Here is a 72,089-nt window from a genome sequence, read left to right as displayed (position 1 = left end):
TGGCATACTATTCTTCCATCACATTAATGTTTTTTTTTGCATATCCATAATACATGTAACACATTAAATTCTAAAGTACAATGTCTCGTGGTCCGAGAGGGCAAGAGTATACTTAAAATATATATTTTTTTAAATTCACTGGTGAAAAAAAATGTGCACACCAGTGCATATATAATTATAGTAGTACATATATTACATATGGAATATAGGCAAGATTAAGAGGGACTCCAGCATCACTAGTGAGCAAACATGTGAGCACCACCATTAAATAATACCTTACATTTGACCATTGACTAATTTTGTAAAATCATCACAATTCATAAACATGTAACCACCACCACTTTATATCAAATTGTAAAATGTAGATAAATAGATTATATAGATAATATAGATAATTATAGATAATTATTTAATAAACATCAGGATAATGTTTTTCTTTGCAGGATCAGCCATCTGTCCTCCATAGTCTGAGATTAAACAAAAATACTCAGTGAGAGGTATTGTTTGTGTTAGAGTATGACATAACACAGTCCATAAACCATACCTGGAGGTAGTTTTTTGAGCAATAAGTATCACTATCCCTGATTGAGTCACACATAGCATAACACAGTCCATAATCCATATCTGATTGTAGATGTTTGAGCAATAAGTTTCACAGTCCATGATTGAATCCCAAATATGGAATAACACAGTTCATAAGCCATACCTGAAGGTAGTTATTTGAGCCCATTAAAGACACAGTCCATGACTGAATCCGAAATATGCCATACCACATTCTATAAGCCATAACTGGAGGTAGGTTTTTGAACTCATTAAAGACACAATCCATTATTGAATCCCAAATGTGGCATAAAACTTTCCATAAACCATAACTGGAGGTAGTTATTTTAGCAATAAATATCACAATCCATGGCTGAATCTCATGCATGGCATAACACAGTCCCTAGGCCATACAAAGATTTTGATTTTTAAACTATTAAAGAGTCCATGATGGTTATTTGAATGGATTTTACAGTGTTACACATCAATAAAAACTATTTAAGAGTACAACAACACTACAAACCACTAAATATAAAAACTTAAACATATATGTTGTTGTAAATAATTGCTATGATGGAAAAGCTATGCAATATTTAAGACTTTCATAGATGTTATGACTAATAAATGTCTGCAACACAAGGGGAAGGAGCAGATGGAGAAGGGATGAGGACCTTTAAGTATGCTTTAACATTGTACACCCAAGAAAGTCTCTAGGTGCAGAGGCAGATGGTAAGAGAGATGCATGTGTATTGCCCATATCTGTTATACATTGGATTAAGCTACCGTAATAGCATATATCAAATACAATACCAGCACAATACCAGAACAACATTTAGTTTCAAATTAATTTTTCGTTCTGAATATTAGAGGAAATTTGTTTCCCTGAATATTCGTTGCCTGGGCTATTTAGTTTTCCGTCAGTTTAAAACTAAACGAGAATCAAATTTTTGTTAAACATTTACATCCGTTTTCGTTAAATGAATGTAAATGTTTTAAAGTTTCAGGTGGAAATTTACCTGTAGCTATATTCTTACCCTAACGCGCTCTGGAGAGCATGCTCACCCAATCCTCTTCTTGCCAGAGCTCTGGCCGTGCTAACAGGAAGCTTAGCCATTCAACACCCAGGACCAGCACTAACTAAAGTTAGTGCAGGCCCTGGTTGTTGAGCGTTAAGCCTCCTGTTAGCACGGCCAGGGACCTGGCAAGAAGAGGATTGGGTTAGCGAGTTATGTTAAGTATTAAGCCTTTCAACGTAATTTAAAGGAATCAAATAAATGCATTCATTCGGATATTCATTTTCAAAAAAAAAATCTGATTTTCGGTACGAATGTGCATTTGTCCGAAAATGATTGCACATGTCTAAACAATACCTTATTAAAATACATGATTGTTCTCTATATAAGTTATGAATCTCAAATATAGCATAGATTTAGATGCTTTATCCAGATATATAATTTGTGCATGAGTATAGGGGAAAGAAACGCAAAAAACAAAACAAAAATAGTTACCTCATACTTTAGGAGGAGGAGCATGTCATTGAAAAATGTGCTTTCCTTTGAATCTCTATTTAATAAAGCAACAGGTTTAAGCCCATAGTAGAAGCACCCCTTGGTACTCTCATTAAAATGCTAGTCCTAAGTGGAATCTGCCACAGATTCAATCAGCAGCACTAGTTACACAGTTGAATTGTGTGACTAGTACTTCTAATTTGACCATCAGCACTTTCAGCAAGGAACATGTAGTCATATAGATGATGTATTGGCAGATATATATCAAACATGTTACTTTTTTTTAATTAGCTAGTAGACGTGTCCATCTATGACAAAAGACCAGAAGGGCTGTCCTTTTTGCTTGACCATTGGTACCCTTTGATTAAACATAAATTCCCTATGTGACACCATTGTTTGGTATGAACTTTAAAAGAACATAACATTATTACTAGCAAAATATGATTTAACATAATTTGTAAACTTTTATAAGTTATATTCTATATAAACATCATGAAAAATCAATTTATAAACTTTAAATTTCCATGACATGCCTTTTTAAAGAATATCTATATATGTAATTACATTTATTTTGTTTCTCTGATATAACGTATTTTAATACAAAAACCCTTTAATGCAAGTTATTTTATTTTATGTTTTGTAAAAAAATATGATAATAAATTACAAATACTAAAGACACTTTATACTTACACAACTGTTTTCAAAATATGCATCAGTCATCTCTTCTCCTCCTGGGATCTCTGACTCTTCAGCTGCCGTCATATGGCCCCCAGCAGCTCCTCCCAACCACTACAGACAAGGCTTGACTTGTCCATTCTTCTTCCATTCTCAGCTTTTCAGTCACCACCCACCAGCAGTCTTTGCTTAATATTGGACATGGTGCATTGGCAATTTGCTACTCTTATGCATGTCTCCCTGATTTCCTCCCATAGCCTACTTCTAATGTTGCTGATGCCTCTCCAATTGCGGGGCTTTTTGCACATATTTCTCTATCAGAGCCACTTTCTCAGCCTCTCTATACGGCTCCTTCCTCTCCCTGGACTTTTAGACTGCCCAGCAAACTCATGCCCTCCCGTCTGGGATGAGGGACCAGACACCTCTCCCTGATCTGTCCCTAAGACATGAGTCCTCCTATCCCCTCCCCCACCCTCTACAGGCCCAGACCCAGGCCTCCCTCCCTCTGTCCCTACACTAGATTTGACTGTCCTAGGGTGGGACAATTTAACTCTATTCTCCCTCCCCTCTGGTCCTATCCTACTAGTAGCACAAAGCCACCACATTCCTTAAAGGGACAGTCAACACCAGAATTTTTGTTGTTTAAAAAGAGTGATAATCCCTTTATTACCCATTCCCCTGTTTTGCAAAACCAACACTGTTATATTAATACACTTTTTATTTCTGTGACTAACTTGTATCTAAGCATCTTCTGACCGCCCCCAATCACATGACTTTAAGTTATTATCTATTGACTTGCATTTTAGCCAATTAGTGCAGTGTCTGCCACTAGCCACGGACGTGATCACAATGCTATCTATATGGCCTACATGAGGTTTCTCTCCCCTGCTGTGAAAAGTAAATAAAATAGAGGCAGTCTTTAAGGGCTTAGAAATTATCATATGAGCCTTCCTAGGTTTGCTTTCAACTAAAATATAAATAGAACAAAGCAAAATTGTTGATAAAAGTATATTGGAAAGTTGTTTAAAATTACATGCCCTATTTGAAAAATGAAAGGTTTTTTTTGGACTTGACTGTCCCTTTAAACTATCCCTCCCTCTTCCTATTCCTCTAGCTACCTCACCATTATCCCTAACTGACCACCTCTAATATCCACATTAGCAACTACATCTGCACTAATGTTCCCTCACCCCCCTCTACCCCTCTGCCCCTCTCCCCTTAATGCAACTTAATATAACTTCAGTTAGGTATAGTGCACATGAAGAACATAGGAATTTGCATGTGCTCTGTACCTGACAGGAGTTGTATTAGGGTGTGTTTGTATTTATTTTATATGAAATATTATTAAATATTATTAATAATTAAAAATAATTATTAAAACTTACAAAACGTCAATATTGATTTTAATGATTTATTGTAAATGTTAAGAACCTAAAAAATAATGATTTCTAGTTATTAATATTATTAATTAATATTTTATATTAAATAAATACAGAACACACCATAATATAACTCCTGTTGGGTACAGCACACATGCAAATTCCAATTTTCTTCATGTGCACTATAACCAAATGAAGTTATATTATGGTGAGTTATTTGTTTTAATAAGATTTTAATGTTTGAAAATATGTAAAAAATTATTAATAGAGGATTATAATATATTTAAATATACAGATAAGTTTGTGAGTTTATATATTTATACATATATATACATGTGTATGTGTGTGTATATATATATATATATATATATATATATATATAATATATAATATACGCAGTTTTGAGACCTTCCCAGTCCATCACCTTGTCATATACCATATATATTTGTACCGTTATATCTTTTTAATTTTTAATATTTCTTTGAATAGTTTTTATTAGATAGTGTATATAGGAGGGTAATACTTTATTTAAATGTTTATGTTGTGTTTAGTGCCACTTTTAATTTTAGCCTTACAGTTTAATTTAGGTCTCAGGCGCGCATATTTTGGTTTTTGCTCGCACGCAATCTATAACTTTCAACTTGTAATATGAGCACTATTTATAGCACATGCGGTATCCATTAAAAATATAGGTTGCATGCGAGCGAAGTCGAGCTCGCTAATCCATCTTGCGTAAAGGGCATTTAACCATGGACTTGTAATATCAAGTTGTGCACTAATAATAGTGCGGTTAAGAGATACTGCTTATTGCACCTGCGCTATCATTAGTGCTCCACTTGTAATCTAGCCCTAATGTGAAGTAGAAGCAATCTTCTTCATTAACATGTGGTACATTTTTAGTCTTATTCACCTAGATTACAAGTTTTTGCGTTATGGTGCGGTATGGCTATACCGCTGAAAAATTGTCCATTGCGCGTGGAATGACAGGTAACTCATATTACAAGCATTTTAGCCTATACGCAATGATTCATTCCGCACTATAAAATGTATGTTTTAGTGCGTGATTTTCCATAGCGCCGTATTACAGGTTGTGTGGTCTGGCTAAAATGCTTGCTTTACAGTCTATACCACCGTGAGCCATTCCGTGATCTGAGACCAGTAGTTAGGGATTTTGCTAAAACAAAAATCTCCTAACTAAAATGTTATAAAGTACACTAACACCCATAAACTACTTATTAACTCCTAAACCGCCACTCTCCCGCATCACAAATACTATATTACACCTATTAACCCCTAATCTGCTGCCCACCCATATTGCAACACTAAAATAAACCTATTAAACCCTAAACCGCTGGCTCCCCAGATCGCCAACACTATAATAAAGCATTAACCCCTAAACATCCAGCCGCCCACATCCCAACTAATAAACTAAACCTATTAACCCCTAAACCGCCAGCCCCCACATTATAACTAATAAATTAAACCTATTAACTCCTAAAACGTTGGCCCCCCACATTGCAAAACACTAAATTAAACTATTGACCCTTAAACCTAACACCCCCTAACTTTAAATTAAAAGTTACAATATAACTAACTTAAAATAAATAAAAACTTTACCTGTGAAATAAAAAAAAAACTAAGATTAAACTAACATAACTATTCTAATAAAATAAAATAAACTACCAATTAAAAAGCCTAATACTACGAAAAAAATAAAAAACCTAAATAACAAATTTAAATAAACCAAGTAATATGAAAAAATTTAAAAAATCTAACATTACAAAAAAAGCTAAAATTACGAAAAATAAAAAAACACTAAGATTACAAAAATAAAGAAACAAAATTATCCAAAATAATAAAAATTACACCTAATCGAATAGAGCTATAAAACAAACCCCCCCCCCAAATAAAAATACCCTTTAACCTAACAATAAACTAACAATAGCCCTTAAAAGGGATTTCAGTAGCTTTTATCCTATTGACTGATTTGAAAATCTCAGCCAATAGGAATGCAAGGTACCCCATTTTTAAACGGGTACCTTGCATTCAAGCTTCAGTATACAGCGGTGATCGTATGAAAAGGTTCCTACATGCTGGATGACGACGCCGGCGGCGACGATGCTCTGCGCCTCCGTAGCTCCGTGCCTCTACAGCTTCCCACCACCAGGATAAAAATAGAAGATGCCCCAGCGATGGATGAAGACTTCTCGCCGCCTGGATGAAGATGGATGTCAGGAACTGTGAATAGTTTTCCTGGGGTTAGTGTTAGGTTATTTTGAATTTTTTTGGATGGGTTTTTGTTTTAGATTAGGGTTTTGATGGGCAGTAAAAAAGCTGAATGCTTTATAAATGCCCCTTTAGGGGCAATGGGTAGTTTAGGACATTTTTAGACTTAGTTTTTTTATTTTGGGGGGTTAGTTGGGTGGGGGTTTTTACTTTTAGGTGGAACTTTGTAATTTTGTAAGGTAAAAGAGCTGTTTAACTTAGAACAATGCCCTACAATAGGCCGTTTTAAGGGCTATTGGTAGTTTATTGTTAGATTAGGGGGTGTTTTTATTTTGGGGGGGCTTTTTTATTTTTATAAGACTATTAGATTTCATTTTGATTTTTCATAATTTTAGCATTTTTTTATATTAGATTTTTTTTAACTTTTTCGTAGTATTAGGTTTGTTTAAATTTGTAATTTAGGTTTTTTATTTTTTCGTAGTGGATTTTCAATTGGTCGTTTATTTTATTTTATTAGAATAGTTATTTTAGGTTAATTTATAGTTTAAGCTTAGGTTTTTTTTTATTTCACAGGTAAGTTTTTATTTATTTTAAGATAGTTATATTGTAACTTTTAATTTAAAGTTAGGGGTTCTTAGGTTTATGGGTTAATAGTTTAATGTAGTGATTTGTGATGTGGGGGGCTGGAGGTTTATTGGTTAATAGGTTTAGTTTATTAGTTACAATATGGGGGCTGGCGGTTTAGGGGTTAAAAGGTTTAGTTTGTTAGTTGTGATGTGGGGACTGGTGGTTATTATTATTATTATCGGTTATTTGTAGAGCGCCAACAGATTCCGCAGCGCTGATTTAGGAGTTAATACTTTATTATAGTGTTGGCAATGTGGGGACCTGCTGTTTAGGATTTAATAGGTTTATTATAGTTGTAGCGAAGTGGGTGGGCGGCGGATTAGGGGTTAAAAGGTTTATTTATTAGTTGCAATGTGGGGGGCAGCGGTTTAGGGGTTAATAGGTTTATTTAGTGTCAGCGATGTTGAGGAGCGCCGGATTAGGGGTTAATAACTTTATTTAGTGTCGGCAATGTCGAGGACCGGCGGATTAGGGGTATTTAGACAAAGGGTTTATGCTAGGGAGTGGTTTTAACATAATTTTCTTTTCATAGACATCAATGGGGTTGCGTTACTGCGATTTGCCATTCCATGATCGCCGGAGTTAGTTTTTTTCTAACACTCTCTCTCCATTGATGTCTATTGGGGAAAGTGTGCATGATCACGTCAAGTCAGTCATTGGCTTTTGTGCGCTATGGAGCTTATGGCAGCATAACACACAACAAAAGAAGGTTTTTCAGTAACTTTTAATTGCAGCGCTATGGAAAGTGCGATACCGCTCATTTTTTTGCATTATTTATGCACCTGGTATAGCGCAAAACTTGTAATATTGGTGATTGTGAGGGGACACATAGGGGTAAAGTTACCATCCCTTCAGGCAGACTGGTTCGCAAGTAATGAACCTGTCTGACTGCAATTGCCACTTTTGATGTTTCATTGCAGGGAGAAATTTATCATCGCACAAGAGGATTCTTGTTCAATCCCACCCATTGCTCTGGCGCAATCAAATGTAGTAGACCAGGAAATGTCAATCACCCCAAACAAACGAGTGCCATGGGGATTGATCTCACTACTTCAGAGGTGGTGGAGAGGAAAAAAAGAAACAGTTTTTGCTTCTTAAACCAGTGGCAGCAGTCTATGCAAACCTGCTCCACATAGCCGGGAAAGCTGCAAACACAGCTTAATAAATTTACCTCATAATAGGCAAATATCAAAAATAAACATAGTAGCAAGCTGTCACGAGATATCAAAAACAGCAAGTAGCGCTTACTTACTACAAAATTAAAGTTATGTTTATTTTTATAATTTCACAACCATTTTATACCATAACATTTTATCTTCTTCCACTTTCCCATCAAATGTTATCTCGTCCTAAACACATACACACACACACTACAAATACATACATAAATACACATATGCTCACACAAATTTTCACATATTATAGTTGCAAACACACACTAACACTCACACACAAGCACACACACATACTGTGCATACACACGTGTGCAAGCTCAAAATACACACACACACTATCCTAGTCATTCCCATGGACACAAATACACACACTCTCTTTCCCATACACAGTCTTACACACACACACACATGCATACAAACATGCACACAGCACACACACACCATCCCAGTCATTTCCATGCACACAAAGACACACACATATGCATGTATGTGTGCATGTACACACTCTCTTTCCCATACACCGTCTTACACATACACACACATGCATACAAACATGCACACAGCACACACACACCATCGCAGTCATTCCCATGCACACAGAGACACACACATATGCATGTATGTGTGTATGCACACACTCTCTTTCCCATACACCGTCTTACACATACACACACATGCATACAAACATGCACACAGCACACACACACCATCCCAGTCATTCCCATGCACACAAAGACACACACATATGCATGTATGTGTGCATGTAAACACTCTCTTTCCCATACACCGTCTTACACATACACACACATGCATACAAACATGCACACAGCACACACACACCATCCCAGTCATTCCCATGTACACAAAGACGCACACATATGCATGTATGTGTGCATGTACACACTCTCTTTCCCATAAACCATCTTATACATACACACACATGCATACAAACATGCACACAGCACACACACACCATCCCAGTCATTCCCATGCACACAAAGACACACACATATGTATGTGTGCATGTACACACTCTCTTTCCCATACATACACACACACACACACACGAAAACACATACACACCAGCTGGTAAAAAATACATGCAAACACAATTACCCATTGTCACACAGGATGGTAAATACAAGCACAGTCACATACAGCAACTCATTGTTATGGCTCATCACTTATAATAAATATGGACATAATTTATTTCCACTTTCAAGCTTTGTACCATTTCACCTCTTATTTTTTAATATCATGCAGGAAAAAAAATATTAATGCACTTATTAATTATATGACAAAAAAAAATCTTTATCACCACATTGACCTTTTATATTGTTCCCTCTGTATAGGAATCAGACTTGCAGGTCTGGTGAAAGTTCACTGACCTGTGGCTTGGGATATAGGTCCTAAGGCAGAAAGCATACATTGCATAGATGTAAAGACGCTATAGGCTGAAAGGGTCAGGTCACATCATTGTGCTCAAGGCAAACCCATGAGCGTCATCAATATTACTGAGTTTAAGGGCCTTAGGTGTAACAAACAGGGCAGAGATCACAATGTATACTCACGAATAAAGAATCTCAAATGGCATCGCAAAATAAAGATTTTTCATAGACAGTTCGTTTATGTAAAATAAAGGACATATAGTTCTGAGGAGGAATCAGGAACACAACAGTTTTTGACTAAAGCATCATACAAGATCAATAATAAAATGCTGTAATATGTTATAATATTTTATTATAGCACAACTGTTTGCACAGAATAATGGATTTAATACTGCAAAAACATAGATAAAGTCATTTTCAGAGCAACAGTGCAGTGATAATTCTGAGCACGGTCAGTGATTGATGACTATGAAAATATGTTAATACAATGAAAAGTGAAATACAATAAAGGTGTATAGTTTTAACAAATTTGGTGATTCAAGTGGTTTCTTGCCTCAAAATAAAAACAAAAAATATATAGTGAAGTATAGTTTGAATACTGATAATTCACATGGTGATCCCGCCAAGGGGTTACTCACACTTTTTAGAGCCAACCAGGCTCTGGAATAGACACACACCTGGTTTTATACTGCCAGGTACCCAGTATAACTCCAATCGCAGAGCACTCATTAGAACATTAACATTTATTTTAAAACATTAACAAGCACAAAAAGCCACAAATTTACCACTATACAACCTATTTGTTGTTCAAATAGGCTGATTTGAATTAGAAGAATCAAATCAGCCAATAGGAATGCAAGGACTGCCATTTTGAAATGGCTACCTTGCATTAAACTTCAGTGTACGGCGGTGACCGTATGAAGAGGACATTCAACACAGGATGGCATCGGCTTCCAGGATGGCTCCGCTCCATGCCTCTGGGATGAAGATAGAAGACGCCCCCGGATGGATGAAGACCTCGCCGCCTGGATGAAAACCTTGCTGCCTGGATGGAGATGGATGTCCGGACTTCAGAAACCATGAGTAGATCTTCTGGGGTTAGTGTTAGTTTTTGTTTTTTTTGGGGTGTTTTTTTTTTGTTAAGTTTAGGGGTTGGGCTTTGAAAAACAGCTAAATGCCCTTTTAAGGGCAATGCCCATACAAATGCACCTTTAGGGGCAATGGGTAGCTTAGTTTTTTTTTAGAGTTTGTTTTTTATTTTGGGGGGTTGGTTGGGTGGTCGGTTTTACTGTTGGGGGGCTTTGTATTTTTTTTACAGGTAAAAGAGCTTATTTCTTTAGGGCAATGCCCTACAAACGGTCCTTTTAAGAGCTATTGGAAGTTTATTGTAGGCTAGGGGGTGTTTTTTTATTTGGCGATTTAGGGGTTAATAGGTTTATTTAGTGGCAGAGATGTGGGAAGCTGGAGGTTTAGGGGTTAATAACTGTATTTAGTGGCAACGATTTTGGGGAGTGGGTGCGGGGGAATAGGGGTTAATATATTTAAATAGAATTGGCGATGTGGGTGGGCAGCAGATTAGGGGTTAATAACTTTATTAAATAGTCACAATGTGGGTGGGCGGCAGATTAGGGGCTAATAGGTTTAATTTAGTGTGTGCGATGCGGGAGAGTGGTGGTTTAGGGGTTAATAGGTAGTTTACGGATGTTAGTGTACTTTGTAATACTTTAGTTATGAGTTTTGTGAAACATTTTTGATACGCAAAATCCATAACTACTGCTCTCAGATGCTAAATTCTATCAGCCAATCGGAATTAAGATTGAAAAAATCAGCCAATAGTATTGAGCTCACATTCTATTGGCTGATTGGAACAGCATCAGCCAATAGGATTTTTTCAACCTTAATTCTATCAGCCAATTGGAATCTAAGTGACGCCATCTTGGATGACACCATTTGAAGGAACCTTCATTGTTGAAGAAGCCATCAATTGAAGAGGATGCTCCGTGCCGGATGTCTTGAAGATGGAGCCGCTCCGCGTCGGAAGGATGAAGATAGAAGATGCCGTCTGGGTGAAGACTTCTGCCCGTCTGGAGGACAAATTCGGCCGGCTTCGTTGAAGACATCTTGCTGCTTGGATGAAGTCTTCTCCCGGGTTCGTTGAGGATGGATGTCGGCTCTTCAAAACTGTAAGTGGATCTTTGGGGGTTAGTGTTAGGATTTTTTAAGGGTGTATTGGGTGGGTTTTATTTTTAGATTAGGGGTTTGGGCTGCAATAGAACTAAATGCCCTTTTAAGGGCAATGCCCATCCAAATGCCTTTTTCAGGGCAATGGGGAGCTTAGGTTTTTTAAGTTAGGGTTTTATTTGGGGGGTTGGTTGTGTGGGGTGGGTTTTACTGTTGTAGTGGTTGTTTGTATTTTTTTTGACAGGTAAAAGAGCTGATTTCTTTGGGGCAATGCCCTGCAAAAGGCCCTTTTAAGGGCTATTGGTAGTTTAGTTTAGGCTAGGGTTTTTTTTTTTATTTTGGGTGGGCTTTTTTTATTTTGATAGGGCTATTAGATTAGGTGTAATTAGTTTAAAGATCTTGTAATTTGTTTTTTATTTTCTGTAATTTAGTGTTTTTTTTGTAATTTAGCTAATCGTATTGAATTTAGTTAATTGTATTTAATTTAGGGAATTTATTTAATTGTAGGGTTAGGTTAGGTGTTAGTGTAAGACAGGTTAGGTTTTATTTTACAGGTCAATTTGTATTTATTTTAGCTAGGTAGTTATTAAATAGTTAAAATATATACAAACTTGCCTGTAAAATAAAAATAAAACCTAAGCTAGCTACAATGTAACTATTAGTTATATTGTAGCTAGCTTAGGGTTTATTTTACAGGTAAGTATTTAGTTTTAAATAGGAATTATTTAGGTAATGATAGTAATTTTTATTTAGATTTATTTTAATTATATTTAAGTTAGGGGGTGTTAGGGTTAGGGTTAGACTTAGATTTAGGGGTTAATAAATTTAGTATAGTGGCGGTGACGTTTGGGGCAGCAGATTAGAGGTTAATAAATGTAGGTAGGTGGCGGCGATGTTAGGGGCGGCAGATTAGGGGTTAATAATATTTAACTAGTGCTTGCGATGCGGGAGTGCTGCGGTTTAAAGGTTAATATGTTTATTCTAGTGGAGCGGCAGATTAGGGGTTAATAATTTTATTTTAGTGTTTGCGATGCGGGAGGGCCTCGGTTTAGGGGTTAATAGGTAGTTTATGGGTGTTAATGTACTTTTTAGCACTTTAGTTATGAGTTTTATGCTACAGCTTTGTAGTGTAAAACTCATAACTACTGACTAGAATGCGGTACGAATCTTGACGGGATTCACTTTTTGGCCTCCCAGGACAAGCTTGTAATACCGGCGCTATGGAAGTCCCATTGAAAAAAGACTATACACAATTTGCGTAAGTTGATTTGCGGTGAGGCCAAAAAAGTGTGCGGTGCCCCTAAATCTGCAAGACTCGTAATACCAGCAGTAGTGAAAAAGCAGCATTATAACCTGATAATGCTGCTTTTTCACTATAATGCAAGACTCGTAATCTAGCCGTAAGTTAGATACAAAATTACTAATAGTTATATTGTAGCTATCTTAGGTTTTATTTTTATTTCACAGGTAAGTTTGTATTTATTTTAACTAGGTAGACTAGTTAGTAAATAGTTATTAACTATTTACTAGCTACCTAGTCAAAATAAATACAAACTTACCTGTAAAATAAAACCTAACCTGCCTTACACTAAAACCTAAAATTACAATACAATGAAATAAATTAAATTAATAAAATACAATTTACTAACTTACAAAAAAAAACCCACTAAATTACAAACAATAAAAAACGAAATTATCAAAAAAAAAAAAAATGAATTACTCCAATTATAATAGCTCTATCAAAATAACCCACCCCAAATTAAAAAAAACCTAGCCTACACTAAACTGCCAATGGCCCTTAAAAGGGCCTTTTGCGGGGCATTGCCCCAAAGAAATCAGTTCCTTTATATTGCAATAAAAAATACAAACAACCCCCCAACAGTAAAACCCACCACCCACCCAACCAAGCTAAACATTGCCCTTAAAAGGGCATTTGGATGGGCATTGCCCTTAAAAGGGCATTTAGCTCTTTTACAAATTGCCCAAAACCCTAACCTAAAAAAAAACACCCAAAAAACCTTAAAAAAACCTAACGCTAACCACCGGCGATCCACTTACAGTTATCGAAGTCCGGACATCCATCCTCCTCCAGCTGTCATCTTCTATCTTCATCCATCCGGCGCGGAGCGGGTCCATCTTCAAGACATCAGACGCGGAGCATCATCTTATGGTCGTCGGCGTAAACTGAAGGCACCCTTTAAGTGATGTCATCCAAGATAGCGTCCCTTACATTCCAATTGGCTGAAAGATTTCTATCAGCTAATAGGAATTAAAAGGGGAAAAAAATATATTGGCTGTTGCAATAAGTCAATAGGATTGAGCTTTCATCCTATTGGCTGATCCAATCAGCCAATAAGATTGAGCTCTCGTTCTATTGGCTGTTCCAATCTGTTAGTGAAACAAATAAAGAAATATTTTTTTAAATTTTTTATAATTGTTACAATATAAAAATAAACTCAAATATAAGCATTTATTTGCCAGCATAAGCTCAAATAAAAATAAATAAATATTTGTATAAAATTCATATACATTTATTAGCGAAAAAAAAAAAATGTTCTTTAGACCTCTTAGAGACAGGTGGAGAAGAAGGAGGTGATTTGCGGCAGATTACTGGTTAATATGGGCATTGCCATTAAATGGACATTCAGCTCTTTTTCACTGCCCTTAAAAGGGCATTCAACTCTTTTGCAATTTGCCCAAAAAAAACCTAATCTAAAAAAACAAACCCCCCCCCCAAAAAAAATAACTAACACTAAAGTCCCAAATACAGTAGGTACTCACAGTTTCAGAAGTCCGGTGGAGAAGGTCTCCTTCCAGGCGGGTCCATCATCTTCATCCACAGCAAAGGTGGTGCAGAGCGGAGGTCCGGAGCGGTCTTCTCTGAAGTGGCGATCCTCGGCAGCAGCCATCGCGGTGGTGGAGCTCCTTGGCGGCGAGGGTCCTTGGCAAAAGTGCGGAGGTTCCACTTCATGCGAACGTTTGAAAACTGACGGGGTACCTTGAATTCCTATTTTCTGGAATTTTCAAAATTAGCCAATAGGATGAGAGCTAATGAAATTTTATTGGCTGATTTGAACAGCCAATAGGATTTAAGTAGCTCTGATCCTATTGGTTGATTTGAAAAATTCAGCCAATAGGAATGCAAGGTACCCCAAATTGATTGCGGTACCTTGCATTCAATATTTAGTATACCACGGACATTGGATGAAGAGGAGCCTCCATGCCGCCGAGGACCACTGCCGCCGTTGAGGACCGCCACCACAGATGACCACTGCTGAGGATTGCCACATCTGGGAAGACTGCTCCAGACCTCCGCTCTGCCTTTGCTGTGGATGAAGATGATAGACCTTCTCTGCGTGACTTCTGAAACTGTGAGTACCTATTTGGGGCTTTAGTGTTAATTTTTTTTTTGGTGGGGGGGTGTTTGTTTTTAGATTAGGGTTTTCTTTGGGCAGAATGCACTTTTAAGGGCAGTGAAAAAGAGCTGAATGCCCTTTTTAAGGGCAATGCCCATACAAATGCCCCTTTAGGGGCAATGAGTAGTTTAGGTTTATTAGAGTTGTTTTTTTTATTTGGGGGGGTTTGGTGGGTGGGGGGTTTTACTGTTAGGGGGGCTTTGTTTATTTTTAATGTAAAAGAGCTGATTTTTTTAGGTCAATGCCCTACAAAAAGCCCTTTTAAGGGCTATTGGTAGTTTAGTATTGGGGGTATTTTTATTTTGGGGGGATTTTTTATTTTTAGAGGGGTATTAGTTTGGGCTTAATTTTATTATTTTGGATAGCTTTGTTTATTTTTTTCTGTATTTTTACTTTTTTATTTTTTGTAGCTTGTGGGGGTTTAATTTTAACACACAGACTGCCCTCCGGGCAGGCTTATCAACTAGTATATAGATAAAAGAGAAAAAAAAATTATTTGTGTCATGTTTTAAGACATGGAATACAAATTTAATACACACCTGCCAATTCTTCGGTATCATGCTCGACATCGTCCAAACCCCAATTTCTCCATCAGCAGATTCTCATAATTGGAAAGCTCTGCGACATATGGTACGCCACCACCTGTTGCACGAGCTGACCTTTTTTCTCTAGCCAATTTTAATTTAAGAATGCTCTCGATATCTGAGAATCTTTTTTGGCAATGTTCTACCGATTTTGGAAACCTTCCCTCTGCAGAAACCTCATCACTGATGGATCTCCAAATCTCATTTTTTCGTGACACAGATGTTTTCTGAGATTTACTACCAAATAGATAGTCATAATGATGCAGAACCCTCATGACCAGAATTTCATTCTACTGATAATTAAATTGAACATTACGACCAGATTTGGTTTTACCACTCTCCTAAGATGACACCATGACAATCTCCACAACTTTCTGCTCTCTCTTTGACGCAATTATTCCACTCCTAATCACAACCCACAAACTATTCAATTATCCACCATTTTTAATTGGGAAATGCATAATCAGGTGATTAATCAAATCAGCTAATCAAAATTTAATATACGTTTTCTACTCACAATAATGAATATAATTCTTCTATACTTGTGTAATTGGTGTTGCAGAAATAAACATTTGTACAGAAGATAACAATCAATATGGCGCGTCCACCTGCATTCACAGCTGGAGAACTTTTTTTTTATAATTTTTTTTATTAAGGTTAGTGCACAAAATTACAGATAATGGAAGTTTAGCAGTACAAACATTCATCTCCTCATAATAAGTGTCAACTTTTTTCAAATAAAGAAAAGTTACAGATTTTGTGTGGTTACACAATACAAATTCACATAGATATATAGTGAAATATAGGAGATTGCAACATAATACTGCTTAGGTAACCTTGCTTTTATTCAATATTTATGAAGATGTAAATTCTAGTCTTTCCCCCTAATGTGGAGTGTAAAAATAAACTAGAAAAAGTTAAACCCCATATGAAAGCTAGCGGTCTCTTCTGGACCTCTAGTAGTATTATCTAGTAGCATGGGGAGTTTATAGGGGATATGTAACAAATGGAAAACATAGAGAGCCACTCAGTAATATGTTATATAGTTGTGACAAAGCTTAGAGATAAAAAAGCAAACTAGAAAATAAAGTTATATGTCACACAAGATAACATTCATAGACATCAATATAGGTTGTTCAATAGTTTCAGCAAAATAGAATGAAAGTTCTATAGGATATATTCTCCTCGGCTTACAAATTAAGCTCTATGTGGGGTGGATCTGTAATGTTTTGGTCAAGGACACTAGTAGAAACCACTTTGGGCGCCATGTACTAAGCATGGAAGTGACCTTTCATGTGTATTTTTGCGTCAAAATTTGCTCACAGACTAAATCTCATATTTACCAAACTGTGATCGAATAGAGAAACCACTATTTTTCCTCTGCGATTGTAATTTTCCGCAACTAATCAATCCTAACCCTTTTTTCACATACTAAACCATCAATCGCCATAAAATCCACTATTAACGGAAATGATCAATGTTACAACTAATACGTCCGCTAAAACTTTCACTTTAACTTCGTGTGATTTGCTTCGAGACCATTTAGGCAGTCAATACAATAGAAAACTATAGTGGGTATCAGACTGACGCCAGGTTGAAGTACTTAAGTTAAGCAGCTAGACTACAACTCTTTCATTATTAGTTTTGGAATCAGTGAATGAAGATGGAGACACTTTTACATTTGTTTATATTTCGATTTATTCAATTACGAGGAAGAAGGGCTATACAGGCACCAGTTGAAAATAATGAATTACAAAGAAAGAAAGGAGGTCGAAGAAGGAGAGTCCCAAGAGTTTTCCTCCCTCGTATGGGTTTTGAAGCCAGTTTGGATCGTGAGGTTATACAGAGATTTTGTTTGGACAGAGAAGCTATAATGGACCTTTTACAATGAAATAACAGAATACCTGGAGCCAATGACACAAAGTTCACAAGCTATACCTGGACTCTAAAAACTGTTAGCAGCATTACACTTTTTTCCACTGGTCTTTCCAGGCTGTGTCTAGCGTCATAATTGGCATAAGCCAGTCTGCATTTTCTAGACACCTAACAAAAGTAATAAACGTATTGATGGTCATCTTTCCAAGGCATGTGTGCCTTCCATCGACTCCTGAAGAGTGGCAATCTGTGAAGTCCAAACTTTTATAGAATGTCAGGAATGCCCAATGTACTCGGAGCCATCGATTGCACACATATGGCAGTAAAACAAGCATGTGAATGTGAAGAAGTTTACCGTAATAGAAAACAGTACCATTCTCTCAACGTTCAGAAGGTGTGTGACCATAAAATGCAAATAATCAGTGTCCGTTCCAACTTCCCTGGGTCCTGCCATGATTCCTATATCTTGCATCAGTCTGGGTTAAATCAGAAGTTTGAGAATGGAGAGATACCCGAAGGATGGCTTTTAGGTAATTATTTATACATTAATTCATTCTCAATATATATAAGATAAGTGTAGTTTTAATTGCACTGTCCCTTTTATTATGTTTGTGAACTAGATAGTAATATCTTAAAGTCTATTGTCTTTAAATGTATCATCTTTCAATTGTATTACTATTATAAATGTTAATTATTTATTTTTTTTGTTTCTTTTTTAAATAGGGGACACAGGTTATTTTAGTAGAGAATGGTTATTCAAACCATACAATAATCTTTGAAGAAGATGTGAGGTCAAATTCAACGAGGCACACAGATCCACCCGAGGAATCATTGAGAGGACCTTTGGATTGCTAAAAATGTGCTTTCGTTGTCTTGACCACTCAGTTAGTATGATGCAGTATGCTCCAGAAAAGGTTGCCAAAATAATTCTGGTATGCTGTATACTTCATAACATTGCAATTTGCAGAGGATGTGAAATTGAGGATGATGTAAATGAAATATCATTTGAGGACTTTCCAGAGGTGATCTGCAATGATGCACCAACCAGACAGGCCATAACTGCTAAAAATGTTGTAGCAGAAAATTATTTGAATGAATAAAAATTATTCCATATTTTTTTTTTTATAATTTTATTTTATTTCATTTGAATGCAACCAACATATCTAAGAATTTCATAAATAAAATATTTTTACTATTATTTGAAATTTTGTGATTGTTATAATTGAAAATTGTGTTTCATTCTTAATAAAAGTAAAAAAAAATCACTACTTTACAAGTTGTACAAAAATGAATTTTTACATTTTATTTCCTAAATAGAAATAATTGTTTCAATTTGCCCCAGGTTACAAATTTATATATTTTAAACTGTGAGGATTGCTAATATTAAAGGATCTTTAAAATAAATTAATTGCATTTCCTAATTTTGATTAACAAAAATTTGTAAACCTGAATCAAAATGACTGATGTCATCAAAATGTCTTCTTTCTATTGATATCTTTAAATGAAGAACATATCTATATAACCACATGAATTTTGGTTTGGTGGCAATACATAGAACACTATTGTGACTTTTTCACTTATATACATTGATATCAATTTAATATAAATAATATCATTTCAAATTATTCCATACTATTAGAAGAACAAAATAATTATTCCCAACATTACTTTTGTAGCAGTCCTAGGTAATATTGTATGTATATAACCATTATTATTCACAATCAATATAAAAAAATGAATTCAAAGATGTAACATGGAGGATATTTCAATATTCTCTATTTATAATGCAACATATATATATATATATATATATATATATATATGTTAATATGTTACCTATTACAACTGATAACATATAACAATTGATAATTAAATGACAATGTATACTAAATAAAAACGTATTAAACTATACTATTGATAACAATATTGAAATAAAACCAATACATGTATTTTAAACATAACATACATAAACTCATTTCTTATTTCTATATTTATCTTTGACATCTGAGGAAAAAAAAATACTCCAGCTTAAAAATAAATACTAGCACATTCCAAATAAGTATGTAAAAACATTTTTAAGGTGTTTTAAATAATGTTATGCAATCAATTTTACTTAAAATCTTAAAGTTGATGTAATTATTACATATCAATCGCTCAGTTTAACCAATCAAATTATTTTTTCCCCAAATGAAATAACACGAGATTTACAAGCTTTATAGATGAGAGACACCCATTTACAAAGTTGCTATGCGACCAGGAAGGATGCAGAGATTAACACCTTTCACATCTGGAGAAATGATAATTCTAGTTTATGTGATGGACCGTTATTTTCCAAAATGCTTAGGGGGTGTCCATGGAGTAATCCAAGATGACAGGGAGAATACAATCTACGAAATGATATGCAGAATGTATTGTGTTTCTAAAATTAAAAGAACCAGACGTCAATGCTTGATATGCTATAGTGATATTAGACGAAGAGAACCACAATATTATCAATCCATTAGGAGCCTTCTAAGGACATGTAAGTTTAATATTTAATAAATACATTAAAATATGTGGGCTATATAGATAACATTCTGCGCTCTCCTGTGTTGCTATACATTACTTTAGAATGAATTATTTAACCCACATGAAATGAATAATATAAATATTGAAATTTATTATCAGTAGGATGTCAATACAGGCTCATTGAAGTGATCAATTAACATTATTAATTCATTTATTTTACTGTCTATGATTAGTGATGTCGCAAACCTAAAATTTTCGGTTAGCGAACGGCGGACTCGAACTTCCGGTATTGTCCGCGGACGCGCAAACCGCCATTTAATTCAATAGGCAGGCGAACTTTAAAACCTACAAGGACTCTTTCTGGCCACAATAGTGATGGAAAAGTTGTTTCAAGGGTACTAACACCTGGACTGTTGCATGCTGGAGGGGGATCCCTGGCAAAACTCCCATGGAAAATTACATAGTTGATGCAGAGTCTGCTTTTAAGCCATAATGGGTCTAAATCAACTAACATTCCCAAAGTGGCTGTCTCAAAACATCCCGGACAGAAGATAGATTGATAGATAGGATAGATAGATATACATAGATTGATAGTTAGATAGAATCGATAGAAGAGAAATAGATAGATTTGTTAGATATATAATTACCCTAATAAATTCTAATAATCAAACATGCGTTCTTGGACCCAACTAGCTTGTGTTAATTAGTACTTTTCTTAGCACTTTAATCCCTGTTCCCCCCCCCTATCGGGGGAGTTCTATATGGCCTGCCAGATTACCCTGAAAAATTATAATAATAAGACATGTGGTCTGCTACCTATTTTAACTAGGTTGTGTTTTAAGTACTACCATTCTTAGCACTTTAATCTCTGTAACTCCCCCTATTTGGTGAGGTCTATACGGCTTTGATGATTACCCATACAAAATATAATAATAAGACATCTGCTCTTGGTCTGCGACCCATGGTAACTATGTTGTGTTAATTAGTAATGTCCTTCGCATTTTAATAGCTGTTACTCATACTCACCCTATCGGTGGAGGTCTATATGGCCTGCATGATTACCCTTACAAAATATAACAACCAAACATATGCTCTGGGACCCATGGTAAGTAGGTTGTGTTAAGTAGTACTGTTCTTTGCATTTTCATACCTGTTACAACACCAAATGGTGGCAGGTCTATCTGGCCTTCATGATTAGCTGCACCCAAACCCAAAAAAAAGCCAAGTGGTCTTAGACTAACACCCATGGCTAACTCGGTTGTTTCAATTAGTACTATTCTTAGCACTTTCATCCCTGTTACGGGTGGTCTACATGGCCATCATGATTAGCCGAACAAAATACTACAATCCAACCTTTGCTCAGTCTTCATAGGCCCTTCATTGTCTGTATTTTGATAGTACAGTTCTTATTATTTTTATAGCTCATACAACACCGAATGGTGGCAGCTCTATATGGCCTGCATGATTAGCCGCACCCAATACAAAAATAAATCCAAGCGGTCTTGGATTACCACCCATGGCTAACTCTGTTGTTTCAAGTAGTACTATTCTTAGCACTTTCATCTCATCATCCCTGTTACTTCCAGGACTCTTGGTGGTGGTGGTCTACATGGCCATCATGATTAGCCTAACCAAATACTACAATCCAACCTTGGCTCAGTCTTCCTAAGGCCCTTCATTGGCTGTATTTTGGTAGTACTGTTCTTATTAGTTTAATAGCTGATACGACACCGAATGGTGGCAGCTCTATATGGCCTGCATGAATAGCCGCACCCAAAGCCAAAAAAAAGCCAAGCGGTTTTGCACTAACACCCATGGCTAACTCTGTTGTTTCAAGTAGTACTATTCTTAGCTCTTTCATCTCATCATCCCTGTTACTTCCAGGACTCTCTGTGGTGGTGGTCTACATGGCCATCATGATTAGCCTAACCAAATACTACAATCCAACCTTGGCCCAGTCTTCCTAAGGCCCTTCATTGGCTGTATTTTGGTAGTACTGTTCTTATTAGCTTAATAGCTGATACGACACCGAATGGTGAGAAATATGATTGCTGACAACAATTGGCTAGGTGGGCCTGGCTCACAGCAGGCTGCAAGGCAGGAGGAAAGTGCTATTCAATGGCACCAGTAAACTGAGGATTCAAATCACAACAACTATTACCAAAAATTTTAATTTTTAATTATTAGAATACTGTCACAACAAATATGATTGGTGTAAATATTTTTTAAGTAGGCCTGGCACACAGGCTTGGAAGGCTGTAGAAAAAGTGCAATTCAAAGGCACGAGCAAACTGAGGATTAAGATCATCAACAATCAAGATTTTTTTAATTTTAATTAGTAACTATACTGTGACAAAAAATTAGGATTGGTGTAAATAGTTGGAAAAACGGCCAGGCACAAAAGGATGGCAGGCAGGAGGTAGATGCAATTCAAGGACACTAGGAGACTGATTATTGACAGTCTAAACAGTGATGATTGACAATTTTTGCAATACTGTTAACAGAAATATGATTGCTGACAACAATTGGCTAGGTGGGCCTGGCTCACAGCAGGCTGCAAGGCAGGAGGAAAGTGCGTTTCAATGGCACCAGCAAACTGAGGATTCAAATCACAGCAACTATTACCAAAAATTTTAATTTTTAATTATTAGAATACTGTCACAACAAATATGATTGGTGTAAATATTTTTTAAGTAGGCCTGGCACACAGGCTTGGAAGGCTGTAGAAAAGTGCAATTCAAAGGCACGAGCAAACTGAGGATTAAGATCAACACTAAAAAAATTTTTTATTTAAATTAATAACTATACTGTCTGTGACAACAATTATGATTGGTGTAAATAGTTGGCTAGACGGCCTGGCACAAAAGGCTGGCAGTTGCAGGCAGGAGGTAAATGAAATTCAATGGCACTAGGAGACTGAATATTTGCAGTCCAAAAAATTATGATTTTTTTTTTTAATTACTGTTACAAGAATTGTGATTGGTGCCACTAATTGGCTACTTGGGCCTGGCAGACAGGCTGGCAGATATGAGTCGTGGATGGTAGGTAGGGCAGCAATTTAACACAGTATGCTGTGTAAGTGACAAAAACACAGGACTGATAGAAAATTAAGTTACATTACACTAGCAAAATATTTTAAAATTTTAGATTTTAATATTAAAATTATGTTAAGAAGTGCAATGCACATATGACTGTATGAGTGGTCGCACTGGCTGGCTGCTACGTAGGGCAGCAATTATAACAACAGTATGCTGTGTAAGTCAGATAGACAGTTAGACACAGGCCTGATAGAAAATACAATTAGATTACACTAGCATAATGATTTAAAGACTTTTTTTTGGAAATTTTAAGAAAAAGGTTAAGCACATACATATGAGTCGTGGCTGATAGCCTTGGAAGGGCAGCTATTAAAAACAGTAGGCTCTGTAAGACGTATACACACACGCCTGATAGAAAATACTATTAGATTACACTAGAAAAATGATTGAAATTTTTTTTGGGGGGGGGGAATTAAAGAAAGGTTAAACACATATGAGTCGTGGCTCATAGACTAGGGAGGGCAGCAAGTAAACACAGTAGGCTCTCTATGTCAGCAAAACACACAGGCCGGATAGAAAATTATATTAGATTACACTAGCAAACAAATTTAAACTTTTTTTTTATATATTAAAATTAAGGTGAAGGAGAATAGATATGAGTGCTGGGTGGCTGCCTGGCACAGACCAATTTACCAAAAGACTGAAAAAAAGAGGTATATTAATGCTTAGTGAGCCTGACAGACACAGGCATGATAGTAAATGTAATTAGATTACACTAGCAAAATATTTTTTTATTTTTTTTATTTAAAATAATGTTATAAACGGATATTAACACTGGTGGCTGCTGGCTGGCACAGAGCAATGAACCAGAGTATATGCTGTATGACACTGGCCTGATAGAAAATGAAAAAAAATTACACTAGAAAAATAATTAAATTTTTGGGTTAGTTAAATTTAAACTAATGTTGTTAGGGAAATATCAGTGGTGGCAGTAGTCACAGCATATGCTGTGAGCCTTAAACACACAGCTGAAAGCCAGGCAAATGCTAATAAAAAAAAAACGAAAAAAAAAAAAAAAACGGCACAAAATATAGCCCTAAAAAGGGCTTTTTGGGGTGCTGGGCTTGCAGCAGAGATGAGTGGAGTCCTTCTGGACTGTAAATACACTAGCCTAGCTATGTTTTTCCTATTAATGTCAGGAGCAAAAACACAACACGTCCTCTCATTAAAAAAGCAAGGTCGTTATGAGTCTAAAATGGCGGATTCCGAGTAGCTGGGAGTGTCTGTGAGGGAGTGTCTGATGTTGATTGGCTCTAATGTGTCAGGCGGATGTGACATAAAGGGTCAAAGTTTCCACAATGATGACACATAGGGGCGGATCGAACATCGCCATGTGTTTGCCCACAAACGCGAACGCGAACAAGCTATGTTCGCTGTGAACCGTTCGCGGGCGAACAGTTCGGGACATCACTATCTATGATGTCGGACCTTCTAAAACATACTAACATATCTAATAGAGCTCTATATTGTTAAACATCTATGAAATAATGATGTCTGCATGAACCTTTAATTACAACAATAAAGAAATTCTAAATATGTTTTATTTATTAGCTTATTTACAATACATAACAAAAACTAACAACTAATGATTACTAACTGCTGTGAAATTTAGAAATATTATTTTTCATATAGACTAGAAAGCCAACACATTTGTTTAAAGGAACATTGAACACACATTTTTTCTTTAATGATTTTCAGATAGAGCCAGCAATTTTAAAGTAATTTGTTTTGAATTATTAACAATTTTTATTTTTTCTATTACTAACTTTATTTTAAAAGCAGGAATGTAAATTTGAGCATCCAGCCCATGCTAGGTTCAGCAACATGGATTACACTTGCTTATTGGAGGCTTACATTTACCCACCAATAATCAAGCATAACCCAGGTCCCCCCCCCCCCCAAAAAATGGAGTCTCATATACCTCACATTCCTTTTTTTAAATATAAAATAGCAAGATAAAGAATATAAATTTAGAATAGGAGTTAGACAGCTGCTTACAATTGCATGCTCTTTCTGAATATTGTAATTAAACATTTGTGTTTATTGTCCCTTTAATGATTTTGAAAGTTAACAACTTTATGGATAACTATAATATTTAAAAAAAAAAAAATTTGATGAATTCTCTTGTTTTTATTTAAATAAATTTAGATGTTGGAATTCACAGAAGAAGAACAGGAAAATGAAATAAATTAAATATATTTTTTTCTTTAAAAAATTATTTCAGTTGAATTGAGTAGTTTCACATCCCTTTAACAAAAGTAAAAAACAAAGAAAAATTATATACATTCATCTTATTTTTTTCTATCTATATTCACTATATTCACTATTTCAGATAAGAAGAAAGAAAATATTTGTAGTACTCCTCCTCCACGTTATGTGAGGCCTATTCTAAATTTGACACCTTGCAGTGAGGCTAGCTCCCCGCCCTTTCCACTGTCTTTGCTTGATAGAGAATTGTCTCCACAGACAGGAGGTGTCAGATGCTTAACAATAGTACATACACCTCAAGGTACAAAAGAAAACCTGAAATAAATTTATAAAGGTATTTATCTTATTAAAATAATCATGATTTCTTATAAAAGAAACCAATAATAGAATTGGAAAATGCAAGAAAAGCAGGTTCTGCAAAATAATGGAATTATCTTCAATTGAAGGTATTTTGCAAAGAAATCTAAATTAGTTATTTTAATTGTTAAGTGTTTAATTGGGTTATTCTATAATCGCTCCTAGATAGTGACACAGAGGAAAATGATGTCCTAAAACAAATTTCAGTAACTTTGCCATCAATGCAACTAGGTAAATGTATGTCTTTCTATGGTTAATTTCAAATTAAAAATTCTACTACAATCTATCAATCTATATATGTATCTATTTTTAAATATATATTACAGATGCAAGTAGTGACATCAACACAACAAATGAATCTGATTATGATGTTGACATGGAACTTACAAAGCTTCTCAAAATATACACAGACAATTCCAACTTCCAAAACTACATCTTTTAGTCATAATGGTAAGACTTTTTTGAAAATTGTATCAAAATCTATAACTAATTTTGTTTTTGTATTTATTCAAGATGCTGGGGTGCAAGTTGGATCACAAGTACAATCATCTGTTGGTGAATAAATTAAAAATATTATGAATTTTATAAAGAATTTTAATGCACAGGTTCAAAAGCTATACAAGACTTATCTTATGAAAAGATTTAAGATTTTTTTTTTTTTTTTTATTTTTTATTGAGGTTGTTAGATAGAGTAACAGCAAATAACCAGTTTACATAAAAGGGATACAAAACCTCATTAGGTATTGAGAAGTGACAATAGCATAAAGAAGTTAGTCACACAATATGCAGCATTGTCTAACAGGAGAGCTATGAGCAAAACACGAGTGTATAAACTGTATACAAATATTTGGAACCTCTTTTTCTGTGAACCAGATTCTACTTAATATGATGAATCATGATATGCTGTAGATGCCTAGATTTGGAGAGCTTAGTTGCGATAAGATGGCAAATGTGTCTACAGGTTTAAATGGGTAGTGATATGGTTCAAATGATATTTAGGGTGAATCAGCGGACAAGAGCCGCTCGTAATAAGGGGGGAAGGTAGAGTTATAAGGGGGGGGGGGAAGGGCCATAGCAATGGAAATTATAGGGGCTAAAACGAAGTCATATATACTTAGTAGTTATGTAAATAAATAGAAGGTTGCAACTTGAGGCAATATAGGACTTTTATGTTTATAGCAAACCTGTCTTTCAAGTCCTACTGTAATAGGTTAAGTGCCAATTAGGAAATAGTCTCTATGAGGCTATACGTTAGGTAATGTTGAATTATAATAGCTAAGTGATTAACTTAAGATTAATTTCTTGTTGAACCATAACCACCTAAAGATCAACACTTGTGTCTCACTTCACTTACATTATAAACAATAAGCTAGTATACAAATGACATTATATGGAGAAACCATATTTGATATGAAAGTCTCAGGGAAGTTCTAGAAATAATAGTTTTACTCTGAGACATTAGATTGCTGTAAGAGTCCCATCTGATGAATGAAGTCCTGTGAAGAGTACTGTAGTGGGACATGCAGGATACATATTCAGATTGATAGTGGGGTAATATGTATATAAAGAGCCCCATAAACATTTAGCATAGGCATAAAAAAACAAACACAAAAAAAAAATTAACCAGTTAGCTAAGTAACACTTATGCCTAAATTCCAAGTGACAAAATATACCATTTATAGTAAGCATTACAGGTATCTGTGAATGACAAAGCAAGAACATTATAATAGAATATAGCATATGAAAGCATATTAACATATTTAGTAGTAGTGTGGCTGGGTATGGCTTCTTTTAGTATATGTGCCTCTGATTAATATCTCTTACTGATATTGGGCCTACTATACACTCCTAATCAATAATAGCATGGTTCAGAGTGTCATTCCCATTTCTAAAGGGCCTAAGTATATGTATGTCAGAGTCCATGGAGCGTTGTGGATACAATAGTTAAGAGGAGATATGTCTATAATATAGAATAGCTGCTTGCTGATTTGAGTAGTGGGTTATACTTAAGAAGTAACAGATAGGGTGGGATCTTGAATATAGTAATGTGGGTGGACCAAGCCATAAATGTTATCTATAGTAACATGAGTAGTTTAAAGTGAAGTTGACCATTAGCGGGACCAGCATGTTATCTACTAGGCTTTGGGGACAGTTCAGCCTCCTGTTCACTCTGGGTATGTTGGTATAATATCTCTGTACCTTGGATATTAATAGGGGACACCAATTAAATAGATTAGTCAGGAGTGGAAACCTGACATCTAATATATCATTGGGCATAGTGGGCTTCATTGTTAGGCAGTATGAGTGTAATCGGAGCGTGTCTAAACATTTATAGGGTGTAATACTCATACGATAGGGTGAGACTATAGGTGTCTTTGTAGATTATCCCTAATGATGGGTAATTTAAATATTAGAATTTAGAAGAATGGGAACGTGCTACTCTAGTATTCAATAAAACTGTATATCTGCGGTTATGTGAACTAACTAGTTCTAAATATGAAAAGCGGTTTAACCCAGAATAAACGCATAGCCCTAGTCCTCCAGAAGTTTATTTAAAACAAACAGAGTAAAACAATTTTTGAATAGGTCACATGGATGTAGGCTTATTGTGTATCGTATAAGCGTCCCCGTATCTAGCCTGCGCCAGATCGGGTTAGGTCTGCCCCACTGTGTAGCAAATCCAGAGTACTAATCATGTGAATAGTGTACAGTAACCCAGATGAGATCTAAACATTTTTTTTGCTAAATAACCTCTGGCACTAGGACAAAATAAAACAGTATAGGTCAAGATATTACAATATGACTTAACATTAATAAGCTCGGTTAAACTTATATGTATACTGATTTCAATCAGTTCATAGATCATAGATGTAGGGACCAACACTCCCTGCAAGAAACTGGTCTGGGAGGTGTCACAATCTGTGGGGGACCATAAACTAACCAGTATCATAAGTGGACAGAGCTGGTGTAGAATGGCATAGTCATATGAGTCATGTATTTACAGCAGTATTGGCTATTAACACGGCATACAATCCAAACTGAATACCTTCAAAAAGCTCTAAAACAGTTATCTATGAGAATTATAGTTCTCATAGCGTTAATAAAGTAGCCTAAGGGACACGGTACTGTGAATCCTGCATATCGGTGACCTCTTCTTATGGCGATATTGAGGGATTCTCTGAGTCCTCATCTCGAATCAGTTATGCCCTGATTGAAGAGGGGTACTCCGTGACACACACAGGCAATCATGAAGGATGTTGGTATCAGTGACAATTGCCATATCTGTAGCAATCAGACTGTGACATCATCATAAATTAAAGTAATCATTCCTGCCGAGAATATGGCTGATAATACGGCTCATTTGCAAAATCGCTAGCCGACACCTTTTCTCAGGCAGAGGAGAGAGCATATGTTGTCCATATCTACACTGTCTTTCCGGCATAATGCCAAGGCAGGAGGCTACAGAGAAGATGACCAGCGCTGCCACAAGCGGGTTAGTGGTGTCTCCTACCTCCCTCTCTAACACAGGGCTCAATCCGATGATTCCTGTTGCAGTGCTTGAGTTGTCGCCAGGGGTGAGGTGCAGACTCAGAGCGGATCCATCAACCATGCAGGTATGTTTTGTAGCTGCAGGGATCTGCGCTTCTCCTCTAAAGCCGGTTACTCTGACAACACTGGCCACCTCCCTGGGCACATAGTTGGGTGATCAAGTCTCTCTCGGGCATGTCCCATACACCGCACTGTGGTATCGTAGTGAAATGATGAAGCCATAGCTATGCCATCCCATGTGTGTGAGATGTCAGAGCGTGGTATCTCCTCCGTTCCTATTCCTGCCGGTTTAGTCAGCTCAAGGTAGCAGTCCGATGCTCTCCCCAACTTGCTATGCCTAGAGCTCAGTGTGAGCCCATCAGATGGGATCTCTGCATTTCAGGGAGGCTTGGGTGTAGGTGTAGCATAGACCCTGTTACGTTGTACAGGGTCAGTGCACTTGTCCGAATTTTCCATCGGCGGCATGAGGGCAGAGAATATTAATATTAGGTCCCCTTTCAGGTTCTGATAGTGCCTTTCCAGTAGTCTTTGGGTGCGTTGTTTTCATGAATTTAGTGCCTCCATATCGGTACTGCCTTGTGGGTATAGGTAGCTTCTGGTGACTCCACGTGGCGTAGTTTAGAGGTAGAAAGCCGCTGTATCTTCCCAGAATGACACATCCCCGGTCTCTTTAGGAGTAAGATGGATGATATTTGGCTTCTAATATAAGGTAGTAGTAATTAAAGCTCTTAATATATGGCTAAGCCATAGAATTGAATCTAAGAGCCCTGAGCTTCAGAAAAACACGTCTGGCTGTCTCTGTAGCTGGCTCCGCCCCCGATTTAAGATTTTATTGATTTATAATAAGTATTACAAATATATAAATATATATTGTGATTTTTATGTCATGAACACTATCATGACAATTATGTGTTTTGCTTGGTTTTAAAAGTTGTTTTCAAAAATGATTAGAATTGTGGCCATGAGGATCATCAGGTCATACTCATTTTTTCTATTTCTTTTGTCAAATTTTCATTTTTATTTATTTATGCTGTGTTAATAAATATATATTTGTGTTTCATTTTTATCGTCGTGGCTCATTTTTAGAAATATAAGAATGATTCGGAATCATTTGTAAAAATTTTTTTATAATAAATCAAATATATAACTTTAATATACATCTGTACAAGTAACAATAAACATTTTTTATTTCAACACCCTTAATAAATAAAAACATTAAACTTTTATAAACACCAAACATAATTAGTGCCCAAAAAACTACTGGAACCTGCAAAAAAGCAGCTTTCAGCTCCTAACGCAGCCCCATTGTTTCCTATGCGGAAACACTTCCTAAGTCTGCACCTAACACCCTAACATGAACCCCGAGTCTTAACACCCCTAACCTTACAATTATTAACCCCTAATCTGCCGCCCCCGCTATCGCTGACCCCTGCATTTTATTATTAACCCCTAATCTGTCGCTCCGTACACCACCGCAAGCTACATTATAGCTATGTACCCCTAATCTGCTTCCCCTAACACAGCCGACCCCTATATTATATTTATTAACCCCAAATCTGCCGCCCCCAACGTCGCCTCCACCTACCTACAATAATTAACCCCTAATCTGCTGACCGGATCTCACCGCTACTATAATAAATGTATTAACCCCTAAAGCTAAGTCTAACCCTAACACTAACACCCCCCTAACTTAAATATAATTTAAATCTAACGAAATTAATTAACTATTATTAAATAAATTATTCCTATTTAAAGCTAAATACTTACCTTTAAAATAAACCCTAAGATAGCTACAATATAAATAAAAATTATATTGTAGCTATTTTAGGATTAATATTTATTTTACAGGCAACTTTGTAATTATTTTAACCAGGTACAATAGCTATTAAATAGTTAATAACTATTTAATAGTTACCTAGTTAAAATAATTACAAAATTACCTGTAAAATAAATCCTAACCTAAGTTACAATTAAACCTAACACTACACTATCAATAAATAAATTAAATAAAATACCTACAATTACCTTCAATTAAACCTAACACTACACTATCAATAAATTAATTAAATACAATACCTACAAATAAATACATTTAAATAAACTAACTAAAGTACAAAAATAAAAAAGAACTAAGTTACAAAAAATAAAAAAATATTTACAAGCATTAGAAAAATATTACAACAATTTTAAACTAATTACACCTACTCTAAGCCCCCTAATAAAATAACAAAGCCCCCCAAAATAAAAAAATGCCCTACCCTATTCTAAATTAAAAAAGTTCAAAGCTCTTTTACCTTACCAGCCCTGAAAAGGACCTTTTGTGGGGCATGCCCCAAAGAATTCAGCTCTTTTGCCTGTAAAAGAAAAATACAACCCCCCCCAACATTACAACCCACCACCCACATACTCCTAATCTAACCCAAACCCCCCTTAAATAAACCTAACACTAAGCCCCTGAAGATCATCCTACCTTATCTTCACCACGCCGGGTTCACCGATCGATCCAGAAGCGCTCCTCCAATGTCTTGATCCAAGCCCAAGCGGGGGGCTGAAGATGTCCATGATCCGACTGAAGTCTTCATCCAAGAGGGAGCTGAAGAGGTCCATGACCGGGCTGAAGTCTTCTATCAAGCGGCATCTTCAATCTTCTTTCTTCCGGATCCATGTTCATCCCGCCGACGCGGAACATCCATCTTCACCGACGACTTCCCGACGAATGACGGTTCCTTTAAGGGACATCATCCAAGATGGCGTCCGTCGAATTCCGATTGGCTGATAGGATTCTATCAGCCAATCGGAATTATGGTAGGAAAATTCTGATTGGCTGATGGAATCAGCCAATCAGAATCAAGTTCAATCCGATTGGCTGATCCGATCAGCCAATCAGATTGAGCTCGCATTCTTTTGGCTGATCGGAATTTGAGGGGCTGATAGGATTCGGAATAGAATCCTATCAGCCAATCGGAATTTGAGGGACGCCATCTTGGATGACGTCCTTTACAGGAACCGTCATTTGTCGGGAAGTCGTCAGTGAAGATGGATGTTCCGCGTCGGCGGGATGAACATGGATCCGGAAGAAAGAAGATTGAAGATGCCGCTTGATAGAAGACTTCAGTCGGATCATGGACCTCTTCAGCTCCTGCTTGGATGAAGACTTCAGTCGGATCAAGGACATCTTCAGCCCCCCACTTGGGCTTGGATCAAGACATCGGAGGAGCTCTTCTGGATCGATCGGTGAACCCGGCATGGTGAATATAAGGTAGGATGATCTTCAGGGGCTTAGTGTTAGGTTTATTTAAGGGGGGTTTGGGTTAGATTAGGGGTATGTGGGTGGTGGGTTGTAATGTTGTGGGGGGGTTGTATTTTTCTTTTACAGGCAAAAGAGCAGAATTCTTTGGGGCATGCCCCACAAAAGGTCCTTTTAAGGGCTGGTAAGGTAAAAGAGCTTTGAACTTTTTTAATTTAGAATAGGGTAGGGCATTTTTTTATTTTGGGGGGCTTTGTTATTTTATTAGGGGGCTTAGAGTAGGTGAAATTAGTTTAAAATTGTTGTAATATTTTTCTAATGTTTGTAAATATTTTTTATTTTTTGTAACTTAGTTCTTTTTTATTTTTTGTACTTTAGTTAGTTTATTTAAATGTATTTATTTGTAGGTATTGTATTTAATTAATTTATTGATATTGTAGTGTTAGGTTTAATTGAAGGTAATTGTAGGTATTTTATTTAATTTATTTATTGATAGTGTAGTGTTAGGTTTAATTGTAACTTAGGTTAGGATTTATTTTACAGGTAATTTTGTAATTATTTTAACTAGGTAACTATTAAATAGTTATTAACTATTTAATAGCTATTGTACCTGGTTAAAATAATTACAAAGTTACCTGTAAAATAAATTTAAATCCTAATATAGCTACAATATAATTATAATTTATATTGTAGCTATATTAGGGTTTATTTTACAGGTAAGTATTTAGCTTTAAATAGGAATAATTTATTTAATAATAGTTAATTTATTTCATTAGATTTAAATTATATTTAAGTTAGGGGGGTGTTAGGGTTAGGGTTAGGGTTAGAATTAGCTTTAGGGGTTAAAAAATGTATTATAGTAGCGGTGAGCTCCGGTCGGCAGATTAGGGGTTAATGCTTGAAGTTAGGTGTCGGCAATGTTAGGGAGGGCAGATTAGGGGTTAATACTATTTATTATAGGGTTATTGAGGCGGGAGTAAGGCGGATTAGGGGTTAATAACTTTATTATAATAGCGTCGCGGTCCGGTCGGCAGATTAGGGGTTAATAAGTGTAGGCAGGTGGAGGCGACGTTGAGGGGGGCAGATTAGGGGTTAATAAATATAATATAGGGGTCGGCGGTGTTAGGGGCAGCAGATTAGGGGTACATAAGTATAACATAGCTTGCGGCGGCGTGCGGACGGCAGATTAGGGGTTAAAAAATTTAATTAGAGTGGCGGCGATGTGGGGGGACCTCAATTTAGGGGTACATAGGTAGTTTATGGGTGTTAGTGTACTTTAGAGCACAGTAGTTAAGAGCTTTATAAACCGGCGTTAGCCCAGAAAGCTCTTAACTGCTGACTTTTTTCTGCGGCTGGAGTTTTGTCATTAGATTTCTAACGCTCACTTCAGCCAAGACTCTAAATACTGGCGTTAGAAAGATCCCATTGAAAAGATAGGATACGCAAATGGCGTAGGGGGATCTGCGGTATGGAAAAGTCGCGGCTGCAAAGTGAGCGTTAGACCCTTTCCTGACTGACTCCAAATACCAGAGGGCGGTAAAAACCAGCGTTAGGAGCCTCTAACACTGGTTTTGACGGCTACCGCCCAACTCTAAATCTAGGCCTCAGTATTTTGAAGTGTATTTAGAGGTCTTCTCTCTACATAGATAGGTCACTTACAGAGAATTACTCATTTTATATAAGCAAGTTTTTATGCATTTATTTATGTACATTTAGTATTGCCTTTTTATATTTATCTCATTGTATGAATTATTTCGCTTACAACTCTTTTAATACATTTAGTAAAGTCTAATTAATTTATATTTTAACATTCATTTCAATTGGCTGTTGTTTTTTTCTTGATCATTTACCTATCATTTGTTAAAAGATTTTTTTTTTCTTGATCATTTACCTATCATATGTTAAAAGATTTTTTTCATATGTATTAGGACATAATCAACTCATATATTTTTTTGACCTGCCCTTTAAGGCGCCCACAGTACTTGTTTTTTCACTTCAATATTCCTTTTGCTAGTTTGTAGGGAACTAGTATCCATCTGTGGTGCTGGTCCTTGCTGTTGGATTTATAGCGCAAGAAGTTTAATCTCTTTTCCAATAAAATCTTAGCAGCCAGCCCATTTTAGGTTCAGCTCCATGGATAGCACTTGCTTATTGGAGGCTGACATTTACTCACCAATAAGCAACCATAACCCAGGTTCTCAAACAAAAATGGGCTGGCTCCTATGCATCACATTCCTGCTTTTTAAATAAAGATAGCAAGAGAACGAAGAAAAATTGATAATAGGAGTAAATTAGAAAGTTGCTTAAAATTGCATGCTGTATCTGAATCATTAAAGAAAAAATTTGCATTTAGTGTCCCTTTAAGGGGGGCATGGGTAAACAGTGTCACTATACAGTACCACTATATACAGTACGGGGGGCTGGACCATGTCACAGACTACTGTGGTCACTATATGAAGTAGAGGGGCGGTTAGGGTCAGTCCAGCCATCTCACTGGCAGATAACAAATTGTGTCACTAACTTACTATAAACAGTACTGGTGGGTTAAACAGTGTCACTATATACAGTAATATGGGTTCAGATCATCTGACAGACTGTGGTCACAGGGTACCCCCTTTTGATGACATGAAATATGATTCCCAATTTTGTTCCAGTGTTAAAGTCAAAAGCAACCAAAAAACAAATTGTATTAAATAAGAATATTATTTACTGTATGGTGGGTTGGGTGGGTGATTTCTCCATTATAAGATTATTACATCTATGAACGATGGTTTCTATTTATGCCTCTGATTATTAATAACATATTCCCTGAGAAAAAAAAAACAATTAGAATAATATGGATATTAATTCTTAAAATAATAAAATGATTATAAATAATTTGTTGTAGTAATATTATTAAAACATATTTACCATCAAAAAGTGGTGCTGAATCAGTGACCATAGACCGGAAAAGACGTCCAACATCCGCTGATCAAAAATATATATATTTTTTTTTTAAATGTAACTATTTTATATGCTATATATATATATATATGAATTTAAACAATATACCTGAGCTTCTTCCAACTGCTGTGTCTGGTGTACTGCTCCGTACATCTGGAATGGTATCAGCAGATGATAGACTATGGCTGGTATTTGTTGAAGAACGTATTTTGTTTGTAGAACGTATATATTGCCCATGTTGTTGATGTTGTCTCATCTGTAAACTTTTAATTTGATTGGATGTTGATGCCCAGGGTTCATGTCCTATGGAGATAGATGGAGCGTTGACAGAAGCTGAAGTGGACGATTGAGCAGACACACCTATGAAATATAAAATATTTTTTTTAATTGACACTAACTTTTCATTATTCATTATGACATAAAAAAGTACAGTTATGCAAGAATAATTGATATTGAAAATAAATAAATTAAAAAACATGAAATAGCATTTCAATGGGGTCTGTATGTAGCTTTAGTAGGACAGGTACATTAGTGTGGCACACAAAAACCACCATTGTATGTGTAAGTATGCAGCAATAGTGAAAAAATAAATAAATAGTGGAACACATTAACTATAATTTAAATGGTGAATGGATGTAGCATTAGTGTGATTATTTAATCAAAGTGGCTCACATGAAGGTGCATATTAAGGGGTTGAAATATGTAACTGTAGTGATAAAGGTACATTATTGTGTCACAAATAAAATAGCATTGCATAAAGGGACACTGAACCTGAAATTATCTCTTTTGTGATTTATATAGAGCCTGAAATTTTAAACAACTTTCTAATTTTCACCTATCAATTTTTCTTTGTTCTCTTGCTATCTTTAGTTGAAAAAGAAGGCATGTAAGCTAAGCAGACAGACCATTTTTGGTTCTGAACCCTGGAGAGCACTTGCTTATTGGTGCTGTCCAATCATCCAGGACAACCCAGGTTGTACAAAAAAATGGGTCAGTACCTAAAACGACATTCTTGCTTTTCAAATAAAGATACCAAGAGAATCACGAAAAATTGATTAAATTAGAAAGTTGATTAAAATTGCATGCTGTATCTGAATCACACATTTATTTTTTGCTTTAATGTACCTTTAATGGTGATGCATGAAACATTGTTGATAGTAAGTACATTATTGGGCACACTACAAATAAAAATGTACACTTCTATGTATGTATTATTATTGAGAATAGGAAAAATGTGTCACTCTTGAAAATTAAAATTTTTACTGTGGAATGTATGTAGTATTTTGGGGAAAAGTTCATTATTGTGGCACTCATTAATTGTATAATTGTTAATTGAAATGTTTACAATTGAATGACAATAGTTCAATGGTTCAAGGGTTGTATGTAGCATTGCAGGAAAAAAAAAAAGGACAAACAATAAATTGAATCAAAGAAATTTATATGTAGCATTATTGACAATAAAGTACATGAGTATGGCGCACATGAACTACCAACTGCAATGCTACAGCAATTGTTTACGACACATAATCATATAATTTTGGAAAAAAAAAGCAGTAGCTATGTGATTCTGTTACATAATTTAACACATGAAACAACCGTTGTAAAATTGGTTTTTAAAGCAACAGAAATTATTTTTGTTTTGTTTTGTGACAATTAAAAGATATATATACATTTTGACATTGAATTATATTTACCTCAAATATCACTATCACAGTCATCGGTGATGCCCTCAATTACCTCCGTACCCAGCCTCTGGAGGACTTTTCTTTCAAAGTCTGTCAAATCAGCGACATAAGGTTGGCCGCCGCCAGTGCCATGTGCATATTGCTTCTCTTTTGCGATTTTTGCTTTAGTTTGACGCTTGATATCATTGAAACGTTTTTTGCATGATTCAATATCTTTTTTGGTTGGTCCTTGAGCACTCACAGCATCGCTAATTTTTACCCAAATAATTTTTTTACAGACACCAATATACTACTGTATATTTTCTCATAGTAATCAAGTACTAGATCAACAACTACAACATTCTGTTGATGGGAGAAGTTAGGGTTGCGAGTCTTCTTCGAAGTACCAGAATCTCCGGAGGAAGCCATTTCAACTATCTTCTCACAGTAAAAACCGAAAGTAAAAAAGAAAAATCTAATATTTCTAGGAAATACATGTTCTTATACATGTGAACAGCTTATCGTTGCCGCTTGTATGATGATCATTACACCTAGATGGTCACATGGGTTAAGAAATCGACCAATAGACCGTAGACTGCTTAGTAACTTTGTTCTTTTGGGCCGAGCAAAGCTTCAAAGTTATCAGTAATCTGATTGTCTTCAAGACAGATTAGACGCAATATTTTACGGCTTGATTTTTAGTACATTCATGTAACAAAGTTATATCCGCTAGGTGCGAATGCCAGTGCGTTAATTCGATACTCTTAGTGCGATGATTTTGACACCTTAGTACATGGCGCCCTTTGACTGAACATAGGGGATTTCAAGCCTTTAACTATAAGGCTTATATATTTAAATGTCTGGCATCAGATTTCATGGGTTATATGACTAATAGAGAATAGAATCCAGTACTACGCTTAAGTTTCCCCTTATTATGAACTAAATGTATATAACTCAAAAAGCCAAACACTTAATGTCAGAACAAGCAGTTACAGCAAACCATAATTATCGTACATGGCATAACTAACAGGAAAAAATTGTGTATACATGTAGATAACTATTGCCTCTAGCTTGTAATTACAAAAATACCGTAATATGATCCTGTACTTTAGTATAAAGCAGGAGTTCCCATACATATTTAATAGTAGATGGTATAGTAGGCATATATAGGTTTAGAGTTGAGATGCAGCCATAGTATAGTAAGAAATACATTTGCTATCTATACTCCCATATATTTAGACTTTCTCATCCGGGCATAAGCCCTATACCCAGGTGGCAGGTAAATTAACTATGTTAGTAGTCAGAGTATGAGCTGGTATTAGGCAGTAAAGCTCAACACCAAAGTATTTTTAATGCAAAACAGAGTTGGGATAATCTTCCTCAAGGTCCTGCATAGCAATGTTTGAACATAACTAAACAAGCCGAATAGAAACATGAATGGTATTATCATTTAGGACAAGGTTTTGTCCAATCTATGACTCTCTAGTACACACAACTATCAACTAAGGGCTGTATAGTGATATTGATCCTGGAAATAAGGTTTTGACTAGTAGTGGTAAAACTAAGTCATTTACATAACGTTATGTACAACACCATGTTCTCCTGTTACTTCAGCAGGCTCCGTTTGAGCCTATGCATTCCTTAGATATTAAGTTGTTATCTTGGAAGGTTTTGTTTCTTGTTGCTATTTCTTCTGCTCATAGAGTCTCTGAGCTCTCTGCTTTAGAGTATGAGTCTTCGTACCTTATTGTTCATTTGGATAAAGTTGTTTTAAGGACTAAATTAGGTTTTCTTCCTAAAGTAGTTTCAGATTGGAACATTTTTGAACACAGGCCTGATTCTGACCAAGGCCTGACAGAAAGATTGAATATCTAGAACCTCTGCCAGACTTTTATGTAACAAAATAGACAAGGCAGAAATCTGACCCTTCAAGGAACTTGCCGATAAAAACCTTCTCCAAACCTTCTTGGAGAAAAAATAAAATCATAGGAATCCGAACTCTACTCCAAGACTAGCCTTTGGATTCACACCAATACAGATATTTTCACCATATTTTATGGTAAATTTTCCTAGTAACAGGCTTGCAAGCCTGAATCATGGTCTCAATGACCAAATCCAAAAAACCGCGCTTAGATAAAATTAAGCATTCAATCTCCAAGCAGTCAGCTTCAGAGAAACTAGATTTGGATGAAGGAAGGGCCCTTGAAGTAGAAGGTCCTTCCTTAGAGGAAGCTTCCAAGGGGGGAGAGATGACATCTCCACTAGGTCTGCATACCAAATCCTGCGAGGCCACGCCGGAGCAATGAGAATCACAGATGCTCTCTCTTGCTTGATCCAAGCAATGACTCGAGGAAGGAGAGCGAACAGAGGAAATAGGTATGCAAGACTGAAGTTCCAAGGAACTGCCAGAGCATCTATCAGAACCGCCTGAGGGTCCCTGGACCTCGACTCATACCTCGGGAGCTTGGCATTCTGACGAGATGCCATGAGATCTAGATCCGGCTGTCCCCATTTGAGAATCAAGTTGTAAAACACTTCCGGATGTAATTCCCATTCTCCCGGGTGAAAAGTCTGTCTGCTCAGAAAATCCGCTTCCCAATTGTCCACTCCTGGAATGTGGATCACAGATAGACAACAGTTGTGGGTCTCTGCCCACTGAACAATCTTGGACACCTCTTTCATGACCAAAGAACTCTGAGTTCCACCCTGATGTTTGATGTAAGCCACTGAGGTTATGATGTTTGACTGAAATCTGATAAACCGGGCAGAAGCTAACTGAGGCCAGGCCAGAAGAGCATTGAAGATTGCTCTTAGCTCTAGAATGTTTATGGGAAGAACAGATTCTTCCTTAGTCCATGTCCCCTGAGCCCTTAGGAGTCCCCCTACCTATCAGGCTGGCGTCTCCGTTGTCACTATCACCCAGGTAGGTCTGCAAAAACAGGTTCCCTGGGAGAGATGATCCTGAGACAACCACCAAGGAAGAGAATATCTTGTCATCTGATCCAAATGAATTCGCAGAGATGGATCCACATAATCCCTGTTTCACTGCCTGAGCATGCATAATTGCAGAGGTCTGAGATGGAAACAAGCAAAAGGAATTATATCCATCAGACCTATTACCTCCATACATTGAGCCACTGATGGCTGAGGAGAGGACTGAAGAGACAGACAAGAATTGAAAATCTTGGATTTTCTGATCTCTGTCAGAAATATCTTCATTAGAACTGAATCTATTATGGTTCCCAAGAAGACTACCCTTGTAGATGGAATTAAGGAACTCTTTTCCAGATTCACCTTCCAACCGTGAGAATGCAGGAAGGATAAAAGCATCTCTGTGTGGGAGATTGTTAGTTGAAAGGACTGGACCTGAACCAGAATGTCGTCCAGATAAGGCGCCACTTCAATACCCTGTAACCGGAGCACTGCCAACAGAGATCCCAGAACCTTTGAAAAAATTCTGGGAGCTGTAGCAAGTCCAAAGGGAAGAGCCACAAACTGAAAGTGTTTGTGGAGAAAGGCAAATTTCAGAAACTTGCGATGATCCCTGTGGATGGGAACATGAAGGTACGGATAGATTCTGAACACAACATAAGAACGCCTCTTTTTATCTGGTCGACAGATAATCTTGAGAGAAGAAATCTGCCCCTGGGGGGAAAGGTCTTGAATTCTAGTTTGTATCCTTGGGACACGATGTCTATTGCCCAACGATCCTGAACATTCCGAACCCAAGCCTGAGCAAAAAGGAAAGTCTGCCCCCCACAAGATCTGGTCCTGGATCGGGGGCAGACCGTTCATGCTGACTTTGATTCATTAGCAGGCTTCTTGGATTGCTTTCTCTTATTCCAAGATTGGTTGGGTCTCCAGGTAGGTTTGGACTGTTCCTGTTTTGTAGAGGGAGAACTACCCTTTAAGTTTTGAAAGGAAGGAAAATTACTCTGATGTCCCTTCTGCTTATTTCTCTTCTCCTCCTGTAATGTCAGAAATAATCTCAGCCAAGGCTGGGCCTTGACTACTGCAATAACCTACTTGCTGGCCTTCCTCTTTCCCACCTCTCCCCCCTTCAATCCATCCTAAATGCCTCTGCCAGGCTGATCCACCTTTCCCGTCGATCTGTATCAGCTGCACCTCTCTGCGAGTCCCTTCATTGGCTCCCTAATCACAGCAGAATTAAATTCAAAATTCTCACCCTTACATACAAAGCTGTCACCAATGCCACTCCCCTCTACCTATCCTCTCTAATTTACAAGTATACTCCAGCCCGTCCACTAAGATCCAACAATGACCTGCTCCTTTCATCCGCAACTATCACCTCCTCTCATGCTAGACTGCAGGACTTCTGTCATGCAGCACCTACCCTCTGGAACACTCTCCCCTGTGCTGTCAGGCTTTGCCCTAATCTGTCTTCCTTTAAATGTTCCCTGAAGACTTTTCTGTTCAGGGAAGCCTACCACCCAACTCAATAATAAATTAATTTCACTTACCTAACATTTCCCTTATCTAACTCTGTATTAACATCTTTCCCAATCTTGCAGTCCTCACCTCCTGTTTCTCAACCTCTACCCTTCTAGATTGTAAATTCCCACGGGAAAAGGGCCGTCAATCCCTCCTGTATGTGTTTGTAAATTTTGTCCTGTCTCTTACAAGTCTTGTATTGTTTTATTTAAATGAATTGTATCCATGGACAGCGCTGTGGAATATGTTGGCGCTTCATAAATAAAGTATAATAATAATAATAATAATAAACAAGGTCGTACCCTTGTAAGGAATAGCCAAAAGCCTAGACTTAGATGACACATCTGCAGACCAAGATTTCAACCATAAAGCTAGCAAAACTAGAAATCTTTGCTCCCAATTTGATAACCTGAAGGGAAGCATCAGAAATAAAAGAATTAGCCAATTTAAGAGCCTTGGTCCTGTCCTGGATCTCTTCAAGGGGAGTGTCTGTTTGAATGGAATCAGACAGCGCATCAAACCAGTATGCCACCGCACTACAAACGGTATCAATACACACCGCAGGTTGCCATTGTAACCCCTGGTGATCATACATTTTCTTAAGAAAACCCTCCAGTTTCTTATCCATAGGATCCTTAAAAGAACAGCTATCCTCTATGGGAATAGTAGTTCTCTTAGCTAAAGTGGAAATTGCCTCTTCCACCTTGGGGACCATTTGCCAAGACTCCTTAATAGAGTCATCAATGAGAAACATCTTCTTAAAAATAGCAGAAGGAGAAAAACCTTTCTCCCCTCCTTAACAATAATTTCTGTTGCCCGATCTGGTACGGGAAAACATTCCAGCATGGAAGGTACATCATAGTATTAGTTAAGTTTGCTAGATTTTTTAGGGTTGACAACGACAGTAGTGTCAGAGACGTCCAGAGTAGCCAAAACCTCCTTGAGTAGTAAACGGAAGTGCTCTAGCTTAAACCTGAATGATACAACTTCAGCATCAGAGGAAGGAATTACACTGTCAGAATCTGAGATCTCACCCTCAGATGCTACAGAAGAATCTTCCCCATGAGATCTATGAGAGGGAATATTTGGAATAGCCATGACCGAGTCAAACACCTTACGCACTGATTCTTTAGACTTCCTCTTGCGCTTTCCCTGCAGCATGGGAATAGCAGACAATGCATCAGAAACTGCAGAATACATGAGAGAAACAATGTCTTTCAAGGAGACCCCAGCCGGAGCTTGAGAGAAAGCGCAGGGCACTGAATTAATGGGTACTAAAATTTGAGACATCTGAGGTGAAAAATGCGGCAAATTTTGAACATTGTCAGAAGACTCCTGGACAACATCCGTATTAGACAATATTGGCACAAAAAGTCTATCCTTAAAATTTTAAGTTCTCTCAACACATGAGGAAAAATGGAATTGGTGGTTCAATATTAGCATTCAAACATAAAGGACATCTGGGGGGTCTAGCCAACTGTGAAGCCGAGCAGACACAGGTTTTATTAGCTCCTGCTCTAATATCTTAACAAAACACTCCAAATGTCTCTAGAAATAACGTTTTGGATAGAAACTCGAATATAAGTATCACTGACCATATACTGTTGATCCCTAAATCTCATGTGAGCAACAATCATAGGAACGGAACCTAGTTGATCTGCAGGGAACCGGTTAATACGTGGATCACCTGTGACCATCCCACCTCATATTGAAAGATGTGATTAATTTGCAGACTAGGGAAGTTATACTGATACTATCAAGCTTACGATCCACCTGAACCTGGATCCTATATTCTCACGTAACACTCACCCTCTGAAAGCAGCTCCGATTCTCCAACCAGCTGATAAGATGGAATCCCTAATCAAGAATGCATTAGTGGCGCTGGAACTCCGTATGGATGCTCATTTCAACATCCTTCACCAACTCCTGCCACTAGATTCAGAGGGTCTACTCTCTACCCTAAAGGATAATCTCAGTGACATACCCCTCATCGCAGCTGGTGTGCAGGAGGAAGAGGAAGACCCACAGCATCTCTGTCTTCACACCGTGACAGATGAGATCCATGAAGGCCTATCTGTGCTGTGTGAGCGGTCTCCATTCCTCCCTAGCTTAGAGAGACTCATCAACGCCATAGCCGATTCTGTTGCCGCTTGTCAGGCTCCTGCTCCGAAGCGGCCGGTCGGGGCGGGACTCGAGGAAGCCAAGTTTCCAATCAGCATGGCAAATAGGACTCACATATCTATCTCTTGTAGAGCTGATAATTTGGGGATACTCCGGAGCTACAAGTGTAAGTCAGGATCTTTACCTCATGGGCCATCAGTTACATCCCACTCTCTTCGTTGGCACTTGGGAATATCTTTCCTCCCTCAGGACCATCAGCCGCTAGCTAAGCCCTATAATACCAGGGAAGGTATTGGTTAACTGGTTGGTTTATGCCTCTGATGCCTAGCCTTTAATATACGGCAAACAGTATTGGGCCCAATGTACCCGAGGTTATGTTTATTGCATGAATTTAATGTCGCTCTGTACACTGAGAGCCAGTTTATTTCATTCTATCTTATATATTTAAGACCTTACTGACTTTCACTACATCCAATTATTGAGTAGTAGAACTCTCAATTATACACTCTACTCATGTTTGCTGTAATCTTGAGCACTGTATTATATTCACATGATTTGTCTGCTTTTATTGTTTATTATATATTGAACTTCACTATACCCTATATATAGTCAATAAGTGGCCAGGTTCATAAGTTCACTTATCCACAGGCATAATTACTCTTTGAACCAAAATGTCTATTTAGTACTTGTTCAATAAGCTGAAGAACCTTCCTAGACTGTTATACACCCTTATGTCTTTTTTTTTTTGTAACAGGTTATTCTTTACTTAAGAGGCTAGCAATATCTGATAGAAGTGTACCCCCCACTAATAAGTAGATAGACTCCCTGAGACCCTGCTATTAGAAGCGATATTGTTTTATGTAATTAAGCCATTGTTAGCCCAGACTCACTCACCTTCATGATACGGATCTCTGACCCATAGGGCATACCCCGCTATTTGGTCTTGCTGTAACCCAATGATAGATATTGGATATCTCATATATGTTTTCTTACTATAATTGTAAGTAATCTATTTGTTAATGGTGGCACATCCTCTTATGTTGGTTAGAATATGTTACAGGCTGAGTCTATAGACATTTAAGTGCATTTCATATATATAGCACCACGTCACCCTATATACAGGTGATAGATACCATAATCCAACAATTCCTTTGTCAGGTATATTAGGATTCAGGTAAATGCCCTGACTTACTAACCATAGTTTTGGGAGCCAATTGATCACTTAACCGAATAAAAAGAGATGTTAGACTGCTTAGTTACTAGCTAGAATTCCTAAATACTGGCAGAGACTCCATCACAGTCCAGCAGTTGGCAGGTGTCAGGGTTACTTTTCTCTCTGTTCCTTTAAGGATCACCTGTTCATCCTATACAGCCTATTTAAACTCCACCCTTTCCTTTTCTCATTGCTAGGTTAATTTTGTTGTTCTGTGTAAAGCAAAACATTTGTTAAGAACTGAATTTACCTTGCCTCACATGTGGTAGTGACACCACTTCTCAGTTTCCTCAAAGGATCTTCTGTTGCCAGACACGCAAGCTGTTACAAACAGCATCTTTAAACGGCAGCTCCAAATTCTCTCACGGAGAACACAGTTTCCAAGCGGTGACGTCATCAGCAGTAGCCGGACTCAGCTACCGCTGCTCTGTACTCGCCAGGATAGTTACCGCTGTTCCGGACACACAAACGGATCAGGTTGTATACAACTGTTGTTAACTGAACTAACCTACTCAAACTTAAACCGCTTTATTGTCAGTTGTACTTGGATATCATTATTGACAGTACATCTAAAAGCTATCCGCTCTCCACGCTACATAATTATATATAACATTGGGGTTTGTCTATAAATCTTGCATAACTAACCATTCTCCTCGCTTCAATACTACTGTGATTACTAAATTATCATATTACTTGTGCCCTCTAACAAGTTACACATATCATTCTATATATATCTATGTGTGCTGTGATTTGTGGGCAATATTTAAACACAAAGTTATTCACTTAGGCGATCCAGTGTTTATCTCTGTGTAACAACCTACATATTTATATGTAATAATATTATTGCTGTTTCAAGTATAAGAGGCATAACACAAATAAGAGATACCTGACAGAAAAGGTATCTGACATATTAACCTAGCCCTAAAACAGGAAAATGTCCTCTGAAGAAATAGCAGATCAGTTTTCTAATGTGTCACAACGCCTAGACAGTCTTACACAAACCATCAGAGACCTGCAGAGTGACAATGAGACTGTAAAAACCTGTCTCAGAGATTTGTATAATACTAAACCAAATCCCACTACACTGTTACCTGAACCACAAATCAGCCTCCCAGAGAAATTCTCAGGAAACAGAGCCTTGTTCAGAGAATTTAAAAATTCATGTCTTTTGCTTTTCGAATTAAAGCCAAACACTTATAGAACGGACAGACTAAAAGTCCTGACCATCATTTCCTTTCTCAGAGCAGAGCCCCGTGCGTGGGCTGACGTTTATTACGAGACTCAGGATCCCATACTGAACTCTCTAGATGATTTCCTGAAGGAGATGTCATCCATTTACGATGACCCCTTCAAACAGAGCTCTGCTGAAGCATCTATCAGAGCTTTAAAACAGAACAAACAACCAGTTGAGGAGTATATCTCTCATTTTAAAATCCATGCAATGGATACTCAATGGAATGAGCCTTCCCTTAAGAATCATTTCCGAATTGGTTTGTCAGATGACATAAAGGATGAGCTTTCCAGGATAGGTATACCGGCAACTCTGCAGGAGCTATACACCATATCCATTACAATCGATAGGAGGATCAGAGAACGGCGTCATGAGAGGGCTGGATACTCAACTTCCATTAGAAAACCGCTAACTACTGTTACACATAAAGAACAGGATCACGAGGTTCCAATTGAGATCGCAGTCATCAAGGGACCCCTGTCCCAGCAAGAAAAAAATAGAAGACGCCTCCTCAATCTCTGCATGTATTGCGCTGCCAGAGAACATGAGGTTAAGGCTTGCCCAATACTAAAAAAACAAAATGCTGGTAGGTCCCTTAAAACTTATCCTTATCGCCTAATAAAAGATAAGAATAGCACTTATTTTTTTTTACCTCTCTCCCTACAGTGGCATCGACACAGGGTTCAAACTGAAGCCTTAATAGATACGGGAGCATGTGGTAACTTTGTTGACCTTGAATATGTAAGGGCCAATAAAATTCCTGTTGAAGCAAAATCTGTACCTCTTTCTTTTAATGTAGTTGATGGTTCACCTCTTTCTTCAGGTCCTGTTAACGAACACACCATACCCCTCCTCATGGTCACAGAAACTGGTCATACTGAAACTATTACATTTAATGTCATAACCTCACCTATCTTTCCTATCATTCTAGGTATATCCTGGCTGAAAATTCATCAACCTACACTCAATTGCACAGATTTCTCTGTAGCTCTAGATTCCACTTATTGCACTAGTCATTGCTTCTCACCTCAACATTTAGCATTAGTAACTGACCCAATGTTACCACACTGTTACTCTAACTTCACTGACGTTTTTAGCAAGAAAGAAACTACATCTCTACCTCCCCATAGACCATATGACTGCCCTATAGATTTATTACCTGGTTCTAGTGTGCCACATGGGCACATATTTCCATTGTCCAAACCTGAGTTAGACGATTTAAAGGAATATTTGCACGAAAACTTGGAAAAGGGTTTTATTAGACCCTCCACCTCACCAGCTGCAGCAGGTATTTTCTTTGTTACAAATAAAGACGGATCACTCAGACCAATCATAGACTACAGGGAACTCAATAAGAGAACAGTTAAAAACAGATATCCTTTACCCTTAATTCCAGAATTAATTGAGAGGTTACGTGGTGCCCAGGTCTTCACCAAATTGGACCTAAGAGGGGCCTATAACCTCATCAGAATTCGTGCCGGCGACGAATGGCTAACAGCATTCAGAACCCGTTACGGGTTATTCGAGTATACTGTTATGCCATTCGGACTGTGTAACGCGCCGGCTACATTTCAAAACTTTATCAACGATATATTTCGAGACATTTTAGACGTATACATTGTAGTGTACCTAGATGATATTCTCATATATTCACAAAGTTTGGACGAACACATACAACATGTTACCACAGTCCTGACTCGTCTACGCTCACATAGTCTGTATGCCAAGCTTGAAAAGTGTTTATTTCACGCTAAGCAAGTATCCTTCTTGGGTTATCAAATAACCCCCTCCGGTATTAAGATGGAGGAGACCAAAGTTTCTTGCATTAAAAACTGGCCTAACCCTAGGAATAAGAAGGACATACAAAGATTCCTTGGCTTCGCCAATTTTTACCGCAAATTTATCCATAAGTTCGCTACGTTGACTAAACCATTATCAGATTTAACTAAATTACAAAACAAGTTCCACTGGTCACAGGTTGCTCAACAGGCTTTTGATACCCTAAAGCAACGATTTACCACTGCACCTATTCTTCAGTTCCCTGATACTAACTTACAGTTTATTTTGGAAGTCGATGCCTCTGATTTTGCTTTAGGCGCAGTTCTTTCACAGAGGAAATCTTTCAAAGAACCCATTCACCCTGTAGCCTACTATTCAAGGGTTATGACTTCTGCTGAACTCAACTATCCAGTTGGAGAAAAGGAGTTGCTTGCTATAAAAAGTTCTTTTGACCAATGGCGTCATCTCCTTGAGGGGTCACTCTTTCCTGTGGTTATTCTAACTGATCACAGGAATTTGCAGTATCTACAAACCAACAGGACCCTGTCAGCAAGACAACTCAGGTGGAGTCTGTACTTCTCACGATTCCGTTATGTCATAACTTACAGGCCAGGATCCAAAAATGCCAAAGCAGATGCCTTGTCAAGATTGCACCAAAGACCAGACACGGAGAAGCCGCCTTCAACCATCATTCCAAAAGAGAATATATTGGCCTCCCTCACCGTAAGACCTCTTGATATTCAATCCGCTCAAGCCAAGGATTCCACTAAACCAACCACAGAACTAGATTTGGCTTCAGATGGTTTATTTTATCACAAAGGTCTACTATACATTCCGGAGGTACTACGGTCTTCAATCCTAGAATCTTTCCATGACTCACCACTGGCTGGACATCTCGGATACCATAAGACGTACTCAAATCTCAAACGGTCGTTCTGGTGGCCGTCCATGGAAACATATATTAAGAGATATATCACTGAATGTTCCATTTGTTCCAGTTCAAAACCTTCCCATCTAAAACCTGTTGGGTTGCTTCAACCCTATCCGGTTCCAACGAAGCCGTGGACTGATGTGTCACTCGATTTTATTGTCGAACTCCCCATGTCCGCATCACATACCTGTATTATGGTTGTCGTGGACATGTTCTCCAAAATGGCACATTTTATCCCACTCCCAGCAGTACCGACTGCAGCATCTATAGCTCAGACTTTCATCAGAGAAATCATCCGACTTCATGGCATACCAACCAGTATCCTGACGGACAAAGGATCCCAGTTTATCTCCAGGTTTTGGAAAGAACTCTGTGTTGCCTTACGAATTACCCAGAAATTGACCACATCCTATCACCCGCAATGTAATGGGCAAACGGAGAGAACGAACCAGTGGCTAGAACAATATCTCCGATGCTACTGTTCACAACATCAGGAGACTTGGTTCTCTTTTCTCCCCCTCGCTGAATTCGCTTACAACAATACTCCGAATGCCTCGACTAAGTTTAGCCCCTTCTACATTAATAATGGTATCCACCCAAGAAGTCATATGCTACCTAGGATTCTTACCTCTTGTCTAGCAGTGAACGACACAGTAAACGACATTTCGAGAGCCTTCAGTACCATTAAAGATAACATTGAACATGCTCAGGCATCCTACAAGCGTCAATATGATCTTCGCCATCGACAACAACCTAATTATCAGATCGGACAAAAAGTCTGGTTGTCCACAAAGAATCTCAAGCTTCATCTCCCCTCTAAGAAACTTGCCAGACTTTTTGTTGGCCCATTTCAGATTGTTGCTCTTCCGAATCCTGTCACAGTCACCCTCAAGCTTCCAGACTCTTATAAAATTCATCCCACCTTCCATGTGTCCCTCGTAAAACGTCACTCCTCAGTCACGTTCACTCCTGAAGGGACCACGGTTTCCGATTCTTTTGTAGACACTGAATACGAGGTGCACAGCATAGTGGACTCTCGACTCAGAAATGGTCGCCTGGAGTATTTGGTTCACTGGTTAGGTTATGATGCTTCAGAGGATTCTTGGGAGCCTGCGGCCAATGTCTCGGCGCCTCGTTTGGTCTCGCTGTTCCATCGGCGTAACCCTGATAGGCCTGTACCCTGAAACCTCGCAGTGGTTTCCTTGGGGGGGGAATGTGTCAGGGTTACTTTTCTCTCTGTTCCTTTAAGGATCACCTGTTCATCCTATACAGCCTATTTAAACTTCACCCTTTCCTTTTCTCATTGCTAGGTTAATTTTGTTGTTCTGTGTAAAGCAAAACATTCGTTTAGCACTGAACTTACCTTGCCTCACATGTGGTAGTGACACCACTTCTCAGTTTCCTCAAAGGATCTTCTGTTGCCAGACACGCAAACTGTTACAAACAGCATCTTTAAACGGCAGCTCCAAATTCTCTCACGGAGAACACAGTTTCCAAGCGGTGACGTCATCAGCAGTAGCCGGACTCAGCTACCGCTGCTCTGTACTCCCCAGGATAGTTACCGCTGTTCCGGACACACAAACGGATCAGGTTGTATACAACTGTTGTTAACTGAACTAACCTACTCAAACTTAAACCGCTTTATTGTCAGTTGTACTTGGATATCATTATTGACAGTACATCTAAAAGCTATCTGCTCTCCACGCTACATAATTATATATAACATTGGGGTTTGTCTATAAATCTTGCATAACTAACCATTCTCCTCGCTTCAATACTACTGTGATTACTAAATTATCATATTACTTGTGCCCTCTAACAAGTTACACATATCATTCTATATATATCTATGTGTGCTGTGATTTGTGGGCAATATTAAAACACAAAGTTATTCACTTAGGCGATCCAGTGTTTATCTCTGTGTAACAACCTACATATTTATATGTAATAATATTATTGCTGTTTCAAGTATAAGAGGCATAACACAAATAAGAGATACCTGACAGAAAAGGTATCTGACAGCAGGGCTCAATGGAAATTTGATCTATAGGTACTTATCTCCTTTCATACAATTTGTTCCAGGCCCAAAGATTTATCAATGCAATTTTCTCATGCAAGATAACCACTTAACTTTAAACGCGATACCTACTTGCAACTAGTGTATTACAGTCAGCTAAAATAGACATTAACATCTTTACCCAAGCCACTTACTCTCCCCTCACTGACCTTATTATTTGGCCCCCTAAATTTAGAGAGCTCTGCCCCTCCCCCCTTCCCTAATCTTTTCTGAGCGGCTCTTGCCTGCTATATCCCATCACCCAAAACCCCTCTTACTAACGCAGCTCATACTATATACACTTTAAAACCCTTGTGGAATCCTTTATTTATTATTTACCCCTAATAGTAATCTTCCAGGTCGCTGATAATTCCCATAAGTGTTTTTTTCCATCTGACATTTACAATATCTGAGCTGTGGTTACTATACTGTAATCCATATCACAAAAAATGAGGTCCCTATTACATAGACTCAAATTTATCCTAGACTATATCTCTCTGTACTATCCTTAGCACTGACCCATAGGACTTACTCTGCTATTTGGTTTTGTTGTTACCCAATGCTAGATATTGGATCATTCATATGTTTTCCCGCCATAATTCTTAATAATCTACATGTTAATGGATCTACTACCTCTTATGTTGGTCTGAATGTAACAAGTCATTTGAGTCTTATTATGTCATGTATGTTTTTAGAAACCTCAATAAAAAATATTAAACATAAAGGACATCTGTAATCTACAACAGAGTATTTGTCCATCTTAACAGAATAAATATAAATAATAAAAAATAATTAAATTATGAACAAATTTAATAAAGAAAAAACGTTACTGTCGCTTTCAATTTTAAAAATAAACTGCTTTATTTTTGATTCAGTGCAAAAAAGAAACTGCTTTATTTTTTTATTAAAAACAAAAACTTTACTGCTTTATTTTTCAAGATATGTGAAATAAAAACATCTTAATAACACCTCAAACAGCCTCTACACCTCAGCTATAGCGTTGCTGAGGTGCCTATCCTAGCAGGATAACGAAATAACTGATTCTTAAATTCAAAATGGAGCTGTTTCAGAAATGTCAGGCTAGCAAATAACCGTTTGATTTGAAAAACGTTAAGATGCAGATATCTCTCCTCCATATACAGGAAGTAAGAGAAAAATAAGTGTGCAACAGATACATTTTTACCTCACACAAGCCCTAATAAAACCACCAAAATGAGCCAAGTTCTCCTCAAGTCCCCAGTGCCTGCAAAACTGCCATACATAATCCCCCTTACAACACTCAGAGTAATGTATTAAATATCCCTGTTAGGGAAATAGTAAAGTGCCATGTTTTTTCCTTAAAGCTGCTTAAGAAAATAAATTAGCACTTACGTCAATCTGCCTGGCAGCAAGGCAGCTCACTAGGTTTGGAGAGGTCCTTTTCCTCACATTGACCTGTGGAAAATAATAATAAGGGAAGCAACTTTTATTTAAATATGAGGGAGGCGCAGTGAGAATTATGTCCCACAAGTTCCCTTTGCTTAAAAGCCACCAATGCTCTACTGAAGAGACTGAAATGGACTACAGCTACACCCTGGAGTAAAAACAGCACATACTTGTGCTGCAAATAAAATAATAAAATCTTGATTGAAGAATCTTTCCAGCACCTAACTTTACCACGTCCTTACTCTAACGTAGGCAAAGAGAATGACTGGAGTTGGAGAGAAGGGAGGTGATATTTCACAGCTTTGCTGTGGTGCTCTTTACCACCTCCTGCTGGCCAGGAGGTGAATATCCCAATAGTAATTAGATGATCTGTGGACTCACCGTGTCATTAGAAAGAAATAACGGAACACGGCACTCTCAGATCACACAGTGCATATGCACTGTTTGGAAAGTGGTTTGAATACTGCTAATAAGTAACCCTGACGTTTTTGGTTTGTGGCTTGTGTTTGAAACTGTGTATAAGTGCTTTCAGCATCAAGGCTGTACTGTTTACAAATAAGTCGTTACATGTGTTATTAATATTTATTTATTTACTTATAAAATATTTTACCAGGAAGGATACATTGAGATTTCTCTCGTTTTCAAGTATGTCCTGGGACCACAAAACATTGCATTGATACAATAGGGTACAATAAAATACAAAAACAATAATAATACACAATATATGCAAACATTTAACATAGAACTGGTAGGAAATATTTAATCAACCATGACAGGCACATTCTGTTTTGAGATATGTAGAGAGGGATCTCTTAAAGGATATTAGGCTTGGGGAAGTTTTTAAAGTGTGAGGGAGGTCATTCCATAATTGTGGTGCTCTGTAGGAAAAGGAGGATTGAGCTGCTTTCTTTTTGTATTGAGGCAAGCTAAATAATGTGCTGTTATTGGATCAGAGGTTATAGGAGGTGGGAATATCAGGGGAGAGCATTCTGCTTAGGTAGGGTGGGAGCTTCCCAGAAAGGCTCTTAAACACAAGGCAGGAAAGATGGAGGGTGCGTCTGGATTCCAGCGACAGCCAGTTTAGTTCTTTTAGCATGTCACAATGGTGGGTCCTGTAGTTACATTGTAGCACAAAGCGGCAGAATGAGTTATACAATGTATTTAGTTTATTAAGGTGAGTTTGCGGTGCAGGTGCATATACTACGTCCCCGTAATCCAAGATAGGCATAAGCATTTGCTGTACAATCTTTCCCTTTACTGGGGCTGAGGCAGGATTTGTTTCTGTACAGAGCACCTAGTTTTGGATAAAGTTTAGATGCAAGTTTTTCTATGTGGAGGCCAAAAGATAGATGGGGTCTAACAACATACCTAAGTATTTAAAAGAGTGGACTGCAGTCAGCGTGCAATTGGATTTTGTTTTGATGCGAAGATGGGAATGTTGTAATTTGTGTAATTTAGGTCCCATTCCAAAGATCATTGTGACAGTTTTGTCAGTGTTTAGGAAGAGTTTGTTTTTTTGAGATCCACTTTTCTACCTCTGTGAACTGGTCTTGGAGCACTGCTTCAAGCTGCGACAGATCGGAATTGTTTGCATAGATTACCGTGTCATCTGCGTACATGTGTACAGTTGAGGATTTGCAAACATTGGGCAGATCATTTATAAATAACGTGAATAGTATGGGGCCGAGAATGGATCCTTGGGGTACACCACACGTGACTGGGAGAGGGAGGGAGTCACTTTCATAAATTGTGATCTATCCGATACATATGATCGAAACCAGGTTAACGGACGATCAGCAATACCAGAGTTTTTTAGTTTGAGCAGTAGTATGTTGTGGTCTACTGTGTCAAAGGCCTTTGCAAAATCAAGGAAAATAGCTCCAGTTAGGTCTCCTTGTTCCATGCCAGTTTGGATATCGTTGCAAACTTTTAGGAGGGCAGTTGTAGTGGAGTGATTCGGGCGAAGACCTGATTGATCAGGGGTCAGATAGTTAGATTGTTGGTAATACTCACATAATTGCGTATGGACACATATTTCTAAGATTTTTGACAATACTGGGAGCAAAGATATAGGGCGATAATTAGAAACCAAGGTTAACTCCCCACTACTCTTGCAGTTTTCCAAAGTTTGGGTATGTATCCAGACACCAAGGATTCGTTAATTAGGGTTGCGACAAGTTTAGCAATTGCCGGCGCACTGAGCTTCAACAGCATTGCTGGGATATAATCAGGTCCAGACTAGTTTTTCATTTTTAGATTATTAAGGTGTTTCTTAATGACATTGATGAGTACAGGTCTAAAATTGAACTTCTCTATATTGGGTCTTTGCTGATTTAGTGGGGCCTGATCCACATTTGTAGTTTCAGGATGCATGTCATTTATTAGTTTGTCAATCAGGGTGGTGGAGCATCTGACAAAATAACTATTAAAAGCATTTGCTACTTCTAAGGGGAGTTGCAGGGTATGGTTGTCCACATTGACAGTGGGGGGTTGGGAGTGGATTGGAGGATTTTGTAAGTTATTTATGAGTTTCCAAAACTTTCTAGGGTTTGATATTTTATTGTTCAGATTTTCACTGAAATATTGGGCCTTGGCCAATTTTGTTTGTTTAGTGCATATATTTCGCCATTGTCTAGATACACAGTGATCGTTCATATAGCCTGTATGCTTGAACTTTGACCACAATGAATCCTGAAACTGGTACATTTGAATGAGGTCAGCTGTGATTCAATTCAAGTGTGCTCCTTTTACTCTCACCTTACGCAGCTGGGCATGTCAATTCCAAACTTGTAGGAGTTCAGACTGAAAGAATTCAACTGGAGAGTCTAGATCAGGGATTAAGTTTAATCTGTGCCAGGGGCGGTTCTGGATGTCAATTAGAAAAGATTGAAGATTAAATTTTTTGAAGGATCTGGTGATTTTAACCTTGGGAGAGGATTTAGATGCCTTTATTTTGCGCACACAGTACACTAAGCAGTGGTCACTGAAATTGTTAGGGAGAACACCTGCCTCCTAATTCGGTCAGGAGAAGTGGAGAGAATCCAGTCGAGCTGGGTGTGATTTTGGCTTTTGATGTTTATGCGAGTTGGGGAGGAGATTAATTGCGTTAGCTGCAAAGATTTAAACAGCGAGCAACAACTATTATTTTTTGGATTCAGCCAATCAATATTAAAATCTCCAAAAACCAAAATTTCACTTCTTGGGTTTTGAGCTATGGTTTCACTAAGGAGATGTGCTATGTCAGAAATGGAATGCACAGGGGAGCTAGGTGGGCGGTAGATTCCTGCAACAATGATTGATTTACTGCACGGGATCTCAATTGTGCCAGAAAGGAAATCAAAGGTGGCAGGAGAGCTATATTTTTGTAAGGGGGTGGAGTTTGTGGAAATGTCAGCATAAATTACAATGCCGCCTCCTCTCTTTGCTCTATCATTTCTATGGCATGAATACCCATGTATGACAATGGCAGAGTCAGGTATTTTTGCGGTTAGCCACAATTCAGAGATCACAATGATTTTGGGCTTGTAATGTGAACACCAAGCGTGCAGTGCATCGATTTTTGGTTGTAAGATGCGGATATTACAGTGCACAAAGGAGAGGCCTTTTTTAGCTGGAAGGCTAGGAATGGAATTTGTTGCTGGACCAGGGTTAGACTCTACATCATTTACAAGGGCAAGTAACATAAGGAATAGGAATTTGGAAATCATTTTTGTTTGGCCATATAGTGAATGTGATACTTTATAATTTTGTGAGGTGGGGGTAGGAGGGTTTCTTTTTAATAACCCTCCACCAGCACTCAGCAGATAAGTTACAGCAACAGAGCAGGCCATGGTGTATGATAATGTGTTTTCCAGTTTGATGTGTGTGTTTATGGTGGTAATGATAGGAACAAAATTGGAGTGAGAAAAGAGTTATCATGAAAAACAGTATGGTCATATTTTGATTCATGTTAGTGGTATGAGGTGTGCAGATGAGAAAATAAAAAAATAAAATAAATAAATAAATAACGTAAATACTATTGAATTGTGATATGTAGCTATTTGTAGGAAGAGAGGGTATGTATTCTATAGAGTTAAGTAAAAAGAAGGATGTGTTGATCAGTGTTTGCACCTGTCATTTAAGGAGAATGAAAGTAGTGTGGGAGACTATATATAAATGAAGAAAGGAGCCTGGGGTGGGTGGGTTGAGGGGCAGGGTGGGGGGGAAACTATCTTCCATAGGCTACCTGTTGTTTGCATAGCAGTGGAACAGCTGAGATGAATGTCTGTATTTTCTTTTAAAACTGGGGTAGATATGGTATGTTGGGTCCTATATGTATTTTTTTTATCGGTCACAGGGGAATATAATCCTTTTATGGTGTATCACACAGAATCCTGGCAATGAGCTATGACTAGATTTTTTTTAATTAAAATTTGACTGTTTTGAAACATAAAAGAGTGCTGAATTCCCTTTCTGTATAAAAGAGGACATAACTATCCTCTTTGAGACTGTCTTACTATTTTACTTTTGTATACATATATATATATTAATAGAGAGAGAGAGAGATTATATATTCAGATATACAGAAATATAAATTACATTTTTTTAATTTTTTATTTCCCATTTTTAATATTTTAATAAACATTAAGTGTGCTGTAATGTGTATCCTTTTCTGTGGTCATCTGATCTTTAGTAAATTACCCTTAACGTGTACCTATCTCAGGACCAGATTACGAGTGGTGCGTTAACAGTTACGCCCGAGCAATAAAGGGTTCATTGCGGCTGTTTGCATGTGTCAGGTTTTCCACTCGTATTACAAGTTGAAAGTAAACGCAATCGCTTGAGCACAATTGAAATTAACCTGTCGGATTAATGTGACCTCTGAGTTCTGGTGAGCTGTTTTGAGAAAACAAAAAAGTCTCAGTCTTGAGCTACATACTGGAGGGCCTCGGTTTAGGGGTTAATAGGTAGTTTATGGGTGTTAGTGTACTTTTTAACACTTTAGTTATGAGTATTATGCTACAGCTTTGTAGTGTAAAACTCATAACTACTGACTATAGAATGCGTTACGAATCTTGCGGGATAAGCTGTACCGCTCACTTTTTGGCCTCCAAAAAAAAGCTTGTAATATCGGCACTATGGAAGTCCCATTGAAAAAAGACTTTACGAAAATTGTGTAAGTTAATTTGCGGTATGGCCAAAAAAGTGTGCGGGACAGCTGTACCTACAAGACTTGTAATAGCAGCGGTAGTGAAAAGCAGCGTTATGAGCCTTAATGCTGCTTTTTTACTAATAACGCAAAACTCGTAATCTAGCCGAATGTTTGGTTTTTTACGCATGTCAGGTTAGCAAAAACAGCTGATGAGTGCAAAAAGCTTTTCTTTTAGCGCAGTTAACACTCAAACGGAAACGTTAAATAATGCTCCACTTGTAATCTAGCCCTCAAGCAGTACTAGTATTACACTATACAGTAGCAAAAAAAATATTTATTATTATAGCGAGCTTTGTTTTTTAAATTAAAGAAATGGAGCAGTCTTGCACAAATCCCCTCTTTCCCTTCAAACATATGATAAAAAGACATGATTATTAGATTTAGACATCTGCTGATTTTATCTGTCAATCTATAAGGAAAAGTATATTTTCGAGATTGCACTTGTTGTGTCATAATAAATGTTAAATTAAAAAATAAAACATCTGGAAAAAAGGACAACACAAAGATTAGATAGAACTGCACTGTTCTATTGTGTCAGCACAACTGCTAAGGAAGTTCAGAGTTTAATAGTTCACGAGTATTTAATCCAGAATTATACATACTATGTAGGAAAATACGTGGAATCTTAAGTAATATACTTCCAAAGCCAAAGCAAATATTTTTTGGTGGAAAGTTTTAAACTGAAATGTAATTATATATGTATTTAGTTAGTTTGATTATGGAATTAACTACGTGTGGGAAGCTTTTTTTGGCTTGGAATATTTGGCAATGATTATTTTTGTTTAACTGTTTGTCACATTTTTCTGTTTCAATGAAATTAAATAAATTCTAATTTTGATATTCAGTCAATAAATATTTTGCTCTATGCTATATTATTTTAAATTTAAAAATTTTCTGCATTTGTATTGTTTTAAGTTAAAGTGATGGTAAACTCCATCCTTTATAAAATCAGATCTGGAATGTTAGTGATATTCTAAATGTAGTTTAATTAATCAGTTTTAATGAAGTTGAGTGATAACTTACTTTTTAATATAGATATAAAATTCAAATACCCCGCGCTCCACCACCCACTTCAAAAGTCAATTTTTCTGTGAGCAAAAGGTTTTAATTGTTCACCAATTGCCATATGGGGAGAGATCTGATTGGAGAAGAATTCAAACTGTTAGCTCACAGAAAATTTTACTTTTGAGGCAGGAAGCCGAGCTTGGGGGATTTTAATTTCATATCTTTATTAGAAAGTTATTTATAGATCATCTTCATTAAAACTGATGAATGAAACTTCATCTAAAATATTACTAACATTCTGGATCTGATTTTAAAAATGGCAGAGTTTCCCATCACATTAAATAACAGAAGATAATGTATGTGTTTTGAGTAATCCTTTTTATGTAAGACAAGTAAAGCAGCTAAAATCTCTTGTGACATTAACTGAATCACTCGATATTACTGCAAAATTTCAAGAACTTCAGTTCAGCAAATGGTACCATCAGCGATTATTTCAAAAGTATAAATAAATTAATTGTTTTCTCAGTACTTCTTAAAATGTCTGTAGCACCTGAAAAAAACAGATATAGAATCAAAACAGAATCACATAAAAAGTAGATAGCATAAACATTCCATATACTTAACTATTCCCTTTAGCATTTTTTGAAAACTATAAAGGAATAGGTGTAGTTTAATCTATTATTATATAGAAGCTTATATCTTCAGTTAAGGTGGTTCACATAAATAATACACTTTATATTTTCGTTTTACAGAAATTCAAATATCATCAAATATTTAATTCAAAATATTTTAACAGTTCAAAAACAGAAGAGAAAAAAATAAGATAAATATAATATTGTACTATGTGAAGAATTACATGTACAGAGAACATCATTTTAGATCTCTAAAGAATTGAAAAACCCTATTGTGAATCATATTGTTTAATGTTGCTCTCATATTGTTTAAGAGTTTAATGCAGTCTATAAAAGAGACTTGAAAATAAACTTGCTGGTAGTTGTGATAATCATGCCATTTATCCAGATGCCCATGTGGATTCAACCCCTTAGGTGAAACAACAAGGCATGTTAATGATCAAGGAACATGAGTTGAAATCAAATGCATGAATATGACTGCACCAATCTCTAGTATTTTTGTAGATACAGAGCATAATGTGTGATGTTTTGGATCATGAAACTTGAACTATGATGCCCAAAGAAAATAGCTAGGACACTGTTATTATAGAGTAGTATTTTTTGGAATAAGAGTAAAAGGGACATTAAACACTTTGCGACGGTAATATAAAATGATAAATCATATATATAAAAAAAACATCTGCAATATACTTTCATTATTTATTTTGATCCCTTTACCTGTAATTCCATTCTGAATTTTTGAGCTTTTCAGTTCCTGTTAGACATGAACACTTTTATATTCCACACAGCCATTGGCTGCACATTCTAGTGACCTATTTATAACTGTTTCCAATTGGACACAGCAGTGAAGGTAACCTAAGTTACAATATGGAGCTCCGATTGTTTTATAGACACTAAAATGTTACTTATTTTGTCAATATTTAAAACGCTAATTAAACTTTAAAAAAATACATCTACATAATATTCTCAAACTAATCTTTTCTTTGAATGCATCATTTTATCTAGCATTTATTTAGTGTTTAATGTACCTTTAAGGAAAAAAATTAAATTGTAAATTAGTAATCACTTTGATTTTGTTGAATGTATATTTTTATAAAGATATTTTTTTATATAGATAGTTTTAATGTTTTCTTTTTTTTAATCATGTCCCTAGGTGGAACTAATATGTCAATAGAAAAATATTTTGATTTCTAGCAACTGTGTTCAGCCAGTAGGGGGCAATGAAAAAAATAAACCCATCAGTGTGAGTTTTGGTGCCAAAATGGATTATAAAAATATTTGGATATACAAAATATATAATAAAAATAATAATAATAATAATAATAATAATAATAATAATAATAATAATAATAAACACAGTTGTGGGCTTTGGTCATATGATAAAATAAAGACAATTCACCTTTTACATTTTGGGCAGCTGAAACATTTTTATCTTTTAAAATATTTAATAATTCAAATAATTTCACATCATATAATGTTTTTTACACATAATTTAATTTTTTAAAGTTTACTAGCTATTGCATAGGATATGTTTAACTTTTGGGGTGTTTATATTTTAAAGATGCAGATCTACAAACTGTCCTCTTATTTGCAAAATTATTCTTAATTGGGACATTAGTGCCATTATACTTCTTAAATCTATTTATGTTCTATTCATATTTGCTTCAAGAAATCTTCTAAATAGACCACAGGTTTTCAAACCTGTCCTTGGGTCTCCCTAACAGGCCACATTTTGAAGATATCTGAACTAGAGCACAGGTGAAATAATCTTTTGATTGGTAAATATGGTAGTTTTACCTACTCTCACCTAAGGTAATCCTGAAAATCTGGCCTGTTCGGGAGGCCTGAGGTCAGGTTTGAAAACCAGTGACATAGACTCTATAGTTTCCTGTTAAAGAGGCCCTGTGTACAGAGATTTAACAGGCTTTAGCCATAGCTGGGTCCAGGCCTGGACTGGCCATGGGGCATACAGTGTCAATGCCCGGTGGGCTGGCTCTATTATGGGCCTTGCTGCTATATACCACCCTCTCTTAATATGGGAAACCATAGGAAACCTGTTACAGTCTGCCTATTTTGAAAAGTAGAAAGTACATTTTCTGGCTGTTAAGCAAAGGTGCTGCAGGATGAGATATCTGGTTTATTATGGCTAACTAGATGACAGAGGTCCAACTGATGTTGGCTGCTCAACCTTTAAATGCCCAGGCATATTTTTGGTCTCAGTCTAGTCCTGACTAGGTCTCTTAAAATGAACATGTTAGGCTTTATGGGGGGTTCCAGGGAGGAGTCTGGGTGCAGGACACGCAGTGAGCACTCGCTATGTGAAACTCCCATTCAAGCCGTTGGTGGAGAATTCCCGCGCCAAAGCCCTGTGTCCTGGGTGGCTGATTATTGGAAGGCAACATCGACACCGGCACCCTTGCTGTACAAATCCATCGCACTACACAGAGCTGACCCTCTTCAGTAACTGAAGGTCTGACTAGGCTTCTTACCTGTGGCAAGAGCGGTGGAGTGAGCTCCTGGCTGGTGTGTCCCCCCCCCACCGGTGCTGCTTGAGGGGGTGGGTTGGTCGACACTCTGTGATGATGGTCCTGTGAAGTGGTGTTCCTTGCTGATCACAATACGGAAAGTGTTAATCTTCAGCCCTCCTCCCACTGGTGCTGCGTGTGGAGGTGCTGACTACCTGCCTGGTCAGAGATCTCTGTATACCCTGTGCTTGTGGGTGTATGATCTGTTGTATATTACTCAATCGTTGGTATACCGGGGGGGGGGGGGCATGTGGAGCCTGAAGTCCCAGCAATTTGGCGTACTTAGTTGTACTGTATAAGGTACTGTCTCTCCTGTGCTGCTTATGTCCCTGTCTCTGGAAGGGTCTCACACTGCCTGTTAATATGTGCATCTAAAGGGAAAATGTTATAAAACAGGGGCGGAAAATACCTTTGCCTCATCAGTTAAGGGAAGGAGGAGTGAAGGCTAAGGTGGGAAGAGTTTCTTAAAGGAGAACTGAAATGTCTTATTTGGTCCTATTCTCCGACCATCCCTACATTTGATAAAGGCTGGCAGTGTGTTGTTGCATAAGAACTATGGCCAAGCCATATTAAAGCCTCATGTTTCTTTATTCCTCTTTTTTGAATACCCAGTGTCATCTATTAGTGAAAGCTTGAACTCTCATTACGAACAGGGGAAGGCTCCACTGTTTCACTAACTGCATGTGCTGCTAATTAATCCTTTGGAGCTACAAAGTGCTTGCTTTTGCTTTAACATTTTTGGCTTTCCTGTATCCTGTGTTAAAAAAGTAAAGGCAGAAACTGCTGCCTTAGCCTGCTTAATGCAAATTTACCTAATCTTTTTTCCCTTCCCTAGACAAGATTAAATCTGTGTAACTGTATATAACCAGAGCTAAGCTTAAAATAACTTATCTGTTTATTCTGGGTCATTTTTTTTTACTTCTAGATAACATCACTATAAGCTTGTATGTTTCTTAACCACAGAGCTTAGGCTAGAATCTGTGAGACTTTGGGGGGTAGTTATCAAGCTGTCAACCTCAAATACGCTGGAATTCCGCAGCGTATTTGTGGCGAGGCTGATTTGCCTTAGTTATCAAAGGCTCGAGACCAGCAAAAGTAGAATTTAGTGACGTAAGCTTCGATCCGCCGGACTCAGTCCGACACAGATCGATTCTTACGTCACTCCAGATGTTCCGCACACAAGTGCGGCACAATCTGACTACTTTTGCTAGTTATCAAAAAACTAGCAGGTACGCTCCGCACTTTTCCGGCCCAGCGTACCTGGTTTTCAATCCGCCGCCCTGGAGGTGGCGGATCCCATAGGAATCAATGGGAGTCTGACCATAGCGAAAGCTCATGTTCGCTGCTGCCAGACATCCCATTGATTCCTATGGGAGCTGTCTGCACCTAACACCCTAACATGTACCCCGAGTCTAAACACCCCTAATCTGTCCCCCCTACACTGCCGCAACTAAATAAAGTGTTTTCCCCCTAAACCGCCGCTTCCGGAGCCCACCACCACTATAATAAACTGATTAACCCCTAAACCGCCGCTCCCGGACCCGCCGCCACTATAATAAATATGTTAACCCCCTATACCGGCGCCCCCAGAGCCCCCAGCAACTAAATAAAGTTAGTAACCCCTAAACCGCCGCTCCTAGACCCCGCCACAACTCTTATAAATGTATTAACCCCTAAACCGCCGCTCCCGGACACCGCCGCCACCTACATTATACCTAGTAACCCCTATCCTGCCCCCCCTACACCGTCGCCACCAAGTCTATCACTCAACCTAACACCCCCCTAACTTAAATATTAATTAAATAAATCTAAATAATATTTCTATTATTAACTAAATTAATCCTATTTAAAACTAAATACTTACCTATAAAATAAACCCTAATATAGATTCAAGTTGGAACTTCGGAATTGAAGGGACGCCAACTTGGATGACATCCCTTAAAGGAGCCTTCATTCATCGTTAGTCCGTTGGGGAAGAAGGATGTTCCGCGTCGGCGGGATGAAGATGGATCCTGAAGAAAGAAGATTGAAGACCCCGCTTGGAAGATGACATCGCCCGGATGGAAGACTTCTTCAGCGCCGCTTGGAAGATGACATCGCCTGGATGGAAGACTTCTTCAGCGCCCCTTGGAGGATCACTTCATCGGATGGAAGACTTCTTCTGCGCCCCTTGGAGGATCACTTCTGCCGCTCCGGATCTCCTCTTCGGTTCCATCGGTGGCTCGGCTGAGTCAAGACGACTCAAGGTAGGATGATCTTCAGGGGGGTAGTGTTAGGTTTTATTAAGGGGGGTTTGGGTTAGATTAGGGGTATGTGGGTGGTGGGTTTTAACGGTGGGGGGGTTGTATTTTTCTTTTACAGGCAAAAGAGCTGTTTTCTTTGCGGCATGCCCCGCAAAATAGCCCTTTTAAGGGCTGGTAAGGTAAAAGAGCTTTGAACTTTTTTTAATTTAGAATAGGGTAGGGCATTTTTTTTATTTTGGGGGGCTTTGTTATTTTATTAGGGGGCTTAGATTAGGTTTAAGTAGCTTAAAATTGTTGTAATATTTTTGAAATGTTTGTAACTTATTTTTTTATTTTTTGTAACTTAGCTTTTTTATTTTTTGTACTTTAGTTAGTTTATGTAATTGTATTTAATTGTAGTTATTTGTAGCTAATTTATTTAATTAATTTAATTATAGTGTAGTGTTAGGTTTAATTTTAACTTAGGTTAGGATTTATTTTACAGGTAATTTTGTATTTCTTTTAGCTAGGTAGTTATTAAATAGTTAATAACTATTTAATAACTATTCTAACTAGCTAAAATAAATACAAAGTTACCTGTAAAATAAACATAAATCCTAAAATAGCTACAATGTAATTATTAATTATATTGTAGCTATCTTAGGGTTTATTTTACAGGTAAGTATTTAGTTTAAAGAGGAATAATTTATTAAAGTATAGTGTAGTGTTAGGTGTAATTGTAACTTAGGTTAGGATTTATTTTACAGGTAAATTTCTCTTTATTTTAGCTAGGTAAGCTATTAAATAGTTAATAACTATTTAATAGCTATTGTACCTAGTTAAAATAAATTGAAAGATGCCTGTAAAATAAAAATAAATCCTAAGATAGCTACAATATAATTATTAGTTATATTGTAGCTATATTAGGGTTTATTTTATAGGTAAGTATTTAGTTTTAAATAGGATTAATTTAGTTAATAATAGAAATATTATTTAGATTTATTTAATTAATATTTAAGTTAGGGGGGTGTTAGGTTTAGTGTTAGACTTAGGTTTAGGGGTTAATAAATTTATTACAGTGGCGGCGGTGTAGGGGGGGCAGGATAGGGGTTAATACATTTATTATAGGTTGCGGCGGTATAGGGGGGGCAGATTAGGGGTTAATAAGTTTAATATAGGTCGCGGCGGGGTCCGGGAGCGGCGGTTTAGGGGTTAAACTATTTATTTAGTTGCGGCGAGGTCAGGGATCAGCAGGATAGGGGTTAATAACTTTATTATAGAGGGCGGCGGTATAGGGGGGGCAGGATAGGGGTTACTAGGTATAATGTAGGTGGCGGCGGTGTCTGGAAGCGGCGGTTTAGTGGTTAATACATTTATAAGAGTTGAGGCGGGGTCTAGGAGCGGCGGTTTAGGGGTTAGTAACTTTATTGAGTTGCGGGGGGCTCCGGGGGCGCCGGTATAGGGGTTAGAACAGTGTAGTTTAGTGTGGGTGTTTAGTGACAGGCTAGCAATAAAGCTGTCAAAAAGCCGAAGAGCAGCGAGATTGGATGAGTGATAACTATCACAGTCCGCTGCTCATCGCCCCGTACTTGGTGCACGGCTTTTTGACAGATTTATTGATAACTTAGGCGAAATTTTGCAGGTCCGCTGCGGCGATGGTAGGCGAGCTTAAGTGGGCATATTGGGCCGGCGAAGGCAGGAAAGTTGACACGTTGATAACTAGAGGCCTTATTATGTAACTTGTTGGTCTTAAACAGGAACTCTTTTTTACTGTGGCACTATTCATAGAAATGTTGAATTAATGATAACTGAGTGCTACAAATAGTTTAAACATTCCTGGAGGATTATTACTTCTCTTCACTATCTTTGTTGTAAAAGTTAAGCAGGGCCTTATATTTTGGTTTTGTCTTGGTCTAAGTGCTAGACTCTATATTTATTCTTTCCACACTTTGGCTCGTAAGGATTTATGAAGTACTTGCTTTTGCTTTAGCTCTTCTGGCTTTCCTGCATTCTGTGTTAAAGGGTTAAAGGCTGAAATTGTTGTTGTAATCTGTTGTTTGTCTAAACTCCCCCTCTCTGTTTCCCCCTTTTTTATCTGTATAACTGTAAGTGTCATGCCTTTTCCCCACTTCTGCAACTTCTGCATGAGATCAGAGCTAAACTAAAAAATAATTAACTTGTGACTGGTGGGATATCTTTTTCTAAAATATTGCTATAAGCTAGTATACATCTCGACCACAGAACCTAGGCAAGAACTAGTGTGGCATATTTCATAATCTGTTGGTCTTAAGTAGGAACTATTGTTTTTTGCAGTATTATCTATAGAACTGTTTAACCAATGATATCTGAGTGCTATAAAAGCTTAAAATTCCTTGAGTATTACTACCTCTGATTACTACTTTTTGGAGTAAAAAGGCTAAGAAGGGTCTTACTGTGTTGTGTTGTGTGCTGGACCCTATAGTTATTTTTTTATTTTCTATATCTGATTTGTAAGAGTCTATATTGATTCCCACCTGAATTTGCCAATCAATTTGCTACCCCTCATAGCTGATCCAAAAATATTTAGAAATTTGCACTTTTTCTTTTTTTTTTTGACACTTTACCCCTCACTCAAGACACCCAGTCCCTCACTCTCCCCTTTTCTTTCTCTCTCTTCTCTTCACCAGTTTCATCTTGTGTAATTATTCTAATACCACTAGGGAAGGGGCTTCTCCCCTTTCCCTTCTGTCACTTTTTTTTTCGTTTTGGAATCCATTTTCCCCATCTTCTTCACTTGTTTTTATCACATGGATAAATTCCTCAGCACACACGCTAAAACCTCTTCCCCAGCTATGGCGGCTAAACATAGAGATAGGAAAACTAAGGACACCTTAGAGACCTTGGCGGATATTCATCCAGCCTCCGCCAATCTTTCACATATAAGTGAGACACTTGACACTCATGCACTGGTAGCTAGTATTTCCGAAGCTCTAGCTCCTAAATTTGACACTCTTAAACTTGAGATTAAGCAAGATATTTCATCTCTAACAAATGAAATTAGACAATTCTCCAACAGGCAGCTGCAAGAGGCAGAACAAAGAGTGTCAGACTTATACGATATCAGTGCAATTCACAGTTCTAAACTTGAGGCTACTAACTTAACACTTTCAAAAATCCAGCTTAAAATTGAGGACCTAGAAAATCGTTCTAGGAGAAATAATCTTAGAATAATTGTTCCAGAGGAAAAACAGTACGAAGACTTGAATACATTTATTTCTGGGACACTAGTTCAGCTTTTAAAAATCCCTCATTCACACCCACACATTTTTATATAAAGAGCGCATAGGCTCAGCAGGCCACTAACTGGTGCTAAGGGGAATATGAGAGCAAGACCAATTATTGCCAAGCTGTTAAACTTTCAGGATAAAGCCATTCTATTTCAATATTTTCGTAAGAATCAACCTATTTTTTGGGGGGCATCTAAAATACTTTTATTTCAGGATTTCTCTGCCAAAACTGCAAAAGAAGAGAGTTGTCCCCATTCTGTACGAAACTTAGCAATCAGGGCCTCCGTGCCACTCTAATTTACCCTGCCAGGTTGAAGGTCTCTATTAATGATGCAGTATATTTTTTGACTCTGCCAAAGAGGCATAAAAGTTCTTAGCTGAATTGAGTGCCCAGAGTAATAGTTGAATTAAGACAATGCAACTCCAAGCTCTCTTATTTTCCAGATCCTTCACTAGGGTTCCTACTCATGGTCCTGGGGACCTATGGGTGTTGAGGGGGTCCATGGGTTTTGTTTTTCTGAGGTGTATGTTTATTTTATTTATTTTTTTCTCTGTGTCTTTTCCTATTTTTCTTTCTCTCTTTTCTTTCCTTTTTTTCCCCCTATTAAACAGAAGACAATCATCTCTCACTTGAGAAAAAATAAATACTGACATAGCCTTTCTTCAGGAAACCTACTTGAAATTAGAAAGGGCCTTAAAGCTAAAATCCTCATGGGTCAAGGTAGTTTTTGCCTCCTCAAGTAGGGAGAGGAAAAGAGGAGTTGCAATTTTGATAGGTAACATAATTGATTATGAAGTTCTGCATACCAATGTGGGCCCAGAGGGGAGATACTTAATGCTGAAAATTAAAGTTGCTAAAACTCTATCGGCTAGATTTAGAGTTCGGCGGTAAAAGGGCTGTTAACGCTCCGCGGGTTTTTTTCTGGCCGCACCATAAATTTAACTCTGGTATCGAGAGTTCAAACAAATGCTGCGTTAGGCTCCAAAAAAGGAGCGTAGAGCATTTTTACCGCAAATACAACTCTCGATACCAGAGTTGCTTACGGACGCGGCCGGCCTCAAAAACGTGCTCGTGCACGATTCTCCCATAGGAAACAATGGGGCTGTTTGAGCTGAAAAAAAACCTAACACCTGCAAAAAAGCAGCGTTCAGCTCCTAACGCAGCCCCATTGTTTCCTATGGGGAAACACTTTCTACGTCTGCACCTAACACTCTAACATGTACCCCGAGTCTAAACACCCCTAGCCTTACACTTATTAACCCCTAATCTGCCGCCCCCGCTATCGCTGACCCCTGCATTACACTTTTAACCCCTAATCTGCCGCTCCGTAAACCGCCGCCACCTACGTTATCCCTATGTACCCCTAATCTGCTGCCCTAACATCGCCGACCCCTATGTTATATTTATTAACCCCTAATCTGCCCCCCACAACGTCGCCGACACCTACCTACACTTATTAACCCCTAATCTGCCGACCGGACCTGAGCGCTACTATAATAAAGTTATTAACCCCTAATCCGCCTCACTAACCCTATCATAAATAGTATTAACCCCTAATCTGCCCTCCCTAACATCGCCGACACCTACCTTCAATTATTAACCCCTAATCTGCCGACCGGAGCTCACCGCTATTCTAATAAATGGATTAACCCCTAAAGCTAAGTCTAACCCTAACACTAACACCCCCCTAAATTAAATATAATTTTTATCTAACGAAATAAATTAACTCTTATTAAATAAATGATTCCTATTTAAAGCTAAATACTTACCTGTAAAATAAATCCTAATATAGCTACAATATAAATTACATTTATATTATAGCTATTTTAGGATTAATATTTATTTTACAGGTAACTTTGTATTTATTTTAACCAGGTACAATAGCTATTAAATAGTTAAGAACTATTTAATAGTTACCTAGTTAAAATAATTACAAATTTACCTGTAAAATAAATCCTAACCTAAGTTATAATTAAACCTAACACTACCCTATCAATAAAATAATTAAATAAACTAACTACAATTAACCTAACACTACACTATCAATAAATTAATTAAACACAATTGCTACAAATAAATACAATTAAATAAACTATCTAAAGTACAAAAAATAAAAAAGAACTAAGTTACAGAAAATAAAAAAATATTTACAAACATAAGAAAAATATTACAACAATTTTAAACTAATTACACCTACTCTAAGCCCCCTAATAAAATAACAAAGACCCCCAAAATAAAAAATTCCCTACCCTATTCTAAATTTAAAAAGTTACAAGCTCTTTTACCTTACCAGCCCTGAACAGGGCCCTTTGCGGGGCATGCCCCAAGAAGTTCAGCTCTTTTGCCTGTAAAAGAAAACATACAATACCCCCCCCCCCAACATTACAACCCACCACCCACATACCCCTAATCTAACCCAAACCCCCCTTAAATAAACCTAACACTAAGCCCCTGATGATCTTCCTACCTTGTCTTCACCATGCCAGGTTCACCGATCCGTCCTGGCTCCAAGATCTTCATCCAACCCAAGCGGGGGCTAGACATCCACTGAAGAAGTCCAGAAGAGGGTCCAAAGTCTTCCTCCTATCCGGCAAGAAGAGGACATCCGGACCGGCAAACATCTTCTCCAAGCGGCATCTTCTATGTTCTTCCATCCGATGACGACCGCTCCATCTTGAAGACCTCCAGCGCGGATCCATCCTCTTCTTCCGACGACTAGACGACGAATGACGGTTCCTTTAAGGGACGTCATCCAAGATGGCGTCCCTCGAATTCCGATTGGCTGATAGGATTCTATCAGCCAATCGGAATTAAGGTAGGAATTTTCTGATTGGCTGATGGAATCAGCCAATCAGAATCAAGTTCAATCCGATTGGCTGATCCAATCAGCCAATCAGATTGAGCTCGCATTGTATTGGCTGATCGGAACAGCCAATAGAATGCGAGCTCAATCTGATTGGCTGATTGGATCAGCCAATCGGATTGAACTTGATTCTGATTGGCTGATTCCATCAGCCAATCAGAAAATTCCTACCTTAATTCCGATTGGCTGATAGAATCCTATCAGCCAATCGGAATTCGAGGGACGCCATCTTGGATGACGTCCCTTAAAGGAACCGTCATTCGTCGTCTAGTCGTCGGAAGAAGAGGATGGATCCGCGCTGGAGGTCTTCAAGATGGAGCCGGTCGTCATCGGATGGAAGAACATAGAAGATGCCGCTTGGAGAAGATGTTTGCCGGTCCGGATGTCCTCTTCTTGCCGGATAGGAGGAAGACTTTGGACCCTCTTCTGGACTTCTTCAGTGGATGTCTAGCCCCCGCGTGGGTTGGATGAAGCTCTTGGAGCCAGGACGGATCGGTGAACCTGGCATGGTGAAGACAAGGTAGGAAGATCAGCAGGGGCTTAGTGTTAGGTTTATTTAAGGGGGGTTTGGGTTAGATTAGGGGTATGTGGGTGGTGGGTTGTAATGTTGGGGGGGGGGTATTGTATGTTTTCTTTTACAGGCAAAAGAGCTGAACTTCTTGGGGCATGCCCCGCAAAGGGCCCTGTTCAGGGCTGGTAAGGTAAAAGAGCTTGTAACTTTTTAAATTTAGAATAGGGTAGGTAATTTTTTATTTTGGGGGTCTTTGTTATTTTATTAGGGGGCTTAGAGTAGGTGTAATTAGTTTAAAATTGTTGTAATATTTTTCTTATGTTTGTAAATATTTTTTTATTTTCTGTAACTTAGTTCTTTTTTATTTTTTGTACTTTAGATAGTTTATTTAATTGTATTTATTTGTAGCAATTGTGTTTAATTAATTTATTGATAGTGTAGTGTTAGGTTAATTGTAGGTAATTGTAGTTAGTTTATTTAATTATTTTATTGATAGGGTAGTGTTAGGTTTAATTATATCTTAGGTTAGGATTTATTTTACAGGTAAATTTGTAATTATTTTAACTAGGTAACTATTAAATAGTTCTTAACTATTTAATAGCTATTGTACCTGGTTAAAATAAATACCAAGTTGCCTGTAAAATAAATATTAATCCTAAAATAGCTATAATATAAATATAATTTATATTGTAGCTATATTATGATTTATTTTACAGGTAAGTATTTAGCTTTAAATAGGAATCATTTATTTAATAAGAGTTAATTTATTTCGTTAGATAAAAATTATATTTAACTTAGGGGGGTGTTAGTGTTAGGGTTAGACTTAGCTTTAGGGGTTAATACATTTATTAGAATAGCGGTGAGCTCCGGTCGGCAGATTAGGGGTTAATAATTGAAGGTAGGTGTCGGCGATGTTAGGGAGGGCAGATTAGGGGTTAATACTATTTATGATAGGGTTAGTGAGGCGGATTAGGGGTTAATAACTTTATTATAGTAGCGCTCAGGTCCGCTCGGCAGATTAGGGGTTAATAAGTGTAGGTAGGTGTCGGCGACGTTGTGGGGGGCAGATTAGGGGTTAATAAATATAACATAGGGGTCGGCGATGTTAGGGGCAGAAGATTAGGGGTACATAGGGATAACGTAGGTGGCGGCGATTTGCGGTCGGAAGATTAGGGGTTAATTATTTTAAGTAGCTTGCGGCGACGTTGTGTGGGGCAAGTTAGGGGTTAATAAATATAATATAGGGGTCGGCGGGGTTAGGGGCAGCAGATTAGGGTACATAAGTATAACGTAGGTGGCGGTCGGCAGATTAGGGGTTAAAAATTTTAATCGAGTGGCGGCGATGTGGGGGGACCTCGGTTTAGGGGTACATAGGTAGTTTATGGGTGTTAGTGTAGTTTAGGGTACAGTAGTTAAGAGCTTTATGAACCGGCGTTAGCCAGAAAGCTCTTAACTCCTGCTTTTTTCAGGCGGCTGGAATCTTGTCGTTAGAGCTCTAACGCTCACTGCTGAAACGA

This window comes from Bombina bombina, chromosome 5 (genome assembly GCF_027579735.1).
Source record: "Bombina bombina isolate aBomBom1 chromosome 5, aBomBom1.pri, whole genome shotgun sequence".
NCBI lineage: Eukaryota > Metazoa > Chordata > Amphibia > Anura > Bombinatoridae > Bombina > Bombina bombina.
This window is presented reverse-complemented; position numbering follows the sequence as displayed.